We start from the raw sequence: 72,089 nt of genomic DNA on the forward strand, positions 1-72,089 counted from the left end.
ATTAGGACAATATCCAACTCTGGCCCCAGACATCACTCGGTACCCCTACTCAAATCTCTGAATATGTTATACATTAAGTCACTGCACATTCTCTCATGTGTATTATACATATATAAAACGCTAAACTATAATGCCAATCCTGATCTCAAAAGCTTCATAGAAGGTTGTAACAGAACCCATGAGCACCACACCAGAAATAAATACAGTTTTGATATTCCTAGAGTACGACTTAATCAAACTAGAAATGCTCTACAAATCAAGGGGCCCAGAATGTGGAATGACCTTCCCAACCATGTTAAAGACTGTACCTCTCTCAACCAGTTTAAGATAAAAACGAAGCTATACCTAATAAATTCCCTTTAACCTACCTTACCCTTCTATTGTCAACCAACGTCTGTTTTTTCTTAAAGAGCGCTGTTTGTCGACATAATTGTATTTGTGCTGCTTTTTCAGCTATGTTTTCATTTCTTGTTTTCATTCTACTCATTATGCTCAATTAGTATTAAGCTTGTCATTTAAGTTTATCATGCCCGAAACGCTTTGCGTAATAGTGGCTTTAGGCATTGTATGTACTAGCTCTACCTATAAGTCAACAATCTTTGTAAAAATTTATTGTATGTATGTACCTTACCTAAATAAACATTTTATTTATTTTATTTATTTATTTATAATTACACATAAAATGAAGGAATCATTTGGGCCAATAATGGACGTTACAGGACTGAAAAAATCTCTTGAGAATCGCAATGTCGCTTTTACTGGTGAACTTGGGAGGAGGTGGGAGATGTTATACAAGGTATGGCTATCATTTAGTGAACTTATTGGGGATGACTTAGACAGTGAATTGATTAATAATGGATCACCCTAGACTGAAAGTGTTGTCATGGAATGTTAATGGTTCAAGAAACAGGGTTACAGATGTTCATTGTTATGTGATGGGAAATGATATTGATGTTGTAGCTCTCCAGGAGACAGGGGATAGGAATGAAGGCTTATTGAAATTAAATGGCTATAAAGGGTTTAACCTCTTCGCCGCAAATAACATCAGAGGCACGTCGATTTATGTTAAGAACTCCACACCAGCAGAGTTAGTAGAACCGCCATCAAAAACGCAAGGTATAGAGAGTGTTAAATTATTTGTTAAATTATCATTAAGGGAAGGGGAATTTATTGTAGTTAATTTGTATGTATCCAGGAACTGCTTCGACGCTAACTATTTACCTGACTGCATTTATACTAATCCTTCACTGGTCATTGGGGACCTTAATGCTCGGCACACAAGCCTTGGGACAGTGGGTAGTATTAATGCTAATGGGGTAAAGTGGTTACAGTTTCTACAAGATCATCCAGATACCTGTCTCTTGGGAAAACAATGAACCAACTCACATCAGGGGAGGACGGCTTGACTATGCCTGCATTTTAAACTCTCAGGGGATTATGGGGGAGGCTCGGGTTGTTCGGGAACTACTTAGTGACCACTTTGCCTTGAACGTTGAATTACCACTGGGGAAAAAACAAGTCCACTTTCAAAGGAAAAGGCTAAATATTAATAGATATGAAAAATTATTTTATTCAAAATATGGGAGATTGGTATCAACATTACACGCCGCTCTGCGTTGATAGTTTTTACGAGGACATGGTCGAGAACATAGAGAAATTAGTACAGAGGGAAAATAACGGGGGCAGGGGAAGCAAGACGCATGGACCTAAGAAATTTAAATATTCCAATGATCAGCAAGTCAAGGGGTGGGAGAGAATGCTACGGAGTGCACATAAAGAATGGTTACAAAATGGAATGAGGGATGAAGTGAAAAATACAATGTTGGAAGTGGCTAGGGAATGCAGTCAGGTGAGGAAGGAGGCGCGGGACAGATACTGGCAAGAATTTGCTCAGTCCATTGGTAATACTAAGAACCTTAAAGACATATGGAGAGCAGTAAACAAAATCAGGGGTTGTAAGACCAAATTCATTGCTCACTCAGATCCTGGGAAAGTTGCTAATGAGTTAGTAGATAAATGGGCTAGTGCTGCTGGTATGGAGTCCTTACCTGCAGACACGAGAGTCACTATTGAGTCATGGGAAAATATTAGAAATGGAGTAACTTTATGTGCCTTAAATACAAGATCTATAACATGCACTGAGATAACTCACGATGAGCTACTGGATGCTATAAAAAGTGGCAGCTCTACTGCTCCGGGAAAAGATGGAGTAACGTATGACATACTTAATTATTTAGCCGGTATGAAACCTAGTCCCTTACTTGATTTGTTTAATATGAGTTATAGAGAGGGAAAGTTACCAAGAAAATGGAAAGAGGCAGTCATCATTCCTATCCCTAAGTCAAACGGAGGCTACAGACCTGTCTCCTTAATATCCTGCTTTTGTAAAATGATGGAAAGGATTTTGTTAAATAGGCTACTCTACCTTGTAGGTGATAACATGTCCAGTAATCTCTTTGGTTTTATCAAAGGCAAAAGTACTGCGGATTGTCTCTTAAAGTGTTTGTCTAATATGGATGACAATTGTAGAGTTTTTGTTGATCTACAAGGAGCATTTGATAAAGCCAATGGGGAAGTAATCTTATACGAATTAGCCAATCTGGGAATAACAGGGAGATTGCTACACTGGATAAGGGATTATCTACAAGGCAGAAAAGGTCAGGTGTATTACCAGGGATACATGTCTGAGGAACGGAGGTTTCAGTTAGGTACCCCACAAGGGGGAGTATTAAGTCCCACCTTATTCAATGTATTAATGAACAGATTAGCATCAGAGATGTATCCTCCAGGGGTCACGACGATCATATATGCTGATGACATTCTTATACAAGGCACTTCCGGGAACAAAATTCAAACTGCTCTTAACATACTTGGTACAACCTGTCACAAGTTAGGCTTAGTTATAAATGCAGATAAAACCAAATACGAGTATAGGAAACGAAGAAATATAACACTTACTCTAAATGGTGTAGAACTGAGCCGTGTTCAGAAGTACAAGTATCTGGGCATGTATGTTGGATACACATGTGAGAGTAAAAATGCTGAAATAAATCATATCAGCACCTTATGTAAAGCCCGTCTGCATCCTCTGAAAGCACTGGCTTTTTCTGGTAAAGGTGTTGGGGTACCTATCTTGCGGATGTTATACATAAGTACTGTTCGGTCCCTGATAGACTACGCAGCACCCGTATTGTCTTACACAGGCCAAGGCAGAATTCAAAAAATAGAGCTGATACAGAACGAGGCTATGAGGATTATTCTTGGATGTCAAAGAAATGCAATGATTGAAATAATGAGAATGGAATTAAATTTACAGAGTGTATGTGATAGAGTCCGTGACATTAACACTAGAGTATCTATTCGTTTCATGCGGAGAAAAGGAGGGGATAAGCTGTTTGAGAGCGTTCAGACCTGCTTGAGTGACGTACACACTTCCAGGAAACTGAGGGAGACACGCTACACGAGGGGATTAGCTCATGACCTCAGGGAATACGACGTACTTGCCTGCTGTAAACTCTCTCGACAGTGTAATATGTCTGCTCCCTGGAAAGTACAGAAAATAGACGTCGAAATTGTACCCCTCAAGGTGAAAAAGATTCATCATGAACCGGGACAATTACGGTGTTTGTATGGAAGCATGATATCTCGGTTACCAAGAGGCAACAGTTTACATGTATATTGCGACGGGTCGGTGGCGGAGGATGGCAGGGCCGGGTGTGGTGTCCTAATAAGGGAATATACGGAGTTTGGGACTGTGGACAGGATAATTGAACTCCGGCTTAGTAATTATATATCATCCACACAAGCTGAACTGCAGGCCATTCTGGCGTGTTTGGAGGAAGTACGTCATGACAACAAAAATGTTTTTGTATTTGTCGATAGCCGAGGAGCACTGGAGTCCTTAAACAGTCGAAACCCAGTCTTCATGTCTATAGTTGAGGACTGTAAGAGAAGAATAACTGAGATACAGCTGAAAGGTTATAGTGTGAAATTCATGTGGATTCCATCTCATGTTGGAATAGTGCTCAACGAGGTGGCAGATGACTTGGCCAAACGTGCCACATCAAAACCACAAGTTGACATTGAATGTGAATTCACAATGAGACAAATAAGAAGCAAAATCAGAAATATTCAGGCACAGGCGGGAGTGGAGAGGAGAGAGATAATGTATGAGAGTAGTCAAACCATGCAACACTACATGTATGTGAGTCAAAACACCCATTTCACTTATGGTAAAAGGAGAAATGCTTGGAGTGACTCTGTGTACATGCGGCTCAGGCTTGGGTACAAATATTACTGGGAATATGGGATAGATGTTCATGATAATGACACGAAGTGTAAACTATGTGGTATGTTAAGGTCTCACACCCTGGCCCATTATGTTCTTGATTGTCCGTTGATTAATGTATATAGAAACACTGAGATAAGGACTGTTCCTGAACAAATAGCCTGGATGTGTCACAACGGAAAGGTTGATGATATTCTTGAGAGATATAAGAATTTTGCACCAAGATTGTAATATTTTGTTGAATTATCTGCAGGTGTCTTGCAAATTGTCTATACAGTATACCTAGGTCATAAAAGTATTTGTGTGTACGTCTGATACCATACTACTTGTGAAGGAGGAAATGTATATGTTTACCTCTCAGAATGTTTGGTAATATGTTTATTTGTGATGTGTGTCTATGTATATATTAACACATTGTACTGAATGGGGTGAGAATAGCTTGAGCTACCTCATCCCCTTTGTGTGTATTTTACCTTAATAAACTTATTTCAATTTCAATTTCAAGTGGCAGTTCTTTTTTTTTTTTTTTTTTTTTTTGAGATATATACAAGAGTTGTTACATTCTTGTACAGCCACTAGTACGCGTAGCGTTTCGGGCAAGTCCTTAATCCTACGGTCCCTGGAATACGATCCCCTGCCGCGAAGAATCGTTTTTTCATCCAAGTACACATTTTACTGTTGCGTTAAACAGAGGCTACAGTTAAGGAATTGCGCCCAGTAAATCCTCCCCGGCCAGGATACGAACCCATGACATAGCGCTCGCGGAACGCCAGGCGAGTGTCTTACCACTACACCACGGAGACTGCTAATCTCCGTTGATGGAATGGTTGATGGAATTACTGGTCGGTAGAGTGCCTCTGGCTCCAGTTTTGTTTCAGTTCTGTGCCTTGTGGTGTGGACTGTCTCTACCGGTGGGGTGTGAGCCAGGAGTAAGATTCCACGGTACTCGGGCTGCATGTGCCTAGGGCTATCTTCCCTAGGTGCCCTGTAAGTACTGCCCTTGGGGCTTGGGGCCAACTTCCACAAGTCACCATGGGTTCTACCTCCACTGTGTCCTTTACTGCTCGGTACTGGGCCGCCCTTGGAGTCGGCTGGGGTTTTGTTGCCCTGGTTTGTCTCTGGGTAGGTGGTAGTTTTCGTCACTGGCAGGGCGCGGGGTACCGCACAGCTAGTTTTCACCAATAACAACGGCCGGCTCTGTTCCGCATGGGTACGTTGTCCTCTTGCGGGGGTTTTCTTTTGTTTTTGTTTTTGCCTGGTGGGGGGGGGGAGTCTGCCTTTATGGTCTACCCCATTCCATTTCTAGGTGTTTTTCTTTCGATTTCTTCTGTTGGTGGTACTCGATCGATCCCCGCTTAATTGGCCCCCGTGAGTGGACACGTCCCGGGGGTTCAGCATTTAGCAGTTTGTTGGTAGACTTGGGCGCCAGTTCGTGGTACCCTGCCTGGGCTTCCCTTAGCGTGTACCGACGGCTAAGGGCCCTGGGAAACCCCACGGGGGCTCCGTGGTCATATAGGTGTGTCCCCGGAGTTCCTCTCACGTCCTGCGAGTTTGATGGTTGCTCTGTCCTCTTGTCTCAGGGTGACACTCACCGGTTGTGCCTCCGCCATGCTGCCTGTTGGGTCATTGTTTCTTGTGACCCGGAGTCGTACGACGGGTGTTGTCAGTACGTGCTCTTTTCACCCAGGCCACTGGTCATGATAATCGGGTGCAGGCGGCTGTGGCATTACTTGCTGGGTGTAGGTTGCTGCAACGCCCTTGCTTTGTTTTCGAGTCTCTACGTCCGGTTTCGGTGTTCTTCGTCTTCGTTACGCACGCCTTCCTGGTGTTTGAACGATGTTGTGTGTGTACGATATGTGTGTCCGCCTGGTGTACGAGCCACGCCTCCCGGTGGACAGGTGGTGCGTTTCGTACCTCGTGCGCTGGGGCCGGGGTGTGCGTTTTGTTTATGGGCGGTCTGCTCGTTTCTCGCGGTTTTTCTACGGCTTCTTGCCCGTTTTCTCCCTCTAGTCATAGCCCTCTGGATGCTGAGGGTGTTCTGGATTTATATCTGGGGGCGTCGCTTTGTTCTTCCTCTGCTTCCGGGTGTGGGATGGCTCGGCGTGGCGCCTCCTCCTCCCCCTCTGTCCTGCTCAGTCTTCTGCTGCCACTGGACATGTTTCTCCTTAGACTTCCACATTTTATTCAGGTAACGTTACATACCATGCCTACTGCCTCTAGTATGCATGACTTTCGGGCGCACCATTAGCGCTGCTCCTGGTATATGTTACTTGGCTCGCCTGTGTTGTGGCACGGTCGTGTGTCTGCTCTGCAAGTGAGTTTTGTCATCTGGCGCCTCTGTCGGCCAGGTGTGCTGGTTCTTGGCTTTTTGGTAAGGTGCTTGCCCAGTTGTGCTTGCGGGGGTTGAGCTCTGGCTCTTGGGCCCCACCTCTCCTGTCAGTTGACGGTTGTGTAGTCTCTTCAGCCTCCTGGGTTCTGTCTTCTCTACGTTTGCTCCTGTGGGTGGAGTCTGCCTCCATCACATAGCTTCCTAGTGCTTTCCGCTTCCTTTTCACTCTGTCGTTGATTGGGTTCTTTTTCGTGTCTGTGGCTCCTTTGGGTGCTAGGCTTCCTCCTGTGTCCCCTTGTGCATACGAACATCCATACATAGGAACAGAGGAACTGCAATGGCCTCTTGGCCCGTGCAAGGCTGCTTCTATTTCTTACCACCCATTCCCACTCCTATGCATGTCCAACCCACGCTTGCACCAATCGTGGGGCCCCACCACCACATTATGCAGTGATTGGTTCCGCGAATCGCCGACCCTGTTACCGTGCCGGTATTCCTCCGGTCTTTCCTGAATCTACACTTTTCCCTTTTATGCCCAATGTTTCGTGTCCGAAATGTGCCACAAGGGTGGCATGTGCCACTGTCCCAGTTCTGTTGTTTCGTTAAGATTGGTGACTGTAAACACAAACACTAAACGACTACGTATATTTTGTTGCGTATACAGTAGTATGCAGGTAGTACTTTGGCGGGCAATGGTGCAAGTACAGCGCACTAGTCGGTACAGTCTCTCGCAAGTGTCTGTTCTAGTCCGCACTTGCTGGTGGACTGGATGCTGTATTATTTGCTACTCTGCTGCTTATATGCGGGCAACAATCATCGTTCTCCACAGGTTGGCAGGAATTTTACCTGGCAGTGAGGAAAAGTTTGAGTTCCATAATTGGTGCTACGTAGAGCTTTGCTTCTCTCGTTACGCTAATGTGTTTGGAGCGAGTATATTATTGGGGTAATCTACACTCCACCACCCTGGTCACTGCTCCTGCCTGCTTTCCTCTTCGCTGCTTGGCGGGGTTGTGTCGCTGGCTCCTACCTGGGGTGTTTGGTGTGGTGTGTTGATTGGACTTCTCCGGTGTTCAGTTTTGGTACCGAGTTCCTGCGATTTTCTGTGTGACTTACTGCAGGCTTCGGTGTTGTGCTGTCTGTAAGGGGGTTGTGAACTTTCGGTCTGCCGCTCCTGCCTTCCTGGTTCCTTTTCTTGGACCGGTAGCTGGGTTCCAGTACTGGCTCTGGTTTTTCTTTGTTCCTTTTCCGGAACGGGTGTGTTTGCTTTCCTGGCGGTCCTTCGGTTTTCCTATCTCTGCGAAGGGTCCTTCGGTCTTTGATAGGGTTGGCTTGTTCTTCCCAGTCGGGGTTGTTCTGGGACCATCGTCTGGGATCGTGTCCTGTCACCTCGTATTGAGTGGGGCTGACAGAGCCGCTCCTGCTTGCGTTCGGTGTTTTGCGGTTCCTTCTGCTCCGTTCCGCTTACTGTCCTGGGCACTGTTTCCCTCTGGCCTGCTCTTGCGTTCTGGTGGCGTCCTGGTCGTTGGCCTGGGTGGTCTATTTTCTTCTCGTGTTGGTCTTTGTTTTGTCTATTGGTCTTGGTTTTTTGGTTAGGGCGCGTGGCGTCTGCCTCCTGGTTTCCTTCCCTGTTTTCCTTATCTGTGGTGAGGTAGCTCCGGGGAGCCGATGGGGCTCCCCCCAGAAAACCAGCATTGAATGTAATGAAACGCCATTTTCTCGGGCGATGTCCTGGAGGCTTCCCGGCATCCCTCCCTCCAGTTCGGCGTCGTTTTTTCGCGCCATTTTGACAGTCCAGCCTAAGAACTGTCAGTTGGATCGCCGGCGTGGAGGGTCTGGGGCTCCTCCTTTCCCCCTCCTGGGGAGGGGGGTGGCACAGACGGTGGCGCGGCGACATGATGACGTCATGCTAGTTTTATAATTTTGTTTGGGGAGTTCTGTCCACTCGTTCGGCTTTCGGTAGCAATATTTTCACCAGAATAGGGGTTTGTTTTGGGGCGCCTACCTTTCTGGGTGCTTATCCCAGTCGATGGCAGACAAAGAATGCTTCCAACCACAAGGGGGTTTCTATAGGCCATTGCTCCTCGTGCCTCTCTGGACGGGGCCAGGTTCTGGCTCGTGTGGTCCCTGGTAGGCAAGAAACTCCTAGCACTTTGACTGATGCCAGAAAGTTATACATATCCATCCAGCCTGGATAGCTCCGGGGAGCCTCCAGGACTTACACCAGAAAATGGCGTTTCATTACATTCAACGCTGGTTTTTTTACAATTTCTAACTAATTTATGTTAATTCCTGACTGAAAACACAAATTTATTTGTATATAGTACAAGTACAAAGGGAACACAATGCACAATGTTTATAAGAAACACAAAATAATTACTTTACATATTATTTTAAGTTTTTGCCCAAAATGCTTTGAATAATAGTGGCTTCATTAATTTGAGTAACTCCTGTCCCCACAATTATACATTATTTTTATGATCTGTGTACACACATTCTTTTGAATAACAAGTTATTTTGAACAAATCCACAAGGGCCGTGACGTGGGTTCGAACCTACGTCTGAGAGGATCCCAGATGCTGCCTTAATCGACTGAGCTACGACATGGTTAAAAGAATTGCAACTGGGGAAATCATCCTGATTTACCAACGTCTTCCTGCAGTCTCTCCGAGACATAAACCAGGGTTTTACGCAATTCCCCCATGCACTTGAGTTATGTCAACAGACTGTTCTACCTTTACTCCCTTACTTTATTACACACAGAAATCACAATAGCCTGATGCATCAAATGAACAAATCCACAAGGGCTGTGACGAGGGTTCGAACCTACGTTCAAGAGGATCCCAGATGCTGCCTTAATCGACTTGATCTACGACATGGTTAAAAGAATTGCAACCAGAATAGCATCCAGAATATCTGCAAACCAATACAGACCACTGCTGGGTTTTAAAGAGATTTAACCTCAAAAACTGTGAAATTAACTCCTCAATAATGTAAGCAAATGATTGATTCTCTCTCTAAAAAAAAGCGCGAGCTCATTAGCACCCCTCCCCCCCGTAACAAGAGAGCAGTACATAGCAGTACAACATGAACATCATAACAGCATGAACAAGCCACAGGCACGGCGCCAGACAATGGAAAAGTTACACCTCTGCACAAGTTAACCAGGGGGACAGGTCAACGTTCACCGAGTCATGAGGTGGTCAGAGTTGATGCCACCATGATAATCTACGGGGATTAACCCCTGCACATCAAATGCAAACCCTCATGTTCAGCTGGGGAGCAGGAGATCATGGAAAGAAGACAGTTAGAGTGGGTGAAGCCCAGTAGGACGGTGTGAGTGGACAACGGGAGAGATCATCATCTCCAGGAGAATTATGGAACACCATATGAGTAAGTACGGCTCTCTTGAACTAAAAGCACCTCATTCAGTATTCTTTGCCTCAGTTAGGAAATATAGTTAGGAAAGTGTCTATTTAATTATTTCAAATAAAGTCATATGTTTTCAAAGTGTCATTAAGTGTGAATTAATGGTTTCCTTGTCTTTGTAATATTGGACCTACCGTTCCCTTTGCCCTAGTGACCTAGTGTCCTTAATTATCCAGTACTCCTCCTTCCCTCCGTCCATCCCTGGTTGTGGTGTTAGTATTGAGTGTGTCCCGCCTTATTCTTGTGTACTTTATAGTTCTCCAAGTGGTCAGGATTATTCGAGTGACAGGCCAGGATCCTCACATCATTCAATTGTCCCTTACACCTGTCCTGGTAGGATTTATACAATTTTATTTTCATTTTTATTTTATTTATTTATATACAAGAAGGTGCATTGGGTTTGAGAGAATACATAACATATTTTCAATCTTGTAAAGCCACTAGTATGTGCAGCATTTCAGGCAGGTCCTAATCTAACAGACAATTTTAAGTAGGTAAATTCTAGCAGAATTAACAAAATTATAACAGGTACATTGCCAAGAAAAAAAATGAGATGAGAGAGATTAGTAGGTATGTTAAAGCACATTAGTATATAAAGGTCTGATTAATTACATTGACAGCTTGATTGGTAATTTAAACAAAGATTAATAGGCACCATACAGCAAATTGATAGCACATATAAGAAGACAGCAATGATCACAATGGTAAAGTTGTTTGGATTGGGTACATAAAGATTGGGAGATTGGATAGCACTAGATATAGTGCAATTTTAAAGCAACAAGGTAGAAAACTATGAAGATGAAATTAGGTACTTTTTTTTTTTTTTGAATGATGCAAAAGTTGGACAGCTTTTCAATTCATTAGGGAGTGAGTTCCATAGACTGGGTCCCTTTATTTGCATAGAGTGCTTACACAGATTAAGTTTGACTCTGGGGATATCAGAGATATTTATTTCTGGTGTGGTGATAATGGGTCCTATACATCTGTCCAGGGAGAGTTTCAAAGCAGGATTTGCATTTAAGAACAGGGTTTTGTAAATGTAGTTGACACAGGAAATGTGTGGAGAGAGATTATATTTAGCATGTTAAGGGAGTTAAACAAGGGGGCTGAGTGTTGTCTGAAGGCAGAATTTGTTATTATTCTGATAGCAGATTTTTGCTGGGTGGTGATGGACTTGAGGTGGTTTGCAGTGGTTGACCCCATGCACAGATACCATAATTAAGATAGGGATAGATTAGTGCATAATATAGTGAGATGAGAGCATAGTTAGGTACATAATATCTGATTTTGGAGAGTATACCAACTGTTTTAGAGACTTTCTTAGTTATGTGTTGTATATCTGATTTTGGAGAGTATACCAACTGTTTTAGAGACTTTCTTAGTTATGTGTTGTATGTGGGTGCTGAAGTTGAGTCTCTTGTCTAGGAATAAGCCAAGAAATTTTCCATCATTTTTATTACTAATGTTAACATTGTCTATCTGAAGCTGAATTGCATTTGTTGATCAATTGATCTACAAGTCCTATGAATCTCACTCCGGTCCCCTGTCCGGTAACTCAGGTTGGTGGCAGAGTTACTTGGTAACTCATACAAAGAGCTATAGCAACTAATATTTCTATCTCACTCTCCCTCCCTCAGTTCTCCCTCTACCTCCCTCGGCTCTCACTCTCCCTCCCTCTGTTCTCACTCTCCCTCATTAGTTCTCTCTCTCCCTCTCTCTCACTCACTCACTCTCTCTCGCTCTCCCTCACTCACTCTCTCGCTCTGGTTCACTCTCTCGCCTCTCCCTCGCTTGCCTCTGGCTCTCCCTCCCTCGCTCTCCCTCACTCGCTCTTGCTCTCCCACACTCTCTTCCTCACTCGTTTTCACATTCTACTCCTTTAAGTTGCCTATGCAGTTCTCAGTATATATTGTTTAGTTGTTTAGGTCCTTGTATGACGGCCGAGTGTTAACATCTTACATGATCGGTAGAGCATCCGTTTTTACCATAGAAGGACGAACATACTAGTTATTTCAGTGGTAGCAGCGGGGTGCGTACCAGGTTATTACACCCCCCCCCCCCCCACTAAAGAGGGGAGGGGTCAACTCGTGATGTCCTCTGGTCCACTACTTCAGTCTGGAGCAGATACACAAAATCCCCTAACTGACAACCTGGAAGGGAGGGAAGGAATCTGAGAGCCACTGGGGCTCACCCAGAAAGAGGCATTTCATTACATTCAACGCTGATTTTCTGGGTTGAACCCCTTGTGGCTCCCTGACGCTAACTACCCATAGAGAAGAAAGAGAGGAACACATCAGGGATGAGGAGAAACTGCAAGCGGTCAGAATGAAGATGAAAAACCAGGCTAAGAAATTTGACCCGAAGTCAACATAAGCATGACAAAGTCTGGGAATATGAACTAAATACTGGACTGCACGAACCCTGTCAGACTGCTAAACACCCGCGCCTGAATATCAGTCCAGGACATGTCAGCAAAAACTTCCACAAGAGCTGCAGATTTCTAAATATATCATGAGCATGAGTAGACCTCAGGCTCTGCTCAAACCTGATGATACTGCAAACAACCTCCAAAACACAAATCCTGGAACAAGAAACTAAAACGGGATCAACCCACAAAGCATCCACCAAGGTATAATCGGCAGCACAAAGGTAATGATGGAGAGGTGCCACCAGAAACTGTACATTATGTATCCCTGGCCAAACCAACCAAGGAACACTTCTGGAAGGCTGTCAACTCATTCTTCAACAGAAAGAAAAGGAGACAGCTGCAGATGAACATATTGTTTTCCCAGACCAAAATGAATAAAAACCAAGCCTCTAGGGAAGAGGATAAAGTTCCCTAACTCTACAATTGGAGGCAAGAGCCAACAGGAAATTTGTCTTAGAAAAGGAAACCCAGACCCAAAGGGCTGCAATAACCACCAAGAAGAAAGAAAAGCGAGGATGTGGTCCAAGAGTGAAGCAAGCTCAGGCGATGCATGAGCAGGCCAGAGGTGAAACAATATGTGAGACAGCTTTTGAAATGGTGCCAAGGAAGTATTGATGCTGAACGGAATCAGCAGTGACTCCACCGGCACCGAACAATATGAGGCGACAGTATAAGGCATAAGATGCCTTTCAAGATGCAACCAAGAAAGGAATGAAAACACCACAAACTGATATTAAGGAGTAATGACAAAGGGAAAGTAAGTGGCAAAATGAGCACCAAGAAACCTCAAACTGCCTTCAGAAAGAAAAATGCAGGAGGGACACTATCAACTAATCACCTGCTTGCCATAGTGAAGGTAATATGATGTATCAAAAAGACCAGATGCGAAGAGCTAAGAAGTTTGTACCAGTAAAGTATGCCACTGGGCTGATTCTCCAAAGAGGAATAGCCATGGAAAAATGCCCAGGATTGGACATGGAGCTGGAAATGGAGCAAGCAGTGCCTGAAACCAAGGCAGCCACTACCAGCTTCAAGAAGCCAGAAAGACCACGTTTACCTGGTAGGACTCCAACTGGACCCAGAGCAACAGCTAGACTTAGACTCGCTGCCGGCGCCATTGCTAGCTGGCTGCACACGGATTTGTTCCCGGAAAAACTCACGATTCTGAGCACCCATCAGCTCCATTCATCGCGGTTTTGTGAGGAAGAATACATCAGTACTCCAAGACCCAGACTATATCTTGTTTTGAAGGAAACAATTCCGATTTTGTCTACAATTGACAGAGAAACAACGTTGTTGATTACCTGCTGCCCAGCTGACTGGTATTCTGCGCAACCCAGTACGCAGGCGACCCAAACTCTCGTACCGCACTTTTTTTTTTTTTGAGGATCGTATCACTGACCAAGTCAGTTAGAGTCCTACCCTGAAGGGCGAGGCGATACCCTGCGGGCAGCGCCACAAGGGGGCACCTTAGAAGGTGTACTGAGCCTGACAGGGAAAGGTAGACCAAACAGCTCATTTAAATAAATAAATAATAAATATGTTTATTCAGGTAAGGTACATACATACAAGTGATGTTACATTAATGGATTGATATATAGATAGAGCTAGTACATACAATGCCTAAAGCCACTATTACGCAATGCGTTTCGGGCAAGAAAAACATTAATATCTAGAACTTAATACTAATTGAGCATAAAGAATAAAAAGTGTTGAAAACAAATACAAATAAAGATAAAAAAAAGGGGGAACATGACTGAAAAAGCAGCACAAATACAATAGGTTGACAAACAGTGTTGATTAAAAAAAAATAATAATAATAAAATAACAGACATGGGTTGACAATAAAGGAGTGAGGTGGGTTACAGGAATTTATTAGGTAGTGTTTAGTTTTTATCTTAAACTGGTTGAGAGAGGTACAGTCTTTAACATGGTTGGGAAGGTCATTCCACATTCTGGGTCCCTTGATTTGTAGAGCATTTCTAGTTTGATTAAGTCGTACTCTAGGAATATCAAAACTGTATTTATTCCTGGTGTGGTGCTCATGGGTTCTGTTACAACCTTCAATGAGCTTTTGAGGTCAGGATTGGCATTACAGTTCAGCGTTTTATATATGTATAATACACAAGAGAGAATGTGCAGTGACTTAATATCTAACATATTCAGAGATCTGAGTAAGGGTACCGAGTGATGTCTGGGGCCAGAGTTGGATATTGTCCTAATAGCAGCTTTGTGTTGGGTAATAAGAGGACGTAAATGATTTTGGGTAGTAGAACCCCAAGCACAAATTAAGTCAGTTAGTCCAGTCAGTTAAGTGTTAGGTATCTCTGATTCCACCTGGGGGAATCATTCTACGACCTCCGTTGGAGGGGAATGAATTTCTCCAGGCCTAGGAGTGTCTCGGGCATTAGGTAGGGCAGTGATTCGGTCCTCACTACGTGGAGAGTCATGGAGGAAGGCTAAGAGAAAGAGGAAATGGAGGCAGCTTTCAGACGAGGAGGGACGGTGGACCGAAGTGCAGCAGGCACCGAAGAAAACTGCTATCGAGGCTTCACCCCTTGCTTCTACCAGCAAGACAGCAGACGTAATGGACCTAGAGAAGACAGCCTCAGTCTCAAACCAGCCAGTGTCAGACAATGCTTCTCTGTCCACAACACAGCCACAGGACAACAGTATGAGACAGGAGAGGACAGTACCAGTCACACACCAGCCAGTGTCAGACAATGTACCTCTCTCCACAACACAGCCACAGGACAACAGGATGAGACAGGAGAGGACACCATCAGCCTCACACCAGACATCGCCAGACTGCACATCTTCCAAAATTCAAGATAATGCAGACAGACCACTTTCCTACAGCATATGGAGTAGTAACGGCAATGGAAAAGAACAACCAGAGCTCAACTTTCCATTACAGTCAACCTGAAAGGAGAAATAATAACACCACAAGACGAACAGACTGCAAATTACTTAGAAAAAGTAAGAGTCCTGCAAGGGAAACCTGTATGCTTGGAAAAGCTGGACCCTTCAGAAAGACGCACACGAGTCATACTTTTGGGATACCCAATCGACTTTCCCCTGGATCCAGTACTAGAACACAAGCAAATCCTGAATGCTGAACGATGCCGCACAAAAGTAGAAAAGCAGCGACACGTCAGGTTCTGGTGACCGTCATGGGAAATGTGCCAGAAACATTCAGTCTTGGAAATTGGGGAACATACCGACAGAGACCATACGTCCCAGAACCCCTGCGCTGCTTCAGGTGTCAGAAATACGGCCACCATCAATCACGCTGCACCGGACAGGAGAGATGCGGAGTGTGCCAGCCTGAGGACATCCAACCAAAGACTGTATAGCCAAGCACAAGGCAAACCAGGCCACAACAGCCAAATGTCAAATGTGGAGGCAAACATCATGCCTGGAGCACAACCTGCTCTGCATGGAAGAAAAGTGCAGACAGCTCAGGCCAGGATAAACACACTGATCAGCACCACATACACCAACACCAACATCTGGAACACTCGTGCCAAGCCACAACAGACACTCACTCTCACAGAGCAAAATTTCCCGAATCTATTAATTCCAAATCAGAAAATACACAAAAGTGCTGCAGAAATACAGCAAATGCAAAGAGCAAAAACCAGCGTTGAATGTAATGAAACGCCATTTTCTGGGTGAGCCCCGGAGGCTCCCTGGAGCTTATCGGGCTAATGTATGTTATATTAGACCGGGACATTAGCTAAGGAGTCAGACCTACCAGGGACCAGCACCAGAACCTGGCCCCTTCAGAGAGGTTTCAGGAAGCAATGGCCCTGGAAAACCCCTTTGTGGTTGGGTTTTCCTTATCTGCCATTGACCGGGGTTAGGCACCCAGAAAGGTAGGCATAACAAAACAAACCCCACATGGTAAAAAAAAAAACAACCAAAAACCGAACAGAGAGGTAGAAACTCCCTACAATCACAAGGAAACAAGCAAACAAGCAAACATCACACTTTACTGCCGCGCCGATCGTCCCGCGCAGCCCTCCCCGCCCCGAGGGGGGGAGCCCTAGACCTACCGCGCCGTTTGCCAAGCTTCAGTTCGGAAGCTAAGCTTCAACCAACGCGAAAAAACCGCCGACCGGTGGGAGGGAGGGTTGCCAGGGAGCCTCCGGGCTCACCCAGAAAATGGCGTTCATTACATTCAAACGCTGGTTTTCTGTGGGGAGCCCCTACAGCTCCCTGGAGCTTCATACCCAAAGAGAAGGAAAAGAAAGGGCTAACCCGGGAGGCGGCGCCACAAACTCTGCAACACAAGCCGAGACAACAGGTCGCAACCTGCGACCCAAGGCAACAAGAACGCACAGGAGCAGACGCACAAAGAATGGGCGGCAAGAACCTGTGCGACTTTCAAATCCCTGCGCCCGAAATGAGCCTAGACGTCCCAAAAACAGCAGCAAAAGCTGCAAACGTCTGAACAGCACGGGCACAAAGACAGACCGCAAACTGGAAGAATGAAAAAATCTGCGGACGACCTGGGAAACCCGAGCCCTGAAAACAGGGAACGAGGGGAACCGGAACAACCACCGCGCATCCCCAGACACGGTAATTTTTTGCCGGCAACAGCAAAAAACACAACTGGACAATACAGGACGCACCCCCGGCCAAACCAATCAAGCATCAATACCCCAAGAACCCCTCCGGAAAGCAGCCGACTCTACCGTCGCCAGGACGGAGAAAGGCTGCACACGTACAAATCTACCACCAGTACCAAAGAGCAGAACCTGAACCGAAGGGGCTACCACAAACTGAGGAGAAGATAAGAAGGCACCTTGATCAAGGACCAGGACGGCTCAGGCGACGCATAGCAGGCCGGAGGCGAAACAAAACACGAGAAAGCGTACAAACGTCATACTGTCGCCAAGACGAAGCTCGCAGGTGGGGACACCGTCACAAAGCCACCAGAACACCATAGAGATGGTGAAACCCGCGTCAAAATACCAGACACGAAGAGCTGAGGAGAAGGCCGAACCAGTCACATACAGGACCAATTCGACCTGCCGAAAGAGGCGGAGTCGCGGGAAAACGCCCCGGGTTCGGACACCTATCAAGCAGCGTCTGAAAATAAGGCTGGGCCGGCCACCAAGGAACCATAAGGACTGCTCTCGTGGGAGTGGGCTGCAACTGAGCCAGAACCCCAAGCAACAGCTGGACCGGGAGAAGAGGAACAGGTACCCCCACCACGACCAGTCCTGCCAAAAAGCATCCACCGTGAATGCCTCGCAGGTGGGAAAGGGCGCCACAGAAAAATGGGCAACGCCTAGACCACGCTGACTCGAAGACGTCCATGGCTAGGAGTCCATACGTCCGACAGAGCCAACAAAATGAGTCGGCGATGACTGGCCAATCCGTGAAGAGAGGAATGAACTGAGACAGCTGTCCGCCAGGACGCAGGACACACCCCAGACATGAACCTCACGGTTAGCAAAACCCCTGTGGTTCTGACAAGAACCGCCAGAGAACAGTCCAAACAGAGCTGAATGGCAGAGCACTGAGTGACCCAAACCCTCCGAAGCGCAAACCAGACAGCCACGAACTCCCGAACCGCGTTGTGAGCCCGACGGACGGACAGACTCCACCAACCTTGGCCGACCTGGTGAGCACTGGTCACAAAGCCGCAGCGAGAGATGACCCGTCCATGAAAACATCGAGCGAAGGCTCGGGGAGGTGCCAAGGCACGGAACCCCGAAAACCCCAAAGAAGAAGCTGGTGATGCAGCACCAACACAAGATCCCCGGAGGAACGAACCCAACGAATGCAAGAAGCGGAAGGGGAGTCTCCGAAGGAACCAAACAGACGCCGAAGCCAAACCCGACTCCCTGGGCAGACCAGCATGCCGAAGTTCAGACTTCCGCACAACCGCTCAAGCAACCGCTGAGCAACCCGGGACCCCCTCATGTACAGCCGAAGGCGGTACCACAGCCGCAGTAACACTTCTGGAGGGAAAGACAATGAGTGGCCCAATAGCCCTAAACAAGGCCCAGGTCCGAACCCGGGATGGAAACAGATGGAAAAGTCTCCAGATCACCAGGAAACCAAACCCGGCGATCCGGAAGGAACCATACCCCTGGCGAGCAGACAAGCGGACTGACTGAGAGCCCACACCAGCCAGTCGTCGAGGTTATCTTGAGGTTATCTTGAGATGATTTCGGGGCTTGTTTTAGTGTCCCTGCGGCCCGGTCCTCGACCAGGCCTCCACCCCCAGGAAGCAGCCCGTGACAGCTGACTAACACCCAGGTACCTATTTACTGCTAGGTAACAGGGGCATAGGGTGAAAGAAACTCTGCCCATTGTTTCTCGCCGGCACCTGGGATCGAACCCAGGACCACAGGATCACAAGTCCTGCGTGCTGTCCGCTCGGCCGACCGACTCCCTAGGTAGGCCAGAGGTAGGCCAGATACCGAATCTCAAACGCAGACTGGGCACTAAGATCCGGTAAAGATGCAAAAGTTATACCAAGTGCCCATTACCAAATAGGGAAGGCAAGAAAAACAGCAAACCTGAAGCCCCACCACCAACTGTCAGTCCCAGAAAACTAGAGAGGAACATGCCAAGAAGTGACCTGGAGGACCAGGACCACCATCCAGGCACCCGGCCCCAACAGAAGCTGGACAGGAGACAACAGTCCTCCGAGGAGGCCATAGGAGCCAGGGCGCAGACTGAAGAAGTCCAGAAGAACCGAAGATGGGAAAAGCTGATGACTGCAAAGAGCAGACGTGGAACCCCAGAAGGATGGGGCGGAACGACCACGTCCAACGCACCCACTAAGATGACATGACGAAGCGCAGGGGAAAAAGCCCACCCCGCCAGCGCTGAACCCCCCCAAAGGGGGAGAAGCCATCAACCGACGCCACCAGAGGCCGGAAGACAACCCCAAAGCGCCCACCAACAGCGGGACCATGCGAGAGGCAACAGAGCAAGCTGCTCCCCCAGCGCCCTGGCAACAGAGAAGGGAACAGATCCCCTTCCGAAAGAAAAAAAAGTACACACACATATACACATATGTTATGACCCTGGGTTCCTCAGTGGAAACCAGAGGTCAAAAGTGAGCTATTAACTTTCTTATAGTATAGTTGAGCGCATCATGAGTGGAAATTGTTTGTATCTTCCCTGCCAGACGTAAGACTATTCTTGTTTCTCAAAGAGCATTTAAAGATTGAGCTGGGGGTTGATTATTAAATAATAACATAGGCACCAACTATGTTTACTAATACTTTAATCATTTGTAAAGTAACAATACGTTGCATAGGGGAAGATCTTTAATGTGCTTAGCTGCACGAACAATTAGGCTCCTTCCGGCACCACGGCATGCAGGAGGCCTAGCTGGTCGCTAGGAGCGTGATTCTTCTGGCTGGCGTTCGTGGGGACGAGGCCTACTCTGTGGCTGCACCCCTACTCTCCTCCCTTCTCCTCTTACTTATTTCCCTTACCTGAAGTTCCTGTACCATTAAGTTAAGTACGGGGCGTTTTTAAGTGTACCTACTCTGGTAGTAAATATTGGTGAGACCTGGGGGTAGTATTTGCCAGTGTTTTGGGTACCCCCTAAGTGTTGTGTTTTGTATTAGGGTCCCACTTGGTTTCATTACCCTAAGCTGCATCAGCTTCAGGGCTTATCCAGTAGTACTTTACCCTAGCTTGTTCTCTGTGTAAACCTTGTATCCTGCCTATGTGGACCAAGGCTTTAATGTAAGATAGGGTGGTAAAGTAATTATTATTTTTGTTATTGGTGTGAGTGTGTATGGGGGGTTGTTAAGGGGTTTAATAAATAAGTAAATTAGAACAGAGTATCCCTTCTTCCTGTGTGGGAGTGCATTGATCAACCCTTAGACTGACATATATGGTCTAGTAGCAAGTTATTATTACTGTGGAGAGTTTATTTTGGGGGCCGGGCCTTTTAGCTCTCCCATATTTGATAACTCTGTCTTCTAACTACCCTTACCTCTTAATAGTACCAGTTCCCCATAGCAAGCTCACCAATTATTTATATTTAACAAGTGGTTGGCCAGTCCGGGAGGAACATTATAAGTGTAAAAAATTAGATTCTTGAGTGCCAAAACTAAAATTTTTTGTTTTCCGCAGAACGGTTGTGTGCTAGCCTAGGGTCCAGCTCATCTAGCAAAGGACATTCTTGCACTGACTGGACACCCAGCTGGATCCCTTCACGATTAAGGTTAGTGTGGCCTTGTGTTAGGGGCCGTGCAAATTTTTGTTTTTTTCCAATTTTTATTTTTTAATTTTTTCTTTGGCTGGGAGCTAAAATTATTACTGATGTCATCTGAAATGCAGAGACTGGCAAGGGAGCCTTCAGTGGTAGAGATAAAGAAACTTACCAAGTCTAATTTAGTATTGTTAGGCAAGGAATTTGACCTAGAATTAAATGACGCGGATAAAAAGTGGACTTTGGTGAATGAAATATTACAACAGTGTATTGATGAAGAACTATTGGCAAGTGATACACCTTTATGCCAGCCTAGTCAAGCAGAAAGTGCGGCTCATAAGGATAGAGAATTAGCTCTAGTGTTAGCAAGAATAAAATTAGAGGAGCAAAGACTCAAAACCGAGGAGGCTAGAATTAGAGCGAATACCACTGGACCTCCACCTGCCGGGGATTCAAACCCCAGGCATTATGAGAAAAAGCATAATTTGCCTGAATTTTCCGAGTCGGACCCTGAAAGGTTTTTCAACCATTTTCAGAGATTGGCCATGTCCATGAACTGGCCAAAGGAAGAGTGGGTGAAAATCCTACAGGGAAGACTTAGGGGTAAAGCACAAGATATTTTTATAAACATGCCTGACGACGAGTGTTTTGAATATGATAAAGTCAGGGAATGTATTTTGCGGGCATATGAAATTACGCCTGAAGCTCACTGCCAAGCTTATCGCAACCCTAGGCCTACTCACAACCAACCGCTCACTGAATTTGCTAATGATCAAATTAGATTGTTTGATAAATGGATTCGCTCGGCTAAAGCCGAAACATACGAGGCACTCAAGAATACTATGTTGATAGAACAGTTTATAGATAGTATGCCAGACATTGTAGCTCAGTATATAAGGGGAAGGGTAGAGGTAAATTCTAAAATAGGGGATTTGGCCAAGTTGGCAGAAAAACTACCAATTGGCGGGCAAAAGGCCCAATAAAAATAATTGTACCCCACAGAGTAACAAAACTTATACCCACAGCCAGTCCAGACCAGCTCATTCTAACCCTTTAACTAATGCACATTCTGTTTCAGACATAACTAACCTTGTTAAAGTGTCTAGCCCCATGGCACCTAAGGGTGAACCGAAGGGTAATTCTGTTAGTAATGTCTCTTCTCCCCGACGTTTTTGTGGTCACTGTAAACGTCCAAACCACACTATTAGCCGTTGTTGGCAACTGTACCCGGAAAAAAGACCCAATACTCTAGTTGTGACACAGGGCTTGAGGCCTTCGGAAGAGTTAGGGAGTAAGACCTCCGATCCACAGTGGTTGGACTTGCTTACCCCATTCTTATCGAAAGGGAGACTACTTTTGTCTGAGGGTTCTTCCTGGAAGGACGTGGTGATCTTCCGAGACACCGGTGCCATCCAGACTTTAATTTTAGAGAGTGCTTTGCAAGGTGCCAACACTCTCGACACTGGAGAGGTGGTACTGGTCGAGGGTGTCACTAGTGATACTCGAGCAGTACCCCTCCATAAGGTTACCCTGGAATCTGATTTCCACAAGGGTGTTTGTACAGTCGGAGTCACTTCATACCTACCGTTCCCTAATGTTGATGTAATAGTTGGTAATGATTTAGCAGGGGATAAGGTAGGGGACTCCAGACTGCCTATTATGTTGCCTACCCCCTAAGGTTTGCCTGGATCCACCCGCCGCAGGGGGTGGACTTTATTCATGTCTTGTTTTCTAGAGTAATTAAAATTTCATTGTTTATATACGTTGTGTTTTGTGTGTCTTCCCATTACCTTACCACAGACGAAAGGACAAACTTCTCTTTTTTTTTTGTTATGTGACGAGGCCGTGCCCCCAGCTTTTGAAACAGCCGATCACCAACGCTTTACCGTCACATCATAAACAACAAATTGCAAGTAAAGGATAATATTCAGAGGTTGAAAATGGGAAATAGATTCACGGAAAATGAAAAGGAAATGTGTGAAACATTAAACGAAAAGTTCCAAAGTGTGTTTGTACATAATGAAATCATCAGGGAACCAGACACAATAAGAACTCCAGAGAACAACATAGAGCACATAGAGGTGTCTAGATACGAAGTGGAAAAAATGCTCAAGGAGCTAAATAAGAACAAAGCAGTTGGTCCAGATGGAGTTTCACCATGGGTTCTGGGAGAATGTGCACCTGAGCTCAGCATTCCTCTTCAACTGATTTTTCAGGCATCCCTGTTTACAGTTGTAGCTGATGTGTGGAAAAAGGCTAACATAGTTCCAATCTACAAAAGTGGAAGCAGGGAAGACCCCCTTAATTATAGACCGGTATCATTGACAAGTGTAATAGTCAAAATATTGGAAAAAATAATTAAATCTAAATGGGTAGAATACCTAGAGAGAAATGATATAATATCAGACAGACAGTATGGTTTTCGATCTGGAAGATCCTGTGTATCGAATTTACTCAGTTTCAATGATCGAGCAACAGATATATTACAGGAAACAGATGGTTGGGTTGACTGCATCTATCTGGACCTAAAAAAGACTTTCGACAGAGTTCCACATAAGAGGTTGTTCTGGAAAATATTGGAGGCGTGACAGGTACGCTTCTAACATGGATGAAAAATTTCTGACTGGTAGAAAAATGAGGGCTGTGATCAGAGGCAATGTATCGGACTGGAGAAATTTCACAAGTGGAGTACCACAGGGTTCAGTTCTTGCACCATTGATGTTTATTGTCTACATAAATGATCCAGTTGGTATACAGAATTATATGAACATGTTTGCTGATGATGCTAAGATAATAGGAAGGATAAGAAACTTAGATGATTGTCATGCCCTTCAAGATGACCTGGACAAAATAAGTATATGGAGCACCACTTGGCAAATGGAATTTAATGTTAATAAATGCCATGTTATGGAATGTGGAATAGGAGAACACAGACCCCACACAACCTATATATTATGTGAGAAATCTTTAAAGAATTCTGATAAAGAGATCTAGGAGTGGTTCTAGATAGAAAACTATCACCTGAGGACCACATAAAGAATTTTGTGCAAGGAGCCTATGCCACGCTTTCTAATTTCAGAATTGCTTTTAAATACATGGATGGCGATATACTAAAGAAATTGTTCACGACTTTTGTTAGGCCAAAGCTAGAATATGCAGCGGTTGTGTGGTGCCCTTATCTTAAGAAGCACATCAACAAACTGGAAAAGGTGCAGAGACATGCTACTAAGTGGCTCCCAGAACTGAAGGGCAAGAGCTACGAGGAGAGGTTAGATGCATTAAATACGCCAAAACTAGAAGACAGAAGAAAAAGAGGTGATAAGATCACTACATACAAAATAGTAACAGGAATTGATAAAATCGATAGGGAAGATTTCTTGAGACCTGGAACTTTAAGAACAAGAGGTCATAGATATAAACTAGCTAAACACAGATGCTGAAGGAATATAAGAAAATTCACTTTCGCAAACAGAGTGGTAGACGGTTGGAGCAAGTTAGGTGAGAAGGTGGTGGAGGCCAAGACCGTCAGTAGTTTCAAAGCGTTATATGACAAAGAGTGCTGGGAAGACGGGACACCACGAACGTAGCTCTCATCCTGTAACTACACTTAGGTAATTACCACCATCTTCACAACTACCAGCATCCTCCCTATCACCCATAATAACATATCACAATCATCACAACTTCCAACATCCTCACTATCACTCATATTAACATACCACCATCTTCACAACTGCCAGCATCCTCACTATCACCCATATTAACATACCACCATCTTCACAACTACCAGCATCCTCACTATCACCCATATTAACATACCACTATCTTCACAACTGCCAGCATCCTCACTATCACCCATATTAACATACCACCATCTTCACAACTACCAGCATCCTCACTATCACCCATATTAACATACCACCATCTTCACAACTACCAGCATCCTCACTATCACCCATATTAACATACCACCATCTTTACTACTACAAGCATCCTCACTATCACTCATATTAACATACCACCATCTTCACAACTGCCAGCATCTTCACTATCACCCATATTAACATACCACTATCTTCACTACTACCACATCTTCACTATCACCCATATTAACATACCAACATTCTCACTATCACCCATACTCACTACTACCAACATCCTCACTACTACCAACATCCTCACTACTACCAACATCCTCACTATCACCCATATTAACATACCACCATCTTCACAACTACCAGCATCCTCACTATCACCCATATTAACCTTATTATGTAACCCCCCCCCCCCCCCCCATGGCCGTGAGAGGTGTGGGAGCCTAATGTACACACACACACGCTTTTTTATTTATTTTTTGTTCACAGAAACAATGAAACGCAAACACCATTTTATTAAAGTCCAATTAGGCTTCTGGAGCTCATCATGTTAACAGGGACTTATAGGTTTTTTTGTTAACGTTAACTTAGATGTTTGTTTACCAATATGGGCGCGCGTTGTTGGAACTGCTCCAGCGGGGCTGCACCTTCTCGTACTTTGTTTACTCTCCAAAACGGCGCAAAATATTCAGATTTGGCGGCTCTTCGTAACTATTTCAATATTTGTAACACAAACTATACAGTGCGTATGTATTTACCAAAGAGTATTTGGTAATACATAAAGTTTTATATTTGTTTACAAATATAAAAGATAAATTGAAAGTTAAAGATGTTATAGTTGCTTGACTAAATATAATGTAAGTAGGATATAATTTGGTGGTCAGAGAGCGCGACTCACTGTAAGGTGAGCGAAGACGAGGAGTTGTGCTTTATCTCTTGTCTTCCTCTCCCTTCACCCGTCTAGTCATGGACACACAGACCAAACAAGTGGTGGGCCGTGGCTGCAAGAGGAAGGAGGATGGCCGCCAGACTATCAATGGTCCCGGAAAAAGACTAAAATACACCGATGACGCCACTATATACGAGGTCAGTCCTGACGGAGAGGTCCTAACAATCTACCTGCTTTAGCCCCCTATACTCACTGAGCCTCCATCCCTGAAGGGCTTGGAGAAGATTGCCCTGAAGGGCCACAATTTCCTCCAAGCGAAGGTGAACGGTGAGTCCTGCACCTTGGCTGTGGACACCGGCACTTCAATCAATTTGATAAAAAACAAAGATGCAAGAAAACTTGGTTTGGATAAGAATGTATCCGCCACCAACAATTGCAAAATCTGCTTATATAACGGAGTCAGAAACCTTAGTATTAAGACTGTCGAAAATGTTAAATTATAACTAGAAAACAACAAGGAGTTGGTCACTAAAGTCAAAATTTACCCGCCAGAAATGGATAATTTTTTCAACATAGACCCGGACCCCGTGCTTTTCTTTAGTTTCCCTCTCATGACTGAGTACCATGTAATACAGCAGTTTAAGCAGGATAATTCTGACTTCTATTTCAAGAATCTCCGAAGGTTTCAAAATAAAGGGTTTGGGTTGTGTACGTCCAGATAATTACACCTTAGAATCTCACTTCCAACTTTATCAGAACCTGACAATTGCACAAACAAAATACACATCGATACGGGGGCGCATGAGACGTATGTCTCAATGTTATATTTAAAGAGAATAGGACTTGAGAAAAGTCCTCCCAAAAAACTGAGGTTACACATGGGGGGCGACGCATATGTGGAGGAGGACTTACGTGTCCATCCAAATCTAGAATTCAACTATCCCTTCGTCATAGGCACGAAGTTATTGGCGAAATATACATGTACACTGGACGCATCCTCTTTCTATTTGTTCTTTAATATTAAGAATAAAACCTATATGTCTCTGTTATACTGATGACCTCCAGAATCCTAACTGGACTTTAATAAAATAGTGTTCATGTGTCATTATTACTTGCCCGAAACACTATGCGTGCTATATTGACTTTATAAGAATGTAAAATAACCTTCATTCCTATGTTCTCTCTTAACCCCCAATGTATCTTCTTGTATATAAATAAATAAATAAATAAATAAATAAATAAAAAAGCTTCCTCTTGATAATTACCTTACGTTACATTTCAGTTTGCTACATAGTCTTCCCAACTTGATACCTTTATTTAATAATTACTTGTATGTTGAGGTTCAAGCCTCAGGCCACGTTTTTGCAAGGATATTCCTGCGCGGGCCCTAAGCCCCTGGCTGGCCCACTGGGCGGGCCCTAAGCCTCTGGCTGGCCCACTGTGTGGGCCCTAAGCCCCTGACTGGCCCACTGTGCGGGCCCTAAGCCTCTGGCTGGCCCACTGTGCGGGTCCAAAGCCCCTGGCTGGCCCACTGTGCGGGTCCTAAGCCTCTCGCTGGCCCACTGTGCGGGCCCTAAGCCTCTCGCTGGCCCACTGTGCGGATCCTAAGCCTCTGGCTGGTCCACTGTGCGGACCCTAAGCCTCTGGCTGGCCCACACGGCGGGCCCTAAGCCACTGGCTGGCCCACTGTGCGGGCCCTAAGCCTCTGGCTGGCCCACTGTGCGGGTCCTAAGCCTCTGGCTGGCCCACTAGGCGGGCCCTAAGCTTCTGGCTGGCCCACACAGTGGCTGGCCCACTGTGCGGGCCCTAAGCCTCTGGCTGGCCCACTAAGTGTTGCTTGTGTCTGTTTTACTTGGGCGGAGTATGAGTATTTATGACTCGTATGGTCGCTTCAGTAAAATTTTGCCCAATGTGTTTAACAACTTCTTCTGCTCTGTTGAATCTAAGTTGAACTTTTAATGGGTTTGTAACTGTGCACTGTGTTAGATAATGTTCCAGTGGTCTGTTGTGGCTGTAACTGTGCACTGTGTTAGATAGTATTCCAGTGGTCTGTCGGGCATTTCTCCACAGTGCTGACATTTCCTCTCATCTTCCGGAACCTGTAAACCTATTTCCCATGCACATGGGTATCCAAGCCTGATGCGATGTAAGTGCACTTCTGTTGCTCTACTGCTCCCTTTCATCAAACTAAGTGGTTCGTAGTTGGTTGAATTCTTGTACCAACCCGCAGATCCTGATGTTGCCACTGCTGTGTTGTGGTCACTGTACATCTTTTGCATTGTTCTGTTTCTAATTACTTTCTAAATCTGTGATAGACTGTGTGGTATGTAAATGTCTACATTTCTTCTCTTAGTTGCAAGTTTTGCAGCTTCGTCTGCAATGTCATTTCCTATTATTCCCACATGACTTGGCACCCAGTTGATAAGTACCCGTCGGCCTTGTCGTTTGAGTGTTTGCATTAATGATACGAGATTTGTGATCAGATGTATGTTATCACATATGTGTTCTTGTTGTAAAGTTTCAATGGCGGTTCTCGAATCTGTATGTATGATAACATGTTGTTGGTGTTTTACAAACATAATTGTAAACCAGTAAAGTAAAAACATGCAGCAAGAGCGATGTAAAATGCAGGAAATTTGCAGAGGAAACTAAACGTAAATGCAGGGCCAGAATAAACTTAAAGCAAGAGGCAAGGGCCCGATCCCTGCAACTATCACATCCTAGCTGACTTTACATAATAACTTATAGGCAATGAGCAAAAGTTAAAACAAACCTAAATGTAAAACCAGCAAAAGAAAACATGCAGCTTGACACTGCATAAAATTCATTAATAAATTAAGGAAACTCATGGAAAATACAAGTTCATGAAAACTTAAAGCTAGGGGCCGGAGGCCTGTGACACAGCAGCTAGCCTAACCTGCTGACTTTACCTAATAACTTATAGGCAATAAGCAAAATGTTAAACAAACATAATTGTAAACCAGTAATAAATAAATACACATGCAGCAAGACGCTGCATAATTTGCGGGAATAGTTAGCTGATGTAACTAAATGTAAGTGCAGGGCCAGTAATCTTAAAGCAAGAGGCAAGGGGGGTGGGGGGCCGTACTCTGCGCCTATCACAGCCTACCCGAGTTACTTAATAACTTAACGGCAAACAATAGTTAAACAATCACAATTGCAAAACGAGTAAGAGTAAATAACATGCAGCTTGACCTGCATAAATTGCAGTAATAAATTGAGGTAAATTAATGGTACGCAATACCAAGATAATCTTAAAGTCAAAGGCATGAGGCTTGTAACTCAGGAACTAGCACAACCTAGGTTACTTTACTTAATAAATAACTCAATACAAGAAGCAAGAGTTTTATTAAGTTAATAAAACATGCACGAGGTTAATGCATAAATTGTAATAATAAATTGCAGAGAGAAACAAATCGTAGTTGCAAGCCCAAGCAAGGTAACAGCAACAGGCTTGGACCCGCATCACGGGTCCAAGATAAATAAATTGCGGATAAATATATTGCGAGGCATAACACATTGTGACTGAAAGAAAAAAATATAAAAAATTTATATAGCCAGTGTTTAGAATAGAGTAAACAACAGCACTAAATAGGAGCTGGCTTGAGCATTAAATGTCCTGGAACAACAATAACAGCACTACCCAATATATAAACATAGGCATGGGCGAAAGCAAAGGTAAAATTACAGTAAATATTGTAGCGTGAGGAAGCACGCCATGACTAACAGTCACACTGTAAAGAAGCACTTATATAAAGAACATAAACAATAATTAACTGCACAACAGAAGTCGCCCAAGCAGCAGACCTCACATCGACTGGGTGAGGGAGCTTAAGGTACAGGGCTGAGCAGATGGGGAAGGTGAGGGTGGGGGGGTGGACAGGCCTCCTCCCGAGTGTGCTTCAAATAACAGCCACCTACTGGAGAAAAACCAGTGCCCCATAACACCGAGGGTCACCTCCCCCTCAAGGACCACTGCACCTGCATTTGGTCACCAAGGCTGAACCAACAGGCGTGCTGCAGGGGCGCGCGTGCCAACAAGACAAACACTGGTCCGGCGCGCCAACAACACAAACACTGGTCCGGCGCGCCAACAACACAAACACTGGTCCGGCGCGCCAACAACACAAACACTGGTCCGGCGCGCCAACAACACAAACACTGGTCCGGCGTGCCAACAACACAAACACTGGTCCGGCGCGCCAACAACACAAACACTGGTCCGGCGCGCCAACAACACAAACACTGGTCCGGCGTGCCAACAACACAAACACTGGTCCGGCGCGCCAACAACACAAACACTGGTCCGGCGCGCCAACAACACAAACACGGTCCGGTGCGCCAACAACACAAACACTGGTCCAGCGCGCCAACAACACAAACACTGGTCCGGCGCGCCAACAACACAAACACGGTCCGGCGCGCCAACAACACAAACACTGGTCCGGCGCGCCAACAACACAAACATTGGTCCGGCGCGCCAACAACACAAACACTGGTCCGGCGCGCCAACAACACAAACACTGGTCCGGCGCGCCAACAACACAAACACTGGTCTGGCGCGCCAACAACACAAACACGGTCCGGCGCGCCAACAACACAAACACGGTCCGGCGCGCCAACAACACAAACACTGGTCCGGCGCGCCAACAACACAAACACTGGTCCGGCGCGCCAACAACACAAACACGGTCCGGCGCACCAACAACACAAACACGGTCCGGCGCCCCAACAACACAAACACAGTCCGGCGCGCCAACAACACAAACACTGGTCCGGCGCGCCAACAACACAAACATGGTCCGGCGCGCCAACAACACAAACACTGGTCCGGCGCGCCAACAACACAAACACTGCTCCGGTGCGCCAACAACACAAACACTGGTCCGGCGCGCCAACAACACAAACACGGTCCGGCGCGCCAACAACACAAACACTGGTCCGGCGCGCCAACAACACAAACACTGGTCCGGCGCGCCAACAACACAAACACGGTCCGGCGCGCCAACAACACAAACATGGTCCGGCGCGCCAACAACTCAAACATGGTCCGGCGCGCCAACAACACAAACACTGGTCCGGCGCGCCAACAACACAAACACGGTCCGGCGCGCCAACAACACAAACACTGGTCCGGCGCGCCAACAACACAAACACGGTCCGGCGCGCCAACAACACAAACACTACCTTAAATGTTGAGAAGGGCAGGACGCCCCTGACGGGTCGCTCCGAGTCGTTGTCGATAGGAACTGGTGTAGGGTCCAGGCTGGGGGAACAGTTGAGCGGGCTAAACTTCTGTGTTTACGACTCGCTGAGCAGCAGTGAGCAGCGTTTAGTCCCCAATCTGAGCACGTTTTCTTCTAACCTCAGAAAAATGTTAATATGGGTGATAGTGAGGATGCTGGTAGTTGTAAAGATGGTGGTATGTTAATATGGGTGATAGTGAGGATGTTGGTAGTAGTGAAGATGGTGGTATGTTAATATGGGTGATAGTGAGGATGTTGGTAGTAGTGAAGATGGTGGTATGTTAATATGGGTGATAGTGAGGATGTTGGTAGTAGTGAGGATGCTGGTATGTTAATATGGGTGATAGTGAGGATGTTGGTATGTTAATATGGGTGATAGTGAAGATGTGGTAGTAGTGAAGATGGTGGTATGTTAATATGGGTGATAGTGAAGATGTTGGTAGTTGTGAAGATGGTAGTATGCTAATATGGGTGATAGTGAAGATGTTGGCAGTTGTGAAGATGGTGGTATGTTAATATGGGTGATAGTGAAGATGCTGGCAGTTGTGAAGATGGTGGTATATTAATATGGGTGATAGTGAGGAGGCTTGTAGTAGTGAAGATGGTGGTATGTTAATATGGGTGATAGTGAGGATGTTGGTAGTAGTGAAGATGGTGGTATGTTAATATGGGTGATAGTGAGGATGCTGGTAGTTGTGAAGATGGTGGTATGTTAATATGGGTGATAGTGAAGATGTGGTAGTAGTAAAGATGGTGGTATGTTAATATGGGTGATAGTGAGGATGCTGGCAATTGTGAAGATGGTGGTGTGTTAATATGGGTGATAGTGAGGATGCTGGTAGTTGTGAAGATGGTGGTATGTTAATACCACCAATACCAGTTTAAGTTAAAAACGAAGCTATACCTAATAAATTCCCTGTAACCTACCTTACCCTTCTGTTGTCAACCAATGTCTGTTTTTTTAAAGAGCGCTGTTTGTCGACATAATTGTATTTGTGCTGCTTTTTCATCTATGTTTTCATTTCTTGTTTTCATTCTACTCATTATGCTCAATTAGTATTAAGCTTTAGTCATTTAAGTTTATCATGCCAGAAAACGCTTTGCGTAATAGTGGCTTTAGGCATTGTATGTACTAGCTCTACCTATAAGTCAACTAATCTTTGTAAAAATTTATTGTATGTATGTACCTTACCTAAATAAACATTTTATTTTTTTTATTTTTTTTTTAATATGGGTGATAGTGAGGATGTTGGAAGTTGTGATGATTGTGATATGTTATTATGGGTGATAGGGAGGATGCTGGTAGTTGTGAAGATGGTGGTATGTTATTATGGGTGATAGGGAGGATGCTGGTAGTTGTGAAGATGGTGGTATGTTAATATGGGTGATAGGGAGGATGTTGGAAGTTGTGATGATTGTGATATGTTATTATGGGTGATAGGGATGATGCTGGTAGTTGTGAAGATGGTGGTATGTTAATATGGGTGATAGTGAGGATGCTGGTAGTTGTGAAGATGGTGGTATGTTAATATGGGTGATAGGGAGGATGCTGGTAGTTGTGAAGATGGTGGTATGTTAATATGAGTGATAGGGAGGATGTTGGATGTTGTGATGATTGTGATATGTTATTATGGGTGATAGGGAGGATGCTGGTTGTTGTGAAGATGGTGGCAATTACCCAAGTGTAGTTACAGGATGAGAGCTACGCTCGTGGTGTCCCGTCTTCCTAGCACTCTTTGTCATATAACGCTTTGAAACTACTGACGGTCTTGGCCTCCACCACCTTCTCACCTAACTTGCTCCAACCGTCTACCACTCTGTTTGCGAAAGTGAATTTTCTTATATTTCTTCGGCATCTGTGTTTAGCTAGTTTATATCTATGACCTCTTGTTCTTAAAGTTCCAGGTCTCAGGAAATCTTCCCTATCGATTTTATCAATTTCTGTTACTATTTTGTATGTAGTGATCATATCACCTCTTTTTCTTCTGTCTTCTAGTTTTGGCATATTTAATTAATCTAACCTCTCCTCGTAGCTCTTGCCCTTCAGTTCTGGGAGCCACTTAGTAGCATGGCTCTGCACCTTTTCCAGTTTGTTGATGTGCTTCTTAAGATATGGGCACCACACAACCGCTGCATATTCTAGCTTTGGCCTAACAAAAGTCGTGAACAATTTCTTTAGTATATCGCCATCCATGTATTTAAAAGCAATTCAGAAGTTAGAAAGCGTGGCATAGGCTCCTCGCACAATATTCTTTGTGTGGTCCTCAGGTGATAGTTTTCTATCTAGAACCACTTCTAGATCTCTTTATCAGAATTCTTTAAAGATTTCTCAAATAATATATAGGTTGTGTGGGGTCTGTGTTCTCCTATTCCACATTCCATAACATGTCATTTATTAACATTAAATTCCATTTGCCAAGTGGTGCTCCATATACTTATTTTGTCCAGGTCATCTTGAAGGGCATGACAATCATCTAAGTTTCTTATCCTTCCTATTATCTTAGCATCATCAGCAAACATGTTCATATAATTCTGTATACCAACTGGATCATTTATGTTGACAATAAACATCATTGGTGCAAGAACTGAACCCTGTGGTACTCCACTTGTGACATTTCTCCAGTCCGATACATTGCCTCTGATCACAGCCCTCATTTTTCTATCAGTCAGAAATTTTTCATCCATGTTAGAAGCGTACCTGTCACGCCTCCAATATTTTCCAGAACAACCTCTTATGTGGAACTCTGTCGAAAGCCTTTTTTAGGTCCAGATAGATGCAGTCAACCCAACCATCTGTTTCCTGTAATATCTCTGTTGCTCGATCATAGAAACTGAGTAAATTCGATACACAGGATCTTCCAGATCGAAAACCATACTGTCTGTCTGATATTATATCATTTCTCTCCAGGTGTTCTACCCATTTAGATTTAATTATTTTTTCCAATATTTTGACTATTACACTTGTCAATGATACCGGTCTATAATTAAGGGGGTCTTCCCTGCTTCCACTTTTGTAGATTGGAACTATGTTAGCCTTTTTCCACACATCAGCTACAACTGTAAACAGGGATGCCTGAAAAATCAGTTGAAGAGGAATGCTGAGCTCAGGTGCACATTCTCCCAGAACCCATGGTTAACTCCATCTGGACCAACTGCTTTGTTCTTATTTAGCTCCTTGAGCATTTTTTTCCACTTCGTCTCAAGACACCTCTATGTGCTCTATGTTGTTCTCTGGAGTTCTTATTGTGTCTGGTTCCCTGAAGATTTCATTATGTACAAACACACTTTGGAACTTTTCGTTTAATGTTTCACACATTTCCTTTTCATTTTCCGTGAATCTATTTACCATTTTCAACCTCTGAATATTATCCTTTACTTGCAATTTGGTGTTTATGAATTTGTAGAATAGGCCTGGTTCTGTTTAACATTTGTCTGCAATCCCTTTTTCAAAATTTCTTTCTGGCTCTCTCCTCACTGCCGTGTAGTTGTTTCTCGCATCTTTGTATCGCTGGTATGTTTGGGGGTTTGGCCTCTTCCTGTATTGATTCCATTTTTTGTGTCTTTTGATCTCTGGCCCTCTCGCACTTTCTGTTGAACCAATCCTGTTTCCTAGTTCTGCTTCTCTTTTTTGGCATAATTGTTTGTGCCTTTATCATATATTTCACAAAACTTGACATACATCTCATTCACTTCCTTGCTTAGCAACAAGTCTGTCCAATTATACTCACTAAAAATTTTTCTAAGGTTGCCATAATGTCCTCTCCTAAAGTCAGGTTTTTCAATTGCATCGACCGTCATATTTTCTTCCAGATTATAACGCATTGCATACTTTATTCCCAAACAGACATGGTCACTTTTACCCAAGGGAGGAAGGTACTGAATGTCAAATATTTCTTCCTCCTTCCTGGTAAATATCAAATCTAGCATGGAGGGAACGTCCCCTTCCCTCATCCTCGTAGCTTGTTTAACATGTTGATACAAGAATGTTTCCAGGATGAGGTCTACAAATTTACAGGTCCAAAAATCTTCTGTTTTAGCTTCATATGCTTACCAGTCTATGGATTTCAAGTTGAAGTCGCCGACTATCAACAGTCGTGAACTATCGTTATCCGCCCTCGCTATGATCTCTCTCATTATTGTTATAAGACCTTCTCGTTTACTATCTAGCTCCTCCTTTGACCATGTGCTGCTTAGCGGTGGACTATATGCATTTATGATCATTAATTTATCATCCTCATGGCAGATCTCTAGTGCTATTATGTCAACTTCTTGTGGATTGGCAGTCATTATTTCGTTCACCTTTAGGTGTTCTTTCACCAGCACAGCAACGCCACCGCCTTTCCTGATTTTTCTGTCCCGTCTCCAAATTGAGTAACCCCTTGAGAATATGACCTAGGCGTTTCTGGCTCTTGGAGAGGGGCTCGACGTCACACGTTTAGGGGATGCGGCTCCAACACTTAGCCTCGTTGTCACGTGCACACACCCACTCGAGCCGCTGTGACTCCCCACTCTCTCCTTAGGTGATATGATCTCCTCGATCCCCCTTTGACTTATTAATATTACCTTCTACCCTGTCCACAGCAGTGGTTCTTGGTTCTTTCTCTCTCTCTCTCTCCTTTACTACCTCCTGGGAAGCCTCACTAGGACAAGGGCAAACACCAGCAAATTGGGATACATTTACTGGACGAAGCACATACACAATACATACACACATATGATAATAATGAATCCTATACTCTATAATATTACAATCAGGTTGCACTCCAACACCATCAGAACTCTATCATCAACTTATCAAGTGGTATCCTATCTCCTGGTTCACCACCTGATACTATCAACCTCCTCAAGTTGATCAAGTCTACATACACTGTTGCACCATCAGCAAGAGAATACATATATGTATCTATAAATGTGTACCAAGAAAATCAGCATTTGAATGCAATAACATATCAGTATAAATGTTCATTGATACACAACAATGATCAATCGATCACTCTATCAGTCCTAGAACGCATACGTCTGTAGGTAATCCAGCCCACGACTGTAACTCTAAACTTCAGTGTAAAACACTCGTTGACATCAGAATACCAACAATCACTCACCTCTCACTGCGTCTTGCACGCCACTGACAACCAAACACTATCAACTCCCTACAAGTAATCCACCAGTACTTCCCTTCCACCTTTGGAAGTTCACTACCCTAATATCTTTAGGTTCTTCCGGGCTTCACTACCAGGATCCTCTGCAGCTCCTCCAGGCTGCTATCATGAAGATTCCTTGAGCAACTATGGTGCTCTACTACTTCTGCTAGGTTCCTCCACAGCTCTCTTGGCTGCTACACCATGAAGTTTCCCCGAGCAACTATGGTGCTTCACCACCACTACAGAAGCACGTGATACTCCTCTTCACCGCTTCTCCTCACAGCTCGAGGTCCTCTGCTCCACTACTTTGGAGTCTCATCAGCTACTTCATCTGTGCTGGCTTCGAAGTTCTCAGCAACTTCTTCCCCAAAGACAAACCTGCAACCCATCGACACTCCAATAAAAATGTTCCCCATTAACACATGAACAAAAATAATCACACAATATGTTTGCCTCCAACCTCTATCTGTCCTCTATATACAGAGAGAGTGGACTCCCCCGTTTTGGGCGGGTCCATACTCCACCTCGCCAGGCGGCGGTCCTCACTCGCTGGGAGGGTCTTCCTCCGTCAGGAGCCAGGCTCCCTCAGTCGCCCGCCAGCGCTCAGAGGGGATGGACGTCGCTCCGTGTTCCTCCCTCTCCACTCTCTTATTTCAAGCCTTCTGCCTTATTAAAACATGTCTAACTTATAAATAAACATCGCTACTGTCGCTGGGCACACGACCAACTACAAGCAATCACTATGAACTGGCGTATATCGTGCTTACCACAGATCGTCTGGTCGAGGGCGCTTCTTCCTCTGACGAGGCTTGGTCAGGGCGCTCCACGGCCCACAATAATGCCTCCGGGCGGCTTAATATTCACTAATTATCGCCCACGACTTGAGACCACACGTCCCCAGCTCGATTCCACAGCTGGTACGTCTGCACACTTCTCTTCTCTTCGAGATATATCACTAGGGGTTCCCTTCTGACGGGAGCTCAACGGAGCGCGGCTTCCCCCTGCGATGTCTGGCACTCAAGTGAGGTCAAAGCCCTTCCAGAAGCGAGCCTCACGCCTCCAGCAAAATGTCCACATCTCCTAGCCAGTCATTTATCTGTGTTCTTCTTCATTGCCCATCATCTCAAACTGTTATACATATCCAAGCAACTATTTTACATATGGGTTATTACCTCAATATTTGCTAGACTTTCTAATCAGGTCAGGCTTGATGAATAACTCTCAAGGAGGGAGACTCGTTTCTCCTGCAGGCTGAGATCATAACACTCCCCTCCCCTTATTTTTGAGAGTTATTCCAGTGGCAAAGCTCGGGATAATACATCCGCCACCGCACTGTCTCGTTCTTCAACCGATTGGTTCGACCGGTTAGTCTGTTTACATACTCCCTTAGGAGTGTACAATTAGTTCGTTGCACCTTGCAACATCCGGCTCACAACTCTCCAGAAACATGGTCTTCTCACAAACGATCTGACCTCTCTGGCACCTCTTGGCTAGGCTGTCCTCCTTGGACGCCTGCACTCCATCGGTCCACTCTACTTATTGTTTCCACCCTCCGTTTCCTCGTCTTCTTCTCTTCACGTCCAGAGTCAGACGTCTACTGTCTGTACCTCCTCTGTCGTCTTCACACTTCCATCTACTGCCATTATACTTTCGTCTCCTGTCATCATACCTCACTCCCTCGTCTTCACTGACGATCCTCCCTTTCGTCTCCTCATTTATCCAAGACCTCATCCTGTTTGACTTCCTTCGCGTCCTCGGATTTCTTCTATTCCTCCATGCTTGTATCATCTTCCTCTTCCCACACCTCTCACCTCTATACAACTCCCTTTCTTCTCCTTCAACTCTTCTTCGTTCCCTAAAAGTTTCTTCGGGCACTGTATTACATCCAACAGCACTCGACCATACATGTCGCTTTACCTCTCCTAGAGTGCTCGTAAGCATCTCTCCACACATGCTGTCTCTTCCCCTTTTATTTTCTCGGCTATTACTCTTCTTCACTATCTTTTCTTCACGTTTTCTGTGAAATATGTCAACTCCTGACATCTCAAACAACTTAACTCCACTATCCATATGCCTCTGTGCTCGTGGACAACTTGACGCTCTACTTCCGTCCTCAGTCTGTCCACATCCTTCCTCATTTCTACTCAGCACAGTTGCATTCGCTTTCCGACTCTTAATTTCAGCAGTCTGGGCTCTACTCAGGTCCGCTCTCTTCACATGATTCTTCTTCGGCTGGGCCATCTTCACTTTTCACCTCACCGAGACTTCATTTTTCTGGGCTGGACCCTCATCAAACAGCCATGCTATATCTACATCGATATCTTCCACCGGTTGAATCGACACTGTACCATCTTCTCCAGTGTCTTCCTCGTCGGCCACCTCTGCCTTCATCACTACCGAGACAGGGTTTTCAATGGCTTGGCGGTAACCTGACTCATCCCCTCGGATGTCAGTCAGGTTCACACTCTCAGGTGTCCCACCCGTGCCGAGGCCTTCTGGGCACTCCTCTGGCACAGTCTCCGCTATGACTCTTGGCAACACCTTTGTCCCGCACAAATCATTCCCCAGGATCACTTGGACTCCTGGAATAAGTATGTCGGGGCACACTCCCAACATCACCTCTGCCGACACATATTCGGACCTTAGCTGGACAGCACATACGGGCATGTCACTCTCCGACAATAACCCATATACTTTCATCTTCCCACTGCCAGCTAACCGTCGACCATTCCCAATCAGGCTTCTCGCAATCAAGCTCTGATTAGCTCCGGTATCTCTTAAGATACCAACTTCTACCTCAGGTTGGCCTCCTACACTGATCCAACCTTTGCTCATGAACGGCCTATACCTCTCGTTCACTAAGTTCGCTCTCTGTGGTTTGTCTCGGAACACATTAGTATATTTACCTCGGGGGTCACACATGGCCAGGGTCACAACTCTCTTGCCCTGCCGACAGTCTCGCATCACGTGACCCAATCCGTTACAATTGTAACATCTCATCTGTGAAAAATCTCTCCTATACGAACCAGAGTGGCTCTGACTTTGTCCACTCGCATGAGAGTTCCTCGGGCCGGGCACACTATTTGCACTCTGTGGAGCTTTACTGGACTCTTGATTCCCTGGATAACGATTAGTTTCTCGTTTAGCTCCTCCATCCTCACTTTCAGACGAAGTGCGCGACCTACTCTTCTGAGTTTTAGGGTACTTACTTTTATCTGCCCATTTATCAAAATTCTTTTCATCCCAGACTCTTCTGGGTCTCTCGTAATTTCTTCCTCCCCAGACTCCACTGGATCTGCCATTGCTGCGTCTCGCCTCGCTTCTCACTCTGTTCTCCCTCAAGCTCTTGTATGCTTCAGTAATCATATCCGCCCTATCTGCGGCATCTTTCACCTCCTTTATCCCTGCTTCTTGGATCTTGAACTTTGTTTCGGGATGCATCATCTCCAAGAACTTCTCCATGACCATCAGTTGCTTCAGGTCAGCGTAAGATCCAACTCCAGCAGCCTCAATCCACTTCTGGAATCGTCTTTCCAGATCCCTTGCTGTCTCAGCAAAAGTACACGCTCCAACTTTGCTCATCTCTCTGAAGCGCTTCCTATAAGCTTCTGGGGTTAACTGAAACGAGCGCAATATGCTGGTCTTTACTGTGGCATAATCCTGGCACTCTTCCAGTGACAATTGGGTGTATGCCTCCCTGGCTGCACCGGTCAATCTTAACTGGACCAGCTGGGCCCATTCCTCTTGTGGCCACTCCTTGATGCTGGCTACTTTTTCAAAGTGCTCGAAAAAACTTTCTGCCTCTTCGGGAACAAACAAGGGAATGTCCTTCTCCCTAACCCTAACCTCTGGTGGGTGTGATACCTGGGTGGTGCTCTCTGGCAACCCATGTTCAATCCTTTGTTCAGCCAAGGTTCTATTCGCTTCTATCTGCATTTGTTTTGTTCTCTCTTTTTCTTTTTCCACCTCTAGCCTTGCTTTCTCTTTTTCTTTCTCCTGTTCCAACTCCAGTTCCCTTATTCTGGTTTTCTCTTTTTCTTTCTCCTGTTCCAACTCCAGTTCCCTTATTCTGGTTTTCTCTTTTTCCACTTCCCTTTTCATCTGGAGTTCTAACTTCATCTTTTCCAGCTGGAACTGTCTCTCCTTGTCCTCTCGTTGTTGCTGCATCTGGAGCTCTAACTGGAATCTTTCCAAGCTCCTATTTCGGCTACTCCTGCTACTGCGGCTACTCTTGCTGCTCCTACTCGATCCCTGGGATCTCACTTCATCCTGCCCATCATCCTCCTTTCCACTTTCAGCTCCTTTTTGGGCTCCTTGCTCTGCCGCTTCATTTTTGGCTCTTAACTGCCTCAGGATCTCATCCTTCATCCCAGCTACTTTAGATGCTTTCAACCTAATGCCACATTTTTCTGCTATTTGTTTCAATTTATCCCTCGTGCAACCTTCCAAGTCCTCAGGCTTGCCTGACTCCACAAACGCTTGCACCTTATCCATCTTTGTCCTGTGAGTCTTCCCAAGAGAGAGAATATACACCTGCGGTCACGCAGTTTATTTCAGCAAGGGTGTACAAATCCACTCTTGGACAGGGTGTGGGTGTGTCAGTTCACTCTCCCGGACACAGGCCCCCAATTTTATTATAGACTGTGGGTTGTTGGTGTTGTTGTCGTTGATCCTTCTCTACGGACAACCCAACCCACAACTCGGCAGAGTGCTTTTACTTCACTAGGAGATCACACTAGGCGTTTCTGGCTCTTGGAGAGGGGCTCGACGTCACACGTTTAGGGGATGCGGCTCCAACACTTAGCCTCGTTGTCACGTGCACACACCCACTCGAGCCGCTGTGACTCCCCACTCTCTCCTTAGGTGATATGATCTCCTCGATCCCCCTTTGACTTATTAATATTACCTTCTACCCTGTCCACAGCAGTGGTTCTTGGTTCTTTCTCTCTCTCTCTCTCCTTCTTTACTACCTCCTGGGAAGCCTCACTAGGACAAGGGCAAACACCAGCAAATTGGGATACATTTTCTGGACGAAGCACATACACAATACATACACACATATGCTAATAATGAATCCTATACTCTATAATATTACAATCAGGTTGCACTCCAACACCATCAGAACTCTATCATCAGCTTATCAAGTGGTATCCTATCTCCTGGTTCACCACCTGATACTATCAACCTCCTCAAGTTGATCAAGTCTACATACACTGTTGCACCATCAGCAAGAGAATACATATATGTATCTATAAATGTGTACCAAGAAAATCAGCATTTGAATGCAATAACATATCAGTATAAATGTTCATTGATACACAACAATGATCAATCGATCACTCTATCAGTCCTAGAACGCATACGTCTGTAGGTAATCCAGCCTACGACTGTAACTCTAAACTTCAGTGTAAAACACTCCTTGACATCAGAATACCAACAATCACTCACCTCTCACTGCGTCTTGCACGCCACTGACAACCAAACACTATCAACTCCCTACAAGTAATCCACCAGTACTTCCCTTCCACCTTTGGAAGTTCACTACCCTAATATCTTTAGGTTCTTCCGGGCTTCACTACCAGGATCCTCTGCAGCTCCTCCAGGCTGCTATCATGAAGATTCCTTGAGCAACTATGGTGCTCTACTACTTCTGCTAGGTTCCTCCACAGCTCTCTTGGCTGCTACACCATGAAGTTTCCCCGAGCAACTATGGTGCTTCACCACCACTACAGAAGCACGTGACACTCCTCTTCACCACTTCTCCTCACAGCTCGAGGTCCTCTGCTCCACTACTTTGGAGTCTCATCAGCTACTTCATCTGTGCTGGCTTCGAAGTTCTCAGCAACTTCTTCCCCAAAGACAAACCTGCAACCCATCGACACTCCAATAAAAATGTTCCCCATTAACACATGAACAAAAATAATCACACAATATGTTTGCCTCCAACCTCTATCTGTCCTCTATTTACAGTGAGAGTGGACTCCCCCGTTTTGGGCGGGTCCATACTCCACCTCGCCAGGCGGCGGTCCTCACTCGCTGGGAGGGTCTTCCTCCGTCAGGAGCCAGGCTCCCTCAGTCGCCCGCCAGCGCTCAGAGGGGATGGACGTCGCTCCGTGTTCCTCCCTCTCCACTCTCTTATTTCAGGCCTTCTGCCTTATTAAAACATGTCTAACTTATAAATAAACATCGCTACTGTCGCTGGGCACACGACCAACTACAAGCAATCACTATGAACTGGCGTATATCGTGCTTACCACAGATCGTCTGGTCGAGGGCGCTTCTTCCTCTGACGAGGCTTGGTCAGGGCGCTCCACGGCCCACAATAATGCCTCCGGGCGGCTTAATATTCACTAATTATCGCCCACGACTTGAGACCACACGTCCCCAGCTCGATTCCACAGCTGGTACGTCTGCACACTTCTCTTCTCTTCGAGATATATCACTAGGGGTTCCCTTCTGACGGGAGCTCAACGGAGAGCGGCTTCCCCCTGCGATGTCTGGCACTCAAGTGAGGTCAAAGCCCTTCCAGAAGCGAGCCTCACGCCTCCAGCAAAATGTCCACATCTCCTAGCCAGTCATTTATCTGTGTTCTTCTTCATTGCCCATCATCTCAAACTGTTATACATATCCAAGCAACTATTTTACATATGGGTTATTACCTCAATATTTGCTAGACTTTCTAATCAGGTCAGGCTTGATGAATAACTCTCAAGGAGGGAGACTCGTTTCTCCTGCAGGCTGAGATCATAACAATATATATATATATATATATATATATATATATATATATATATATATATATATATATATATATATATATATATATATATATATATATATATATATATATATATATATATTAAATATGACCGAAAAAGTAAGATTAATAATTCTAACACGAATTTTCTCAATATTTCTTATGTTTCTTTTCACTGTCGATGGTAATTGAATAATCATCGATAGATACAGCGATAGCAGGCGGCTTGACATCTGCGAGGCACTACACATCAAGAAGTCAACACCAGCAATCAACAGCCAATTAATGCACAACTATATTCTACCCACTTCAAGACTCCGCACCAATATAGAAGCATCAAAAAATATGGGTCAATAGGCCCTTTGCAGTTACTTCTATTCTTCCCTTTAATTTACCCAATTTATACCCATTGCACCGTGTTCTGTCTTGTGTTGAAAGTTTTGTTCACCTCATCCAAAACTGTTGTAACATATCACCTCATCCAAATGCGGGTATATAAGATGAAAGCTGTTTAAATGATAGCATAGTAGAACTCTGTTTAGTGTTTGCAGGTTATAGTTGTGTGTGTGTAAACTAAAGTCTTTGAAAATGTAATAAGTTATTACGAAACGCGTTTAAGTGTCGCGTCAGACTAGAAATAAAAATGAATTTTGGAGAATTGATTATTCAATTACTATCGACAGTGAAAAGAAATATAAGAAATATTGTGAAAATTCGTGTTAGAATTGTTAATCTTACTTTTTCGGTCATTTTCGGTTTTATATATATATATATATATATATATATATATATATATATATATATATATATATATATATATATATATATATATATATATATATATATATATATATATATATATATATATATATGACAATGTCAGACCACGGAGGAAAAATGAAACAGGAAATTTCCTTAAGTACTTTCGTATATTAAATACATCTTCAGAAGGTCCATTCAAGTCCATTTCCTCCATTCGGAGGAAAAACATTTTTCCTCCGTGGTCTGACATTGTCACATTGTCACGTGTTTATTTTCGTGATATACACACACACATATATATATATATATATATATATATATATATATATATATATATATATATATATATATATATATATATATATATATATATATATATATATATATATATATATATATATATATATATATATGTATATATATTGGTGTATACTGGCAGCAGGTTTTCTTTCAAACATGTTTCATTGAATATGACCGCATATTCTGTATTTATTATTTTCTGGTTTAGGGCTTCTATCCCTCTAACTATTTTCTTAGCATCAAGTAATGTTGAACAAAAATACTTGCATAATAGACAAAACCCAAGATTCAAGAAGATTACAAATTCTTGAGGCAATTCACATAAGAATAGAGCGACCTACCATGAACACCCAAATCACGGAACTATTTACTCTACCCACCATGAGAGTAAGGACAAGACAAGAACATATCCATGCCAACACAGAAGACAATGTCCAACATAACAGGCCAATTACAGTGGATTAATCTTTGTGTTTAGATAGGAGATGCCTCGTATGGGCCAATAAGCCTTCTGCAGCCCCTATGTTTATCCTTTATGTATCCCCCCATGTTTTCACCTTCATTGTATTATCACCTGACCTAATGCGGGTATAAAATCAACTAGTATTGTAAGATCTGTTCACTTGAGAATGAACCATGGAGGTTCGAAACGTCGTGCAAATTATACAAATAAGTGTAATACACTCTATAGTAAATCACTTCTTTTCTTCACCTTAAAAGTACGAAAATGAGTTTTGGAGAACTCCTATTTCAATTAAGCCCTGATGCTAAGAAAATAGTTAGAGGGATAGAAGCCCTAAACCAGAAAATAATAAATACAGAATATGCGGTCATATTCAATATATATATATATATATATATATATATATATATATATATATATATATATATGTCGTACCTAGTAGCCAGAACGCCCTTCTCAGCCTATTATGCAAGGCCTGATTTGCCTAATAAGCCAAGTTTTCTGAAATTAATATATTTTCTCAAATTTTTTTCTTATGAAATGATAAAGCTACCCATTTCATAATGTATGAGGTCAATTTTTTTCTATTGGAGTTAAAATTAACGTAGATATATGACCGAACCTAACCAACCCTACCTAACCTAACCTAACCTATCTTTATAGGTTAGGTTAAGTTAGGTAGCTGAAAATGTTAGGTTAGGTTAGGTTAGGTAGGTTAGGTAGTCGAAAAACAATTAATTCATGAAAACTTGGCTTATTAGGCAAATCGGGCCTTGCATAGTAGGCTGAGAAGTGCGTTCTGGCTACTAGGTACGACATATATATATATATATATATATATATATATATATATATATATATATATATATATATATATATATATATATATATATATATATATATATATATATATATATATATATATATATATATATATATATATATATATATATATATATATATATATATATATATATATATATATATATATATATATATATATATATATATATATATATATATATATATATATATATATATATATATATATATATATATATATATATATATATATATATATATATATATATATATATATATATATATATATATATATATATATTGTGACGGTGTTCCCCCCCTTATAATTCTCCCACGCCTGCAGTAAGAGTCATGTCTACTTTTCCCAAGCGTTCTCTACGTAGCAGGCTACAATTTGATATATGACAAGAGTGAAGTGTTCTCGGAGAGCCGAGAAATTTGTGAAATAGTAATATTTTGGCCTGTGGTATAGGCCCTTTAGGAAGCCAAGATGGCGCTGGCCTTCCTGATTTCCCGCCAAAACCGTGTGACGTCAGTGGCACCGGATTGGTCACCGACAGCAATGTGGCACCGGGAGCCAATGAAAACCTCCCGTGGCGAAAGTGACGTCACGAAGGAAGGGGGTCCGGCCAGCGCGCCAAGCTGGCGCCATCAGTCAGACACGACACGTCAAAGAGGTCAGACGTGCGACGATTGGTCCTGTCAGTTTGACAGTTGTTTCCCGCTCCCGTGGATTTACGCGTCACCTGAAGTCTGCCAGTACTCTGTGAGGTCTTCCCTAGTTCATGTGTTGAACCAGAGAGGGAATCGACGGTTATTTGAGCAACAAGTGCTCCAGTCAGTTACTGTGCAAGAAGAAGCAGTGAAGCCGTGCAGTGACGTATGTGACGTCTGTGGCAGTTCACCAGTTCGTGACAGCGTAGTGGCTGACAGAGCCACTGGGTAGCTGAGGAAGGAGAGGACTATTTGGGGAATCCGGACAACTGTTGCTGAGACGTAGGCGGCAGCCGTTGCTGGGAGAAGACGACGGCCAGGAGACCGACTCCAACCCTTCAAGAAGTCAAGAAGGAGGACGGACCTGCAGTGAAGAGGGCACGGAGACGACGCGCTAAACGGTGGGACGACGAGAGGCTCCGGTAGGACACGATGACGTGTCGTGTGGGGGCGTTCCCGACACGAGGACCCGGAGCTACATCTCGACTCTCATCGGAGGATAGGTTGAAGTAGGTGTTTCTAGCTCCCTCCCCATTCCCCTTTAGTTAGCTATATTGTTCGGCTATATTATCTAGCCTGAGGATTTTATATGTCGTGAGCAAGTCTCACCAATGTCACAGTGAGGCACCAGTTTGCCGTGTAGTACTATCAAGAGTACTTATTATACTTATGTTTATTATTGGTGTGTACAGGCACCAGGAACAAGTGGTAAATTTACTGTGTATTGTATATCTTTCTACAGACTTTGATGTGAACATATAGTGATAAATTATATATAATATTATGCCAGTATTTGGAGGTTAGGCTACGTGCCCAGAAACTATTTATTTTCCATGTATTGATGTTTGATTTATATACGTTATATATGTCTATGTTCAAGCAGTGATTAATCATTTGTGAGTACAGTGAATTATTGCGTTATCGCCCACGAGAGAAAGTACTGAAAACTCCAGTGTTAATATTTCATAATATATTGTTGAATGAAGAACAATGTATAACCATTACAGTGAGGCGTTGTAGCATTGATTGTAGAAAAGACTGTTTGAGCCTGAGTACAGTGTAACTAAGTAGTACGTGCTATTTGTGCCAATATCGAGTGTGCGAGTTTCTAGTAATATTGGAGAACTTAAAGAAACAGCGCGCGTGAATCTGAAAACAAGCAATAAGCTTTCGCGCGGGGGCCAGGCGATCAGCTGTTCTTGACACTTGATGAGGAGGGGAGGTGTTGCCACTTAGTGAGCGCATACTATTCGTGGGAACTACCGGCCGCTGCCAGGATCAGTTGATTTATTTATTATTGTTTGGCCTTGTGACATCTTTCATACATTTTAAGTAAAATACAAAACTATCTTTGTGTTTATATCATTCCCTCCATTGATCTTGTGGCTATATTATAGTGAAAGCATAGAGTGATAACAATAAGTACCTGCCTTATTCCTGATCTTTTGAGTGTGACCTTGCCAAGGCTACCACTAATTCCACCAGTCCACTGAGGTGTTACTGGCCACCTAAAACACCAGTTGGCGACCTTGTGGTTTACCGTAGAGCCCGATTGTTGGGGAGGGCACACGACAGTCAAGTGAACGAGTCGTGTTCCCACTCTTTCTTAATCAGAGGCCGTTGAGATTGACTGGGAGACTCTCCTGGCGTGCAGTGGCGCCGTGAGGATCGAGTGAAGACCCGCAGGGCTACGGTGAGTGACCTTGAGCATAACTATTGCTCTCCCCAGAGTAAGGATAGAGAAGCAGAAACCCCAACAATATATATATATATATATAAAACGCTGAACTGTAATGCCAATCCTGACCTTAAAATCTTCATTGAAGGTTGTAACAGAACCCATAAGCACCACACCAGAAACAAATACCTTTTTGATATTCCAAAAGTACGACTTAATCAAACTAGAAATGCTAAAAAGAAAAGATAAAAACTAAGCACTACCTAATTAACTCCCTGTAACCTACCTTACCCCTATATTGTCAACCCATGTCTGTTATTTTTATACAATGCTGTTTGTCGACCTATTTGTATTTTTGCTGTTTTTCTGCCATGTTCCCCCTTTTTTATTTTTATATTTTCTGAACACATTTAAACTTTAATCTCAATTAGTATTAAGTTTTAATCTTTTAGTGTTTTTCCTGCCCGAAACGCTTTGCGTAATAGTGGCTTTAGGCACTGTATGTACTAGCTCTATCTATAAATTCATTAATTAATATTTGTATCACCCCTTGTGTGTATGTACTTTACCTGAATAAACATCTGAATTATTTGAATTTTGAATAATGTTCCTGTGGGCTGTCAGGCATTTTCTATAATGCTGACATTTCCTCTCATCTTCTGGAACCTGCAAGCCTATTATTACTCATGCCCATGGGTATCCAAGCCTGATGCCGCGTAAGGGCCCTTCTGTTTTTCTATTGCTTCCTCTCGTCAAAAAGAACTGAACTATATCTGTATTTACACCATAAAACATCCTCCAGACGGAATGACATTATAAATGCGGAATTAGGTTGGGATACCGTTACTTCTGGCAAGTGACTGCAGGTAATCTCTCCCAACAGTGATCAATCCACTTGTATACTATATTGAACAAAAAGAGCTAGGATACACACTCTTTAACACTATATTCGTGAATGCTATAAATTTTACAATGCATATACCTGGGGCAAATTGTAACTATATTACTCACTGATATTAAAATATATTCCCATACTTTACCCAAAGGCTAGTATAGCTGACTCCCATCACAGGTATAACCATTGACCACCCATCGTTTGAGATGAGGATATTTATTTTTTAATAATTTATACAAGAGTTCTTACATTCTTGTACAGCCACTAGCACGCATTGCATTTCGGGCAAGTCCTTAATCCTAATTTTCACACACACATCCCTAGAAAGCAACTGTCTAACTCCCAGGTACCTATATACTCCTAGGTAACAGGGGCATCAGGGTGAAAGAAACTTTGCCCATTTGTTTCCGCCTTCCGCCGGAGATCGAACCCACACCCTTTGGACTACGAACTCCGAGCGCTGTCCACTCATCCGTCAGGCTCCCATATTAGATGAACCTCACAATTAGATTTTGAGCCGTACTCTGTAGTTCGCTATACGTGTACCTACACTTATTTAATATGCATTATAAAAGTTCTCATGGTGTATTGGGTTCATAATAAACTAAATTAAAATAAACTCTTTTTAGCTGGCGCCTTATCGGTTATCAATATAATACAATGTGAATTGTTAACTGTATGAGCTGTATATATATGGATGCGGTTCATATATCATTCCATGTCATTTTATAAGCTTGGTTGATTACCGATGGGTCCGTATTCAAATGTTACTGTTTACCTAAGACAATCAAACATAATTTGTGTATTTTAATTTAAAAAAAGTACAGTATATGACGTTTCAGATCTATAATGTGGAATTTCTGTCACCCATTAGTTCTCAAATAACAAATACATTATTTATTAGAGAAAATGGATCGATTATTATTAGTTATAGACAGGCTGCGTCATTGCATGTCACCCTAGATCTCCACATAACTAGGCTGAATGTCACCCTCAACCCTAAATAGCTAGACTGCATGTCACCCTAACCTCTACATGGGTAGGCTGCATATCACCCTAAACCTCAAATAGCTAGACTGCATGTCACCCTAAGATGCCATAAAAGCTAGGCTACATGTCACATTATGATCCCACATAGCTAGAATGTTTTTCCCTATGATCTCCACATAGCTAGGCTGCGTATCACCCAATAAGGCCACATAGCTAGGCTGCATGTTACCCTATAATCCCACATAGCTAGAGTGAATGTCACCCTATGATGACACTTAGTTAAACTGTGTGTCACCCCTGTAAGGTAACATAGCTAGTCTGTGTGTCACCTTATGATGCCACATACTACAAATAGTTTTCCGATGATTCAACCCGTTCTATTCACTCCGACACCTCCCTCCGTAACTGCTGAGTCCCCCCACCACATGACCCCCTTCCCCACCAGTGTCTCCAGACTTTTTAATCAGCCCTCGATCCATATTGTCGGACACCTTCCTCAGGCTTCTCCCCACCTAAACAATAAATAAATAAATGTTTATTTAGGTAAGGTACATACATACAAGAGATTTTACAAAGTTTGTTGGATTAATAGATAGAGCTAGTACACACAATGCCTAAAGCCACTATTACGCAAAGCGTTTCGGGCAGGAAAAACATTAATGACTAAAGCTTAATACTAATGGGTAAAAAGAATAAAATGTGTTGAGAACAAATAAAAATAGAGGTAAAAGAGGGGGGAACATGGCTGAAAAAGCAGCACAAATACAATTACAAATTATTACAGAAAATTACATTCAAACAGCGTTGTTTTGAAAAAAAAAACATACATGGTTGACAACAGAGGGGTAAGGTAGGTTACAAGGAATTTATTAGGTAGTGCTTCGTTTTTATCTTAAACTGGTTGAGAGAGGTACTGTCTTTAACATGGTTGGGAAGATCATTCCACATTCTGGGTCCCTTGATTTGAAGAGCATTTCTAGTTTGATTAAGTCGTACTCTAGGAATATCAAAACTGTATTTATTTCTGGTGTGGTGCTCATGGGTTCTGTTACAACCTTCAATGAATCTTTTGAGGTCAGGATTGGCATTACAGTTCAGCGTTTTATATATGTATAATACACATGAGAGAATGTGCAATGACTTAATATCTAACATATTCAGAGATTTGAGTAGGGGTACCGAATGATGTTTGGGGCGAGAGTTGGATATTGTCCTAATAGCAGCTTTGTGTTGAGTAATTAGAGGACGTAAATGATTTTGGGTAGTAGAACCCCAAGCACAAATACCATAGTTGAGATATGGATAGATGAGGGAGTAATAGAGAGTCACCAGGGCAGGGCGGGGTACATAATATCTGATCTTAGAAAGAATGCCAACAGTTTTTGAAACTTTTTTTGATATATTTAGAATGTGTCCCTGGAAATTCAGCTTGTGGTCGATGAAAACGCCAAGGAATTTGCCATCTAATTTGTTACAAATTTGGGTATTGTTTATTTTGAGATTTATTTGATTAGAGGATTTATTGCCAAACAGAATATAAAATGTTTTGTCAATGTTAAGAGTGAGTTTGTTGGCAGTTAGCCAAAGATGGACTTTCTCTAGCTCAGTATTTACTGTGGTATTTAGAGCAAGGGGGTCAGGACTGAAGTAAATGAAGGTTGTGTCGTCAGCAAATAGAATTGGTTTGAGGTGTTGGGAGGCATTTGGAAGGTCATTAATGTAGTTGAGAAAGAGGAGAGGGCCAAGTATGCTACCCTGAGGAACACCAATGTTGATGGGTAGGGTGGGAGAAATTGTATTATTCACAGAAACATACTGGAGCCTGTCAGTAAGATAAGATTTGAGGTATTGCAGGGAGTGTCCTCTGACTCCATAATGATGTAATTTAAGAAGAAGGTTTTGGTGGTTGACAGTGTCAAAAGCCTTACGCAGGTCCACAAATAACCCAACAGGGAACTCCTTTTTATCAAGAGCTGTGTGAATCAAGTTAATCATACTAATAAGTGCATCGTTAGTGCTTTTTTTTGGTCTGAAGCCATATTGACAAGATCTAAGTATATTGTGTTTGGCTAGAAAAGAGTAAAGCTGCTTGTAGATTAGTTTTTCGAATATTTTTGGCAAGTTAGGCAGGATTGATATAGGTCTGTAGTTGTTAACATCTGTGAGATCACCACATTTGTGGACAGGGGTTACTCTTGCTTTTTTTAGAATGGCTGGAAAGGTTTGGAGTTCAAGTACAGCAAACGTGCTGTACTCTTGAAATACAGAAAATGTACAACCTCTCCTACATTATTTCCCTCCCCGTATTTAATATAACAATATGCTTTAATATATTTACTTATCTCTCTCATCTCATTTTTCTCTTGTAATGTATCTTTATCATTTATCAATTCTGATTGAAATTACCTATTTTCCTCTTGTAATGTATCTTTATCATTTATCAATTCTGATTGAAATTACCTACTTAAAATTATCTGCTAGATTAAGGACCTGCCCGAAACGCTGCGCGTACTAGTGGCTTTACAAGAATGTAAATACTGTACTATCCAATGTATTCTCACAAACCCAATGTACCTTCTTGTATATATATAAATAAATAAATAAATAAATACATATTCCCTCCCCATAGCAACTGCCCCTCCCCCCCCCCCCCCCACTCTCTCCCTCATCCTGTGCCTCACCCTTCAGTGAGCGGCGCGGTCAGTCCCTCCGTTGCCTGGTGTGAGTGAGGGGGTGTGAAACAGCCGTGAGCCAGTGACTATATATTGTCCAGTTTACTGTGTACTCTGCTTTAACTTTAACACGCGGACACTACCCCAAGTTCCGTGTACACTTTATGTAGTGCAGTTGCCACCATGATGCCCCCAGCTGGTCTCCTGTAAGTTTATCTCTGGTGTGTTTTGACCGTGCGAGCCTCAACAACACTTACCATGTGCGGGTTTTCTGCTTACCTTGACAAATATTGGGTTGTGTTCCTGCCTCTAGCCCTCTACCACCTCCTGGGCTAAGGTATGCTGAACTCTGTAATTACTATACGAGTACTGGAACACTTGATGATATATTGGACTTGTATCCAAGATTGACCATGTAATATATCAATCATACAATGTATATATATGATGTAACTATATAACCTGAGCTTGTAAAAGCACCTTCATCACCTTCAGTGATTAAGTGCTTAATTGCACACTAGTTTCTTTATCAGCCACCTCACCCTGTCAGAGTAAATGAGACAAATGTATGTGAATGCATGTGTGTGTATATATGTATGTATATGTATGGGTATAAAGTATATATGGAAGTTGATCAGAATTACATTTCACCTTTGTGAATGTACATTAATGACACTATGTAAAAGACACATCTAACACTTTATGTAGGACATACGTAAATCTGTTTATCTATGTATTTACGTATGTAGGTTAGCTTAGCATTTTAAAAGCACCGAATCACCTTCTGTGGTTGAGTGTTCAATAAACCCTTGAACTCTATGTTTAACATTTCTCTAACCCTGTCCATGGAGGACAGAAGAAAATGTATATATGCTGGTTAGCATTGTAAATGTGTGGCCACATCTGTGGTAGAAAAAAAATGCACGCTGGGGTGTAGAGTTCTAATGAATATACCAAAGTACTGAAGAAACAAAAATAATAATTATAATAATAAAAATAACTAATAATATGTATATAATCATAAAATGATAGGATTATTTTAAGCAACAATTATTCTGCAGTATGTGCTTACATTCGGTTTCAGCTCTTAAAGCCTACCTTTAGCTCACTTGCGGATCCCGTAGAACTTTTTAGTTTATATGAATTTACCCGAGGGCCTCGACGAGGACAGGAAGCCAGCGGCTTGTCGAAGGTCCCCCATTTGTCCTGATAATCTTTTCCAGTTTGATTTTGAAATTCAACAGTCTTTGCATTTACAGCTTCGGCGGGTAGGCGTTTCCATTTTTTTAATGGGTGAAAAGCATTTCCTTTTCTCAATTCTACAATGTGTCTAGTTGAGCTTGAAATCGTTGCTTCTTGTCTGTTACATTTGACCTTTTGAAGAAAATTTCCGAATCAACATCCACCAAATTATTCTGTATTTTATTCAATGAGATCCGTCTTATGCCTGGTTTGCGGTGTCGTTAGTACTGTGGCCCTCAACCGTTCCTGATACGAGACATGACTTACCTCTGGAATGATTTTTGTTGCCAGGTGTTGCACCTTCTCCAGGGCAGCTATGTCCTTCTGAAGATAGGGTCTCCTTGCTTGGATACAGTAAGTAATCCATGTGGGCCCGCACAGAGATTTATAAAATTGAATCGCCACCACCCTTTCCCTGAAGTCTAAGGTACCCTTGATTATTCCAAGGGTTTGGTTAGCTTTTTTGACTGCTGTACCTACCTGTTGTGCAACTTTCAGCGAGTGGTGGATTTTGACTCCATCCTCACTCTGCTGTTATGTAATGCTATTAATTTGGTAGTTGTGGCGTAAGTTGTTATGCTCCACATGCAAGGTCTTGCATTTGTCAACATTAAAAAGCACTTTCCAGTCTTCTGGCCATTTGTGGAGATCACGTAGATCTTTGTAGAGCTCCTATATCATTATTTCCCGCTTTACCATACTTTTTTGTCTAATTTTGATGGGGTTTGTAATAATCTCATCTATGTCAGATGTAAATAACAAAAAATGTTGGCCCCCAAAATGGATCCTTAAGGTACCCCATTTACCACATTTACAGCCATCATCACTTAGGCGCTGGTGGCTGAGTTGACAGCGCTCTAGAGTCGTTGGACCTAGAGACCGGGGTTCGATCCCCGGCACCAGCGGACGGTTTTGGCCTCCACCACCTTCTCACTTGACTTGTTCCAATCGTCTACCACTGTTTGCGAAAGTTAATTTTCTTATATTTCTTCGGCATCTGTGTTTAGATAGTTTAAATCTATGACCTCTTGTTCCTGAAGTTCCAGGTCTCAGGAAATCTTCCCTATCAATTTTGTCAATTCCTGTTACTATTTTGTACGTAGTGATCATATCACCTCTTTTTCTTGTCTTCTAGTTTTGACATATTTAATGCCTCTAACCACTCCTCGTAGCTCTTGCCCTTCAGTTCTGGGAGCCACTTAGTAGCATGTCTTTGCACCTTTTCCAGTTTGTTGATGTGCTTATTAAGATATGGGCACCACACAACCGCTGCATATTCTAGCTTTGGCCTAACAAAAGTCGTGAACAATTTCTTTAGTATTTCCCCATCCATGTATTTAAAACCAATTCTGAAGTTAGAAAGCGTGGCATAGGCTCCTTGCACAATATTCTTTATGTGGTCCTCAGGTGATAGTTTTCTATCTAGAACCACCCCTAGATCTCTTTCTTTATCAAAATTCTTTAAAGATTTCTCACATAATTTATAGGTTGTGTGGGGTCTATGTTCTCCTATTCCACATTTCATAACATGGCATTTATTAACATTAAATTCCATTTGCCAAGTGGTGCTCCATATACTTATTTTTCCATGTCTTCTTGAAGGGCATGACCATCATCTAAGTTTCTTATCCTTCCTATTATCTTAGCATCATCATCAAACATGTTCATATAATTCTGTATACCAACTGGTAGATCATTTATGTAGACAATAAACATCACTGGTGCAAGAACTGAACCCTGTGGTACTCCACTTGTGATATTTCTCCAGTCCGATACAATGCCTCTGATCACTGCCCTCATTTTTCTATCAGTCAGAAAATGTTTGATCCATGTTAGAAGTTTACCTGTAACTCCTCCAATAGTTTCCAGTTTCCAGAACAACCTCTTTTGTGGAACTCTGTCGAAAGCCTTTTTTAGGTCCAGACAGATGCAGTCAACCCAACCATCTCTTTCCTGTAAAATCTCTGTGGCTCGATCATAAAAACTGAGTAATTCGATACACAGGATCTTCCAGATTGAAAACCATACTGTCTGTTTGATATTATATCATTTCTCTCCAGGTGTTCTACCCATTTAGTTTTTATTATTTTTTCCAATATTTTGACTATTACACTTGTCAATGATACAAGTTTATAATTGAGGGGGTCTTCCCTGCTGCCACTTTTGTAAAGTTCCTCTCTGCCTCTCTCCTTACTGACCGGGTAAGACAAGCATAAACTATTCAACACTGGCGGGACGCGAACAAGGGGACACAGGTGGAAACTGAGTACCCACATGAGCCACAGAGACGTTAGAAAGAACTTTTTCAGTGTCAGAGTAGTTAACAGATGGAATGCATTAGGCAGTGATGTGGTGGAGGCTGACTCCATACACAGTTTATAATGTAGATATGACAGAGCCCAGTAGGCTTAGGAATCTGTACATCAGTTGATTGACAGTTGAGAGGCGGGACCAAAGAGCCAGAGCTCAACCCCCGCAAGCACAAATAGGTGAGTACACACGTCCTCTTGGACATTACGAGTGATCACGTCCTCTTGGACATTAGGAGTGATCACGTCTTCTTGGACATTACGAGTGATCACGTCCTCTTGGACATTACGAGTGATCACGTCCTCTTGGACATTACGAGTGATCACGTCCTCTTGGACATTACAAGTGATCACGTCCTCTTGGACATTACGAGTGATCACGTCCTCTTGGACATTACGAGTGATCACGTCCTCTTGGACATTACGAGTGATCACGTCCTCTTGGACATTACGAGTGATCATGTCCTCTTGGACATTAGGAGTGATCACGTCCTCTTGGACATTACGAGTGATCACGTCCTCTTGGACATTACGAGTGATCACGTCCTCTTGGACATTACGAGTGATCACGTCCTCTTGGACATTACGAGTGATCACGTCCTCTTGGTCATTACGAGTGATCACGTCCTCTTGGACATTACGAGTGATCACGTCCTCTTGGTCATTACGAGTGATCACGTCCTCTTGGACATTACGAGTGATCACGTCCTCTTGGACATTACGAGTGATCACGTCCTCTTGGACATTACGAGTGATCACGTCCTCTTGGTCATTACGAGTGATCACGTCCTCTTGGACATTACGAGTGATCACGTCCTCTTGGACATTACGAGTGATCACGTCCTCTTGGTCATTACGAGTGATCACGTCCTCTTGGACATTACGAGTGATCACGTCCTCTTGGACATTACGAGTGATCACATCCTCTTGGACATTACGAGTGATCACGTCCTCTTGGTCATTACGAGTGATCACGTCCTCTTGGACATTACGAGTGATCACGTCCTCTTGGACATTACGAGTGATCACGTCCTCTTGGACATTACGAGTGATCACGTCCTCTTGGACATTACGAGTGATCACGTCCTCTTGGACATTACGAGTGATCACGTCCTCTTGGACATTAGGAGTGATCACGTCCTCTTGGACATTACGAGTGATCACGTCCTCTTGGACATTACGAGTGATCACGTCCTCTTGGACATTACGAGTGATCACGTCCTCTTGGACATTACGAGTGATCACGTCCTCTTGGACATTAAATACGCTATGCGATATAATCTAGTAGAGAATGGTGACAGTGAAACTGTTGTTAAACTTGATTTCAAGAGAGGACGCTATGGGGAACTTAGAAATTTTTTTCACGGGTATAATTGGACAGACTTGTTGCTAGGCAAGGAAGTAAATGAGACATATGCCAAAGTTTGCAAAATATACGATGAAGGCACACAAACATTCATACCAAAACAGACATGCAAACCTAGGAAACAGGGTTGGTTCAATAGAAATTGCGAGAGGGCCAGAGATCAAAAGACACAAAAATAGAATCATTATAGAAAGAGGCCAAACCCCCAAACATACCAGCGATATAAAGATGCAAGCAACAACTACACGGCAGTAAGGAGAGAGGCAGAGAGGAACTTTACAAAAGTGGCAGCAGGGAAGACCCCCTCAATTATAAACTTGTATCATTGACAAGTGTAATAGTCAAAATATTGGAAAAAATAATAAAAACTAAATGGGTAGAACACCTGGAGAGAAATGATATAATATCAAACAGACAGTATGGTTTTCAATCTGGAAGATCCTGTGTATCGAATTACTCAGTTTTTATGATCGAGCCACAGAGATTTTACAGGAAAGAGATGGTTGGGTTGACTGCATCTGTCTGGACCTAAAAAAGGCTTTCGACAGAGTTCCACAAAAGAGGTTGTTCTGGAAACTGGAAACTATTGGAGGAGTTACAGGTAAACTTCTAACATGGATCAAACATTTTCTGACTGATAGAAAAATGAGGGCAGTGATCAGAGGCATTGTATCGGACTGGAGAAATATCACAAGTGGAGTACCACAGGGTTCAGTTCTTGCACCAGTGATGTTTATTGTCTACATAAATGATCTACCAGTTGGTATACAGAATTATATGAACATGTTTGATGATGATGCTAAGATAATAGGAAGGATAAGAAACTTAGATGATGGTCATGCCCTTCAAGAAGACATGGAAAAATAAGTATATGGAGCACCACTTGGCAAATGGAATTTAATGTTAATAAATGCCATGTTATGAAATGTGGAATAGGAGAACATAGACCCCACACAACCTATAAATTATGTGAGAAATCTTTAAAGAATTTTGATAAAGAAAGAGATCTAGGGGTGGTTCTAGATAGAAAACTATCACCTGAGGACCACATAAAGAATATTGTGCAAGGAGCCTATGCCACGCTTTCTAACTTCAGAATTGGTTTTAAATACATGGATGGGGAAATACTAAAGAAATTGTTCACGACTTTTGTTAGGCCAAAGCTAGAATATGCAGCGGTTGTGTGGTGCCCATATCTTAATAAGCACATCAACAAACTGGAAAAGGTGCAAAGACATGCTACTAAGTGGCTCCCAGAACTGAAGGGCAAGAGCTACGAGGAGTGGTTAGAGGCATTAAATATGTCAAAACTAGAAGACAAGAAAAAGAGGTGATATGATCACTACGTACAAAATAGTAACAGGAATTGACAAAATTGATAGGGAAGATTTCCTGAGACCTGGAACTTCAGGAACAAGAGGTCATAGATTTAAACTATCTAAACACAGATGCCGAAGAAATATAAGAAAATTAACTTTCGCAAACAGTGGTAGACGATTGGAACAAGTCAAGTGAGAAGGTGGTGGAGGCCAAAACCGTCCGCTGGTGCCGGGGATCGAACCCCGGTCTCTAGGTCCAACGACTCTAGAGCGCTGTCAACTCAGCCACCAGCGCCTAAGTGATGATGGCTGTAAATGTGGTAAATGGGGTACCTTAAGGATCCATTTTGGGGGCCAACATTTTTTGTTATTTACATCTGACATAGATGAGATTATTACAAACCCCATCAAAATTAGACAAAAAAGTATGGTAAAGCGGGAAATAATGATATAGGAGCTCTACAAAGATCTACGTGATCTCCACAAATGGCCAGAAGACTGGAAAGTGCTTTTTAATGTTGACAAATGCAAGACCTTGCATGTGGAGCATAACAACTTACGCCACAACTACCAAATTAATAGCATTACATAACAGCAGAGTGAGGATGGAGTCAAAATCCACCACTCGCTGAAAGTTGCACAACAGGTAGGTACAGCAGTCAAAAAAGCTAACCAAACCCTTGGAATAATCAAGGGTACCTTAGACTTCAGGGAAAGGGTGGTGGCGATTCAATTTTATAAATCTCTGTGCGGGCCCACATGGATTACTTACTGTATCCAAGCAAGGAGACCCTATCTTCAGAAGGACATAGCTGCCCTGGAGAAGGTGCAACACCTGGCAACAAAAATCATTCCAGAGGTAAGTCATGTCTCGTATCAGGAACGGTTGAGGGCCACAGTACTAACGACACCGCAAACCAGGCATAAGACGGATCTCATTGAATAAAATACAGAATAATTTGGTGGATGTTGATTCGGAAATTTTCTTCAAAAGGTCAAATGTAACAGACAAGAAGCAACGATTTCAAGCTCAACTAGACACATTGTAGAATTGAGAAAAGGAAATGCTTTTCACCCATTAAAAAAATGGAAACGCCTACCCGCCGAAGCTGTAAATGCAAAGACTGTTGAATTTCAAAATCAAACTGGAAAAGATTATCAGGACAAATGGGGGACCTTCGACAAGCCGCTGGCTTCCTGTCCTCGTCGAGGCCCTCGGGTAAATTCATATAAACTAAAAAGTTCTACGGGATCCGCAAGTGAGCTAAAGGTAGGCTTTAAGAGCTGAAACCGAATGTAAGCACATACTGCAGAATAATTGTTGCTTAAAATAATCCTATCATTTTATGATTATATACATATTATTAGTTATTTTTATTATTATAATTATTATTTTTGTTTCTTCAGTACTTTGGTATATTCATTAGAACTCTACACCCCAGCGTGCATTTTTTTTCTACCACAGATGTGGCCACACATTTACAATGCTAACCAGCATATATACATTTTCTTCTGTCCTCCATGGACAGGGTTAGAGAAATGTTAAACATAGAGTTCAAGGGTTTATTGAACACTCAACCACAGAAGGTGATTCGGTGCTTTTAAAATGCTAAGCTAACCTACATACGTAAATACATAGATAAACAGATTTACGTATGTCCTACATAAAGTGTTAGATGTGTCTTTTACATAGTGTCATTAATGTACATTCACAAAGGTGAAATGTAATTCTGATCAACTTCCATATATACTTTATACCCATACATATACATACATATATACACACACATGCATTCACATACATTTGTCTCATTTACTCTGACAGGGTGAGGTGGCTGATAAAGAAACTAGTGTGCAATTAAGCACTTAATCACTGAAGGTGATGAAGGTGCTTTTACAAGCTCAGGTTATATAGTTACATCATATATATACATTGTATGATTGATATATTACATGGTCAATCTTGGATACAAGTCCAATATATCATCAAGTGTTCCAGTACTCGTATAGTAATTACAGAGTTCAGCATACCTTAGCCCAGGAGGTGGTAGAGGGCTAGAGGCAGGAACACAACCCAATATTTGTCAAGGTAAGCAGAAAACCCGCACATGGTAAGTGTTGTTGAGGCTCGCACGGTCAAAACACACCAGAGATAAACTTACAGGAGACCAGCTGGGGGCATCATGGTGGCAACTGCACTACATAAAGTGTACACGGAACTTGGGGTAGTGTCCGCGTGTTAAAGTTAAAGCAGAGTACACAGTAAACTGGACAATATATAGTCACTGGCTCACGGCTGTTTCACACCCCCTCACTCACACCAGGCAACGGAGGGACTGACCGCGCCGCTCACTGAAGGGTGAGGCACAGGATGAGGGAGAGAGTGGGGGGGGGGGGGAGGGGCAGTTGCTATGGGGAGGGAATATGTATTTATTTATTTATTTATTTATATATATACAAGAAGGTACATTGGGTTTGTGAGAATACATTGGATAGTACAGTATTTACATTCTTGTAAAGCCACTAGTACGCGCAGCGTTTCGGGCAGGTCCTTAATCTAGCAGATAATTTTAAGTAGGTAATTTCAATCAGAATTGATAAATGATAAAGATACATTACAAGAGGAAAATAGGTAATTTCAATCAGAATTGATAAATGATAAAGATACATTACAAGAGAAAAATGAGATGAGAGAGATAAGTAAATATATTAAAGCATATTGTTATATTAAATACGGGGAGGGAAATAATGTAGGAGAGGTTGTACATTTTCTGTATTTCAAGAGTACAGCACGTTTGCTGTACTTGAACTCCAAACCTTTCCAGCCATTCTAAAAAAAGCAAGAGTAACCCCTGTCCACAAATGTGGTGATCTCACAGATGTTAACAACTACAGACCTATATCAATCCTGCCTAACTTGCCAAAAATATTCGAAAAACTAATCTACAAGCAGCTTTACTCTTTTCTAGCCAAACACAATATACTTAGATCTTGTCAATATGGCTTCAGACCAAAAAAAAGCACTAACGATGCACTTATTAGTATGATTAACTTGATTCACACAGCTCTTGATAAAAAGGAGTTCCCTGTTGGGTTATTTGTGGACCTGCGTAAGGCTTTTGACACTGTCAACCACCAAAACCTTCTTCTTAAATTACATCATTATGGAGTCAGAGGACACTCCCTGCAATACCTCAAATCTTATCTTACTGACAGGCTCCAGTATGTTTCTGTGAATAATACAATTTCTCCCACCCTACCCATCAACATTGGTGTTCCTCAGGGTAGCATACTTGGCCCTCTCCTCTTTCTCAACTACATTAATGACCTTCCAAATGCCTCCCAACACCTCAAACCAATTCTATTTGCTGACGACACAACCTTCATTTACTTCAGTCCTGACCCCCTTGCTCTAAATACCACAGTAAATACTGAGCTAGAGAAAGTCCATCTTTGGCTAACTGCCAACAAACTCACTCTTAACATTGACAAAACATTTTATATTCTGTTTGGCAATAAATCCTCTAATCAAATAAATCTCAAAATAAACAATACCCAAATTTGTAACAAATTAGATGGCAAATTCCTTGGCGTTTTCATCGACCACAAGCTGAATTTCCAGGGACACATTCTAAATATATCAAAAAAAGTTTCAAAAACTGTTGGCATTCTTTCTAAGATCAGATATTATGTACCCCGCCCTGCCCTGGTGACTCTCTATTACTCCCTCATCTATCCATATCTCAACTATGGTATTTGTGCTTGGGGTTCTACTACCCAAAATCATTTACGTCCTCTAATTACTCAACACAAAGCTGCTATTAGGACAATATCCAACTCTCGCCCCAAACATCATTCGGTACCCCTACTCAAATCTCTGAATATGTTAGATATTAAGTCATTGCACATTCTCTCATGTGTATTATACATATATAAAACGCTGAACTGTAATGCCAATCCTGACCTCAAAAGATTCATTGAAGGTTGTAACAGAACCCATGAGCACCACACCAGAAATAAATACAGTTTTGATATTCCTAGAGTACGACTTAATCAAACTAGAAATGCTCTTCAAATCAAGGGACCCAGAATGTGGAATGATCTTCCCAACCATGTTAAAGACAGTACCTCTCTCAACCAGTTTAAGATAAAAACGAAGCACTACCTAATAAATTCCTTGTAACCTACCTTACCCCTCTGTTGTCAACCATGTATGTTTTTTTTTTTCAAAACAACGCTGTTTGAATGTAATTTTCTGTAATAATTTGTAATTGTATTTGTGCTGCTTTTTCAGCCATGTTCCCCCCTCTTTTACCTCTATTTTTATTTGTTCTCAACACATTTTATTCTTTTTACCCATTAGTATTAAGCTTTAGTCATTAATGTTTTTCCTGCCCGAAACGCTTTGCGTAATAGTGGCTTTAGGCATTGTGTGTACTAGCTCTATCTATTAATCCAACAAACTTTGTAAAATCTCTTGTATGTATGTACCTTACCTAAATAAACATTTATTTATTTATTGTTTAGGTGGGGAGAAGCCTGAGGAAGGTGTCCGACAATATGGATCGAGGGCTGATTAAAAAGTCTGGAGACACTGGTGGGGAAGGGGGTCATGTGGTGGGGGGACTCAGCAGTTACGGAGGGAGGTGTCGGAGTGAATAGAACGGGTTGAATCATCGGAAAACTATTTGTAGTATGTGGCATCATAAGGTGACACACAGACTAGCTATGTTACCTTACAGGGGTGACACACAGTTTAACTAAGTGTCATCATAGGGTGACATTCACTCTAGCTATGTGGGATTATAGGGTAACATGCAGCCTAGCTATGTGGCCTTATTGGGTGATACGCAGCCTAGCTATGTGGAGATCATAGGGAAAAACATTCTAGCTATGTGGGATCATAATGTGACATGTAGCCTAGCTTTTATGGCATCTTAGGGTGACATGCAGTCTAGCTATTTGAGGTTTAGGGTGATATGCAGCCTACCCATGTAGAGGTTAGGGTGACATGCAGTCTAGCTATTTAGGGTTGAGGGTGACATTCAGCCTAGTTATGTGGAGATCTAGGGTGACATGCAATGACGCAGCCTATCTATAACTAATAATAATCGATCCATTTTCTCTAATAAATAATGTATTTGTTATTTGAGAACTAATGGGTGACAGAAATTCCACATTATAGATCTGAAACGTCATATACTGTACTTTTTTTAAATTAAAATACACAAATTATGTTTGATTGTCTTAGGTAAACAGTAACATTTGAATACGGACCCATCGGTAATCAACCAAGCTTATAAAATGACATGGAATGATATATGAACCGCATCCATATATATACAGCTCATACAGTTAACAATTCACATTGTATTATATTGATAACCGATAAGGCGCCAGCTAAAAAGAGTTTATTTTAATTTAGTTTATTATGAACCCAATACACCATGAGAACTTTTATAATGCATATTAAATAAGTGTAGGTACACGTATAGCGAACTACAGAGTACGGCTCAAAATCTAACTGTGAGGTTCATCTAATATGGGAGCCTGACGGATGAGTGGACAGCGCTCGGAGTTCGTAGTCCAAAGGGTGTGGGTTCGATCTCCGGCGGAAGGCGGAAACAAATGGGCAAAGTTTCTTTCACCCTGATGCCCCTGTTACCTAGGAGTATATAGGTACCTGGGAGTTAGACAGTTGCTTTCTAGGGATGTGTGTGTGAAAATTAGGATTAAGGACTTGCCCGAAATGCAATGCGTGCTAGTGGCTGTACAAGAATGTAAGAACTCTTGTATAAATTATTAAAAAATAAATATCCTCATCTCAAACGATGGGTGGTCAATGGTTATACCTGTGATGGGAGTCAGCTATACTAGCCTTTGGGTAAAGTATGGGAATATATTTTAATATCAGTGAGTAATATAGTTACAATTTGCCCCAGGTATATGCATTGTAAAATTTATAGCATTCACGAATATAGTGTTAAAGAGTGTGTATCCTAGCTCTTTTTGTTCAATATAGTATACAAGTGGATTGATCACTGTTGGGAGAGATTACCTGCAGTCACTTGCCAGAAGTAACGGTATCCCAACCTAATTCCGCATTTATAATGTCATTCCGTCTGGAGGATGTTTTATGGTGTAAATACAGATATAGTTCAGTTCTTTTTGACGAGAGGAAGCAATAGAAAAACAGAAGGGCCCTTATGCGGCATCAGGCTTGGATACCCATGGGCATGAGTAATAATAGGCTTGCAGGTTCCAGAAGATGAGAGGAAATGTCAGCATTGTAGAAAATGCCTGACAGCCCACAGGAACATTATTCAAAATTCAAATAATTCAGATGTTTATTCAGGTAAAGTACATACACACAAGGGGTGATACAAATATTAATTAATGAATTTATAGATAGAGCTAGTACATACAGTGCCTAAAGCCACTATTACGCAAAGCGTTTCGGGCAGGAAAAACACTAAAAGATTAAAACTTAATACTAATTGAGATTAAAGTTTAAATGTGTTCAGAAAATATAAAAATAAAAAAGGGGGAACATGGCAGAAAAACAGCAAAAATACAAATAGGTCGACAAACAGCATTGTTTAAAAATAACAGACATGGGTTGACAATATAGGGGTAAGGTAGGTTACAGGGAGTTAATTAGGTAGTGCTTAGTTTTTATCTTTTCTTTTTAGCATTTCTAGTTTGATTAAGTCGTACTCTTGGAATATCAAAAAGGTATTTGTTTCTGGTGTGGTGCTTATGGGTTCTGTTACAACCTTCAATGAAGATTTTAAGGTCAGGATTGGCATTACAGTTCAGCGTTTTATATATATATATATATATATATTGTTGGGGTTTCTGCTTCTCTATCCTTACTCTGGGGTGAGCAATAGTTATGCTCAAGGTCACTCACCGTAGCCCTGCGGGTCTTCACTCGATCCTCACGGCGCCACTGCACGCCAGGAGAGTCTCCCAGTCAATCTCAACGGCCTCTGATTAAGAAAGAGTGGGAACACGACTCGTTCACTTGACTGTCGTGTGCCCTCCCCAACAATCGGGCTCTACGGTAAACCACAAGGTCGCCAACTGGTGTTTTAGGTGGCCAGTAACACCTCAGTGGACTGGTGGAATTAGTGGTAGCCTTGGCAAGGTCACACTCAAAAGATCAGGAATAAGGCAGGTACTTATTGTTATCACTCTATGCTTTCACTATAATATAGCCACAAGATCAATGGAGGGAATGATATAAACACAAAGATAGTTTTGTATTTTACTTAAAATGTATGAAAGATGTCACAAGGCCAAACAATAATAAATAAATCAACTGATCCTGGCAGCGGCCGGTAGTTCCCACGAATAGTATGCGCTCACTAAGTGGCAACACCTCCCCTCCTCATCAAGTGTCAAGAACAGCTGATCGCCTGGCCCCCGCGCGAAAGCTTATTGCTTGTTTTCAGATTCACGCGCGCTGTTTCTTTAAGTTCTCCAATATTACTAGAAACTCGCACACTCGATATTGGCACAAATAGCACGTACTACTTAGTTACACTGTACTCAGGCTCAAACAGTCTTTTTCTACAATCAATGCTACAACGCCTCACTGTAATGGTTATACATTGTTCTTCATTCAACAATATATTATGAAATATTAACACTGGAGTTTTCAGTACTTTCTCTCGTGGGCGATAACGCAATAATTCACTGTACTCACAAATGATTAATCACTGCTTGAACATAGACATATATAACGTATATAAATCAAACATCAATACATGGGAAATAAATAGTTTCTGGGCACGTAGCCTAACCTCCAAATACTGGCATAATATTATATATAATTTATCACTATATGTTCACATCAAAGTCTGTAGAAAGATATACAATACACAGTAAATTTACCACTTGTTCCTGGTGCCTGTACACACCAATAATAAACATAAGTATGATAAGTACTCTTGATAGTACTACACGGCAAACTGGTACCTCACTGTGACATTGGTGAGACTTGCTCACGACATATAAAATCCTCAGGCTAGATAATATAGCCGAACAATATAGCTAACTAAAGGGGAATGGGGAGGGAGCTAGAAACACCTACTTCAACCTATCCTCCGATGAGAGTCGAGATGTAGCTCCTGGTCCTCGTGTCGGGAACGCCCCCACACGACACGTCGTCGTGTCCTACCGGAGCCTCTCGTCGTCCCACCGTTTAGCGCGTCGTCTCCGTGCCCTCTTCACTGCAGGTCCGTCCTCCTTCTTGACTTCTTGAAGGGTTGGAGTCGGTCTCCTGGCCGTCGTCTTCTCCCAGCAACGGCTGCCGCCTACGTCTCAGCAACAGTCGTCCGGATTCCCCAAATAGTCCTCTCCTTCCTCAGCTACCCAGTGGCTCTGTCAGCCACTACGCTGTCACGAACTGGTGAACTGCCACAGACGTCACATACGTCACTGCACGGCTTCACTGCTTCTTCTTGCACAGTACCTGACTTTAGCACTTGTTGCTCAAATAACCGTCGATTCCCTCTCTGGTTCAACACATGAACTAGGGAAGACCACACAGAGTACTGGCAGACTTCAAGTGACGCGTAAATCCACGGGAGCGGGAAACAACTGTCAAACTGACAGGACCAATCGTCGCACGTCTGACCTCTTTGACGTGTCGTGTCTGACTGATGGCGCCAGCTTGGCGCGCTGGCCGGACCCCCTTCCTTCGTGACGTCACTTTCGCCACGGGAGGTTTTCATTGGCTCCCGGTGCCACATTGCTGTCGGTGACCAATCCGGTGCTACTGACGTCACACGGTTTTGGCGGGAAATCAGGAAGGCCAGCGCCATCTTGGCTTCCTAAAGGGCCTATACCACAGGCCAAAATATTACTATTTCACAAATTTCTCGGCTCTCCGAGAAAACTTCACTCTCTCCCATATATCAAATTGTAGCCTGCTACGTAGAGAACGCTTGGGAAAAGTAGACATGACTCTTACTGCAGGCGTGGGAGAATTATAAGGGGGGGAACACCGTCACAATATATATATATATATATATATATATATATATATATATATATATATATATATATATATATATATATATATATATATATATATATATATATATATATATATATATATATTGTTGGGGTTTCACCTCTCTATTATTCTCTACCCTTACTCTGGGGTGAGCAATAGTTATGCTCAAGGTAACTCACCGTAGCCCTGCGGGTCTTCCCTCGATCCTCACGGCGCCACTGCACGCCAGGAGAGTCTCCCAGTCAATCTTAACGGCCTCTAATTAAGAAAGAGTGAGAACACGACTCGTGCATATCGACTGTCCTGTGCCCTCCCCAACAATAGGGCTCTACGGTTATTCACAAGATCGCCAACTGGCGTTTAAGGTGGCCAGTAACACCATCAGTGGACTGGTGTATTCAGCGGTAGCCTTGGCAAGGTCACACTCAAAGATCAGGAATCAGGCAGGTACTTATTGTTATCACTCTATATTTACCAGTATAATATAGCCACAAGATCAATGGAGGGGATGATAAAAACCAAAGAGAGTTTTGTATTTTACTTAAAATGTATGAAAGATGTCACAAGGCCACACAATAATCGATAAATCAACTGATCCTGACTCGGCCGGTAATTCCCACGGATATTATGCGACCGCTAGAGGGCAACACTCTCCCCTCCTCATCAAGTGTCAAGAACAGCTGATCGCAATGGTCTCTCCGCGCGAAATTTGCTTGTTTTCTAGATTCACGCGCGCTGTTTCATTAAATTCTCCAATATTACTAGAAACTCGCACACTCGATATTGGCTAAATAAACCGTATTACTCAGTTACACTGTACTCAGGCTCAAACAGTCTTTTCTACAATCAATGCTATAATGATTCACTGTACTGGCCTTACACTGTTATTCATCCAACAATATATTATGAAATATTAACATTGGAATTTTCAGTACTTTCTCTCGTGGGCGATAACGCAATAATTCACTGTACTCACAAAGGATTATTCACTGAATGAACATAGACATATATATGGTATATAAATCAATCATCAAAACATGGAAAATAAATAGTTTCTGGGCACATAGCCTAACCTCCAAATACTGGCATAATATTATATATAATTTACCACTATATGTTCATATCAAAAATCTATAGAAAGATATACACAACACAGTAAATTTATCACTGGTTCCTGGTGCCTGTACACACCAATAATCAACATGAATATTACAATTACTCTTGATAGTACTGTCTAGCACACTGGTGCTTTACCGTGACATAGGTGAGACTTGCTCACGACATATAAAATCTTCAGGCTAGATAATATAGCCAAATAATATAGCTAACTAAAGGGGAATGGGGAGGGAACTAGAACCACCTACTTCACCCTATCCTCCGATGAGTCGAGATGTAGCTCCTGGTCCTCGTGTCGGGAACGCCCCCACGCTATACGTCGTCGTGTCCTACCAGAGCCTCTCGTCGTCCCACCGTTTAGCGCGTCGTCTCCGTGCCTCCTCACTGCAGGTCCCTCCTCCTCCTTGACTTCTTGAAGGTTGGAGTCGGTCTCCTGGCCGTCGTCTTCTCCCAGCAACGGCTGTCGCCTACGTCTCAGCTCCAGTCGTCCGGTTTCCCCAAATAGTCCTCTCTTCCTCAGCTACCCAGTGGCTCTGTCAGCCACTACGCTGTCACGAACTGGTGAATTGCCACAGACGTCAACATACGTCACTACACGGCTTCACTGCTACTGGCACAGTACCTGACCGGAGCACTTGTTGCTCAAATAACCGTCGATTCCCTCTTCTGGTTCAACACATGAACTAGGGAAGACTTCTCAGAGCACTGGCGGACTTCAGATGACGCGTAAATCCACGGGAGCGAGGTACAACTGTCCTACTGACAAGACCATCCGTCGCACGTCCGACCTCTATGACGTGTCGTATCTGACTGCTGGCGCCAGCCCGGCGCGCTGGCCGGATCCCCTTCCTTCGTGACGTCACTTTCGCCACGGGAGGTTTTCATTGGCTCCCGGTGCCACACTGCTGTCGGTGACCAATCCGGTGCCACTGACGTCACACGGTTTTGGCGGGAGATCAGAGAGGTAAGCGCCATCTTGGCTCCCTAAAGGGCCTATACCACAGGCCAAAATATTACTATTTCACAAATTTCTCGGCTCTCCGAGAACACTTCACTCTCTCCCATGTATCAAATTGTAGCCTGCAACGTTGAGAACGCTTGGGAAAAGTAGACATGACTCTTACTGCAGGCGTGGGAGAATTATAAGGGGGGGAACTCCGTCACAATATATATAAATATATATATATATATATATATATAAATATATATATATATATAAATATATATATATATATATATATATATATATATATATATATATATATATATATATATATATATATATATATATGTCGTACCTAGTAGCCAGAACGCACTTCTCAGCCTACTATGCAAGGCCCGATTTGCCTAATAAGCCAAGTTTTCATGAATTAATTGTTTTTCGACTACCTAACCTACCTAACCTAACCTAACCTAACATTTTCAGCTACCTAACTTAACCTAACCTATAAAGATAGGTTAGGTTAGGTTAGGTTAGGTAGGGTTGGTTAGGTTCGGTCATATATCTACGTTAATTTTAACTCCAATAGAAAAAAATTGACCTCATACATTATGAAATGGGTAGCTTTATCATTTCATAAGAAAATAAATTGAGAAAATATATTAATTTCAGAAAACTTGGCTTATTAGGCAAATCGGGCCTTGCATAATAGGCTGAGAAGGGCGTTCTGGCTACTAGGTACGACATATATATATATATATATATATATATATATATATATATATATATATATATATATATATATATATTGAATATGACCGCATATTCTGTATTTATTATTTTCTGGTTTAGGGCTTCTATCCCTCTAACTATTTTCTTAGCATCAGGGCTTAATTGAAATAGGAGTTCTCCAAAACTCATTTTCGTACTTTTAAGGTGAAGAAAAGAAGTGGTTTACTATAGAGTGTATTACACTTATTTGTATAATTTGCACGACGTTTTGAACCTCCATGGTTCATTCTCAAGTGAACAGATCTTACAATACTAGTTGATTTTATACCCGCATTAGGTCAGGTGATAATACAATGAAGGTGAAAACATGGGGGGATACATAAAGGATAAACATAGGGGCTGCAGAAGGCTTATTGGCCCATACGAGGCATCTCCTATCTAAACACAAAGATTAATCCAGTGTAATTGGCCTGTTATGTTGGACATTGTTTTCTGTGTTGGCATCGATATGTTCTTGTCTTGTCCTTACTCTCATGGTGGGTAGAGTAAATAGTTCCGTGATTTGGGTGTTCATGGTAGGTCGCTCTATTCTTATGTGAATTGCCTCAAGAATTTGTAATCTTCTTGAATCTTGGGTTTTGTCTATTATGCAAGTATTCTTGTTCAACATTACTTGATGCTAAGAAAATAGTTAGAGGGATAGAAGCCCTAAACCAGAAAATAATAAATACAGAATATGCGGTCATATTCAATGAAACATGTTTGAAAGAAAACCTGCTGCCAGTATACACCAATATATATATATATATATATATATATATATATATATATATATATATATATATATATATATATATATATATATATATATATATATATATATATATATATATATATATATATATATATATATATATATATATATATATATATATATATATTTTTTATTTTTTTTTTTACATTTTTAATATAGGAAGGGAATACCACCTCTAGCTGGAAGAAGGGGGACCCATAGCCTCGGAGGAAACCACGCATAACGCATTAGAGGGAATGTTTAGATCCCCTCCAATACAGTTTCTGTGTGCTTTTCTCCTACCACCCCCTTCCTTGAATATTTTTTGTGCTTTAATATATATATATATATATATATATATATATATATATATATATATATATATATATATATATATATATATATATATATATATATATATATATATATATATATATATATATATATATATATATATATATATATATATATATATATATATATATATATATATATATATATATATATATATATATATATATATATATATATATATATATATATATATATATATATATATATATATATATATATATATATGTGTGTGTGTGTGTGTGTATCACGAAAATAAACACGTGACAATGTGACAATGTCAGACCACGGAGGAAAAATGTTTTTTCCTCCGAATGGAGGAAATGGACTTGAATGGACCTTCTGAAGATGTATTTAATATACGAAAGTACTTAAGGAAATTTCCTGTTTCATTTTTCCTCCGTGGTCTGACATTGTCATATATATATATATATATATAAAACCGAAAATGACCGAAAAAGTAAGATTAACAATTCTAACACGAATTTTCACAATATTTCTTATATTTCTTTTCACTGTCGATAGTAATTGAATAATCAATTCTCCAAAATTCATTTTTATTTCTAGTCTGACGCGACACTTAAACGCGTTTCATAATAACTTATTACATTTTCAAAGACTTTAGTTTACACACACACAACTATAACCTGCAAACACTAAACAGAGTTCTACTATGCTATCATTTAAACAGCTTTCATCTTATATACCCGCATTTGGATGAGGTGATATGTTACAACAGTTTTGGATGAGGTGAACAAAACTTTCAACACAAGACAGAACACGGTGCAATGGGTATAAATTGGGTAAATTAAAGGGAAGAATAGAAGTAACTGCAAAGGGCCTATTGACCCATATTTTTTGATGCTTCTATATTGGTGCGGAGTCTTGAAGTGGGTAGAATATAGTTGTGCATTAATTGGCTGTTGATTGCTGGTGTTGACTTCTTGATGTGTAGTGCCTCGCAGATGTCAAGCCGCCTGCTATCGCTGTATCTATCGATGAT

The sequence above is a fragment of the Procambarus clarkii genome, unplaced genomic scaffold (genome assembly GCF_040958095.1).
Source record: "Procambarus clarkii isolate CNS0578487 unplaced genomic scaffold, FALCON_Pclarkii_2.0 HiC_scaffold_107, whole genome shotgun sequence".
NCBI lineage: Eukaryota > Metazoa > Arthropoda > Malacostraca > Decapoda > Cambaridae > Procambarus > Procambarus clarkii.